The sequence below is a fragment of the Stegodyphus dumicola genome, chromosome X1 (assembly GCF_044657685.1).
Source record: "Stegodyphus dumicola isolate Sdum_Otavi_A_Nest chromosome X1, ASM4465768v1".
Classification (NCBI taxonomy): domain Eukaryota; kingdom Metazoa; phylum Arthropoda; class Arachnida; order Araneae; family Eresidae; genus Stegodyphus; species Stegodyphus dumicola.
Window position 1 is genome coordinate 62,262,440 of NC_140780.1, and position 72,089 is coordinate 62,334,528.

The following is a 72,089-nucleotide window of genomic DNA, read 5'->3' on the forward strand; positions in this document are numbered from 1 at the left end:
TTTTCTGTACTTAATGAAAAAACACATAAATTGACTTGCACATGTATGTGTGTAACAACTTCTTGTATTCTACGAAGACAGTCTAAGTTACACATTCTTTTATTTTCCTCAATTTAAACACTTATGTCATAATTCTTCTTATCAAAAACTTAATAAGAATTATGAAATATGGTAAACAAAAAATACAAAAAAGAATTTTATATCAATAAGCAAACATTTTTCGAGTTACATTCTAGGATTTTAAGGGGAATATAGATCGCTGTGGACATCATATAATAACTTCTTTAGTTATTTTTTGTGATATAAGCGATTATATAAATGATATATATATAAATGATTTTGTTATAATACAACAAAATCATTTTTGTAATCTGTTATGTAATGGCTTATTCTGAAGCTATTTGATGTGGTTCCCCTTTCAATGAAAATTATAGAATTTGTGCTGTATTTTTCCATTTTTAACTAGATTAAAAAATTTTTAACTTTATCACTTTTGTTTGGAGCCTTCCATATAGAAAAAATGCAACAACATGATATAATATAGATATGCATTGTATTTTCACTTCCTCAGAGAAACAATATCTTTTACACACAATTTAGAAGCTTTCTTAGAGAGTGAAATGCAAAAATAAAATTTTTAAAAATGCTAATATATAATCTTGATAATTATTTAAATAACTTATTAAAACATAAAAATTTCAAAATTCATTCTAGCTTGAGAAATCAAACACAAGAAACTAAAAGGGACTTAATTTTCAAGCCCCAAAACACATTCCATAAATATCTATCTTGATCATCAACTAGTGGGTTAAAATAAAACAAAAACATTATTTGATTTTACTTATCTACAGGAATATTAATCTCAATTAATCTTACATAAAAATTAAGTAATTTAAAATTATCCAATGCTCCAGAAACAACACAAGAATGAAAAAGGACTTAATTATAAGCCTCAAAACATATTCTATGAATATTTAACATGATCATGAACTAGTGGTTAAAATGCAACAAACATTATCTGATTTACCTGTCTTGATTTACTCACAAAATTAATCTCAATCTTACATAAAATTAAGTAATTTAAATTGTATAAAAATTTGCTCAAATTTTGATTTTCTAAAAACCTTTCAAATAATCATAATTAATTTCAACATGCTATAAGATACTTTATGTAGAGTATCCATTAATTAAAAAGTCAAGAGAAAACATTTAAATAAATTCACATTCATCACATTCAACATTATCTTTTTTCCAATGTGAGCTGTTAATAGCATTTTTTATTCAAAAACAATCACACATACAAATTCTAACCCTCCCTCCATACACACACACATACACACAAAAGAAGCAATGTGAATGGAAGTGAAAATATGGGCTACTTCATATAAAAGAATTATCTACCTTAAGGCCTTAATCTTCCTTACCTTGACCTACCTACCTAATGATCTACCTTAGGAAGCTTAAGCCCTTATGTTTTTATCATTTATGAAGTTCATTCTGAACATCAAACAACAAACAATTCTAAAATTTAAAAAAATGTGGAAAATATTGTTGAGAGTATCATCGACACACATAGCATCTCATTGTAATGAAAGGAGTGGCATGGGCCAATATGTCGGATAAGAGCTGACTCATACTTCTGCCTAAATATGTAATGTATGTATGGATAATATATTGAGGAAAATATTACTCATTATAAAAAAAAGGCTTCAGAAGACTCGTGGCAAAAATTGACTATGCTATTTACTTTCAAAATTTGGCATATTTGATATCAACTTGCCTTGAGGGCTCAGTTAATAAATAAGAATAAGTTGAGATTTGTTTTCTCCCTTCACTGTTATTTAGTTTAGTCATATTTTTCTTATAACTGACGTGCCAAAAGAATTTTCATACAAGTTCTAGAAGTTTTCAAATACTAAAATTACGTTGTTGATGTTCTCAAGAAGCATCACTTCAGAATTATAATCGTACAAAAATTCATTAACAATCCTGAAGCTTGCAAGAATTTTCTAGAACCTAAGTCCAAGATTCTATGAATAAGATGTCCTTTTTTAAATAATTTATATCAATGAATCCTTTTCCCGACAAGTTGCACAGAAGCACTTCTCACTTAATCTATTATCATTAGAAACCTCTTCTAAACTGTTATTTTTAGTACAAATGCAAACATTGTCACACTTCAATTTATATATGGCCCCTGAATAGGATCAACTTCAAAATAAAATATCTTGGTTAGTTTTTGCCATATGAGTCACACTTTTAACATTTTAGTTTTTATTGAATACAGAGTTTCACTAAATACAAGGACTAGAAGAATGTACAAAAAATTTGATTTTGTAATTTTTACATTTTTTTAAAATTTAAAAATGCTAGACTATTAATATGTGTCATTTAAGACATTTTTATAGCTGGAAGAATGTTTCTATGACATACATTGTAAAAATAAAGGTCAGGTAAGAACTGCAGTCACAAAGTACATAAGATACAACCGTAATTGTTCCCATATACAAAGTGGCCCAAGACAAACCGTACTGGACACAGGAGAGAGAAGAAACTGAAAAGCATTTGTGTATTCAACATAGTAACACACAATAACATTTCAAATGCTATGCAGCAAGCTGTGATGCACATTCACCATTTATTTTATCTATTTATATAATATTGCATATAGTTCCTTTAATATTTTTATAGTTTATGCATTCTTCGCTTGCTTTTTTTTTAATCTAGGGCTACCCTGTATATGCGTACAGACATGGACACATACGTGCTTTACACGATTATTGCATTTAACATGAAGTCATATCCGACACATCAGGAGTTTCAGTTATTCGTGGTTCACAATGGAAAGTCCTCTAAAGTTTGAAACTGTACAAAATGAGATGAACAGTCTATGGTCAAACATGAAACACAGCCACAAAAAACGTTACACACATTCCACAATATTTAACAGATGCATGTGCAGATACTTTCCTAACATATGTAACTAAATGAGAGAGGGATAAAAAGTGATCTCTGGAACTGCATTATGTTCTCAGGTTACAGGTTACTTAGGTCCACCAGTGATCGAGCGGTAAAACCACTGAACACTGGTAGTTAACAACCTGGATTCGAATTCAGGTAAAAAGGGTGGCTAAATTGGTGGTTTTGTAGTTTTTTCCGATGTGTAAAGTGTATACAAGCCAGTTTCCCTTAGAAAGTTCTCTCCATTCTCATTAAAGATATTCTATCACACTCATCATACTCATATATTTTTTATTTACATAACAATAGCTTTCAAGCATGACAGCAGTAGTGCTACCTGTGTTTCTCAATTTAAGAGAAGCTACAGTATCTTATCCTCTAGAAAGAAAGAAAACATTTTGAAAAGTAAATTTTGCATTATTGTATTAACAATGCAGTTTATGAAATGATAGTGTGCAGTATATTTTATTGTTACTTAGTAATAACGGTCTTACTATGCCAACTTTATAAATTAAAGTTCACCAAATTTAAATATGTCACATGGATATCTTGTTCCACATAGCATTTGCAGTTATCTAATTTTCACGTGTCCATCATATAAACTCAAATGAATTACTTGCAGAAATTAAGGTACTATAATAGTGTTCATTTTATCTAGAACTAAGACTTGAAGTTTATTAACCCTAACAGAGGTATTACTGTTATACCAGTCTTTACTGCATCATACATGTCCACAATAGCAGAAAGCTCACAGCATCATCAGGTCATTTCAAACCTTCACTTCACAAAAGATTTATTTCAAACTGAGAAATAGTAATTGTTTATTCTGTTACTACTGATGATTTTTAGTTCTCTTATAGTATTAAACATGCCTCCTTTTTAAGAGTAATAAAAAGCACTATGTTAGGTTGCTGTATAGTTTTATTAAATAATACTTTTTTGTATGTAATTTTAATGTACATGTAAAAAATTCTGCAGAGTTATAAAAACATAGCTTCTTCGAGATCCTGTACATACTTTGAATTTAACAAACTTCACACATTTTTCCCTCTGGTCCTAGGGAAAAAAAATCTTATGTAAAGTCATACAACAACTCATCATTATTTTTTAATCTTTAAAGATATTTTTTATACTAACCTGCATTATACTCATGTAATATTATGTTTAACTAAGTACTTCAATCTAACTGCTTTTATCAAATTCTGTTTCCTTTCTTGATAAGAAAGCATGCGCTCTTTAGGAGTTTTGCCAAATGTTTTTGCAGCAGTGTTTAAGCTGAGCTGAAAATGTAAAAATTATGTGCAAATTTAAAATAAACATACCATTAGAACTTTCTAGTAAATAATTTAAATACTAGAAACAACCTATTACTATACTCTCAATACCTGTGCTATCGAGCTAGCAGAAACTGCATTTTCGGTCTGGAATGATACAGATGAATGCTGAGTAAGTTCTGGAGTACTTGACCCACCAGAGTAATTACTAGGTGATGCTAAAATCAAACACATTTTTCGCTTATGATCAAAAAATAAAGTCTATGGAAACAACTAAAAACAATATGAAAGAAAAATATACCAGTTATAGAGGTGGTCATTTGGAGGCGTTTTACAAGTTCTACTTTATCTGAAGAAGTATAATTTGTTGCAGCTGCACCCAAACCATCAGCCATGGATTGTTGCACTCTTTTGCTGAAGTCTTCAAGAGATTCATTGGGTAATTTTGCAATGCTTGGTAACATCCTAATAAATCAAGCATTAAAATGTTAAAAAATACCAAAACAAAAAGTGGTTAACACAGCATTAAAACACAGCAAGAACAAAAAAATTTTGACATTATTATACTCTATTATTACACAGCATAAAACAGCTAATTACTAATGACACAGCTGATTAAAATAATTCTGAAAAGTATTTCTGGTCTAAAATACTCACTAATTTCAACAAAGAAAAATATTTTAGAATATGAATCCAAGAAAATCATAATTCATTAAAATAACATCATAATTCAGTATGATTACCACACTCAAAATACTGTAAATGCTTACATACATGATGACTATATCACTTACTTTAGACTGTAAATTGTATAAGGCAGGAAGAAAAGCCATAATATGTCCAACCAAACATTACTTCCTAGGACTGACTATAAAACAAGAGAGATACATATTAAAAAAAAGACTGCAAATAAACAGTACGAGCATTAAAAAGTAAAATTAATTACTATCACTATGCTATTCTTTGCTTATTTATTTAATGTCTGATGCAATGATTTTTAGGTAGCATGTCACACATCTGCATTCATATTTTTTTAATTATTTCAGTTCGATGTTTATTCAAGGTAGTTAGCTTTTTTATTACAGTATTTCTTTCTATCCCTTTCTTCCTTACTCTTTTCCCTCTGCCACATTTATTAATCCCTTGAAATAAAATGCCGTCTGGGAGACATCCTTCATTTCATGTGTCATTGTAGTGCTTGACGTCTCTGAGATGTCAAGAACTGTCTTCGGTCAACGCCACGCAATATATTATTATTTTTATATGGCAATGTAAATTTGAAAATAAAACATTCTGTTTTAAAGTTTGCACATGAGTGTCCACAGTTCAGCCAAATTAAATGGTATTTTTTGGATTCGTCGATGGGTATTTTATTTGTGTGCCAAGGGGTCAATAAATTAAACTTAATCCAAAAATCCTGAAAATGATTTGTTGAAATTTCATGTCAGGTAGAGCTCTTACTTCACACCTTTTGTAAATTACAATTAGAAGTTTCCAAATTCTGCCTTCCTTATTTCTGCATACGATCTAGCATTACATTTACCTTATTACAATTTTCAAAAATATAATTCTTACTCTTCGGAAACTAAAACTATCACAATTTCGTAAAATTTTACTTCAGAGTGTATTTTGCGAGAGAAAAAAAATCAACAGGACCAATATTTTTAACACTTTACAAATTTTAAATGTCTATCATTAAATGTTAATAACATTGTAAACATTACATAAATAATAAAAGAAACTAAAATATTCAAATGCCTATGTTTTTTTGAAAATATAAAAAAGGTATATGATGCAATCCCAACTATTAAATAAAGACAGATCCTTAACTTTGTAAGTTTCACAAAATATCAAAAGAAAAATTATATACACTGTTACCACAAGTATACCTTTATTAAATCAATTAAGAAATCCAACATGCAAATTGACACAAATAAGCAAAAAATTATTAACTGCATTTTTAGTCCAACCCAATCCAAATTATCACAGCATTATTCTTATCACAAATATTTGCAGCAAAAGTTATAGTGTTACATGCAGAATTTGGAACCCTCAGCTGAACATAGATTAATGGGGATTGGAAGAAGTTTTCCCATACTTCCAATAGGAACACAATAGAAACATTATTCACAATGTTGCAGAGTAAAATTTCATGAGCTTTTATAATATTCAAATTGAGGGGTAAATTAGAGTAAATCTGGCTTGCAAAATCTGAAAGCTATGATTTTCCATAACCAAAATGCTTTGATGAAATAACAGTCGTATGGGATTATTTCTACTTATCAACTACTTTAACTATCACCTCTTAACACTCTGGTCTGGTAGCTTCAAAATTAAAAATTACACAAAAGTACACTCCAGTTAAATCTTAGTAACAAGTAAAGTGAACTAAAATACTGAAATAAGCCTTATTTTGAACCTTGCTTACACAACAGCTCATATTTATAATTCTTACGAGGATTTATAAAGACTAGTTTTGTAGTTACCAAAAGAAAAAAAACAAATAATTCATAAGCTTAATAATTATTATGTAAAATGCTTTATGTTTGTGTGTGTGTCTGCCTGATAGCAAAACCTATAACTATACAAGAACTCATGACATGTAAGCCTTAATCTTATGCTACATTTATGATGACACCAGTATTTACTATTTAAGTCTTGTACGAATAAAACAGTAAGACACTAAAATAATGTATGAAATTTAATTAAAATATCATCACAAGCATGTAAAAGACTGAGTAGGAAAAGATGACTTCTGAACACGTATTGCTTCTGCACTGTAATATAGAAGATGATAAAATATCACAAAAGACAATATTAATTCACTTCAAAATGGCTCATAAATGCAAGATGAATTAAAAAGAATATAATCTTTTTGATATTCTGGATACTTTTGTTGATAAGACAAGCATTAAACATAAAAGAAGACCATGGTAATTTTACAGTGGATTAAAGCAAAATCATTATAGTATAGTGTCAGGTTAGTAATAACACACTAACAAAATTAGAAATATTAAAATTTTAAATTTAAACAAGTAATGCCAACTTAAATGCACTGACAGTTTTATAAAGATTTATATGGGTACAGAGTGATATAAGGAGGGTAGATCAACAATGTAACTGAGAACAGAAAATACAGCTCTTAAATGCAATTAAGTCCATTACAGCAAATCACTCTAAATCACTCTAAATTACTCTAAATCAGATTAGAAACAACAATCTAGTAATGAAATTTAAAATATATATGCAAATGGGTATGGGAATTCTCATTATCATAGTTATTGTTATTTTAAATTAGCCATTGTGAATTCTCAGTGAAAGAAATTGGATTTTTTAAATCTAATCTAACCAACGAGGAAGCATGCAAATAATCAACAAACTAGACTTTTTAACAACTCTGATACACTGAACGTTTAAAATTCCAATCAGTAATATAAATGACACTATAAATTGAACAAAACTTACATCCCTATTGTTGTTCCAAATAATATTAACACATTTCAAAACCATAACTAAAAAAAAGTTAATTTATCTTCTAGTTGTGAGTAATAGAAACAAACATATGAAAAAGGGACAGAAGTAACCATTTAGAAATAAACTGTCAGTATTAAATAAAACAAAGATTAATAGTTGGAATTATATTGATGAAAACAAACTCTAAATATAGTTTATACATACATATGCCTTATATATAATGTATGCAGTTTCAATCAGAAAATACATACACACACAAATTCACAAATAGACAGAGAGATATCAATTCAATTCTAAGTGAAAACATTAAAAATATTACTTGAATGAACTAAAAATAGCATAAACAAACACTTACTGGTGAAATGGTGATGAAGGATGATTCAACATGAATAAATACCTAAATAAGAATAAAAATTAACTTAATACTGAAATTTATGCAACAAGTGCCTGGGAAAAATATACACCAAAAGCATCACAGCATTTAAAAGCATTCTTTAGAAATAATGATACATTGAATACAATATTTAAAAACAACTACATTTACATAATTTTCTAAAAATATCAAATAACTAATACTATATCTAATCGATGCAAAAGTAGATAATGGTAGTTTTCTGTTAATATGGCACCCTTTAGCAACAAACATAAATGTTGGAACAAATTTAATTAGATGATGGCAATCATAATTTTACATAAAGCTACATGGGAAAAAATAAATATTTAATCAACAGAATTAATTAAAGATAAAGACAAATACAAAAATAGAAAATTTATTGGATGTGCGCAATGCCGAAGTAGTGCATGCTACCGAACTGGCACAATTCTGCTTAAAAAAATGTCATGCTACTTCTGTGTCCAGTGTTTTTTTTTTTTTTTTTTTTTTTGGTAGCATCTACATAGGTAAACCTGTCTCTGCTGCACTGTCATGTGGAAGCTGCTATGATGGTTACTGTGCTGACAATCAATCTATGATGCTATGAATGCTGTTGCACTACCCATGGAGACACTTGTTCTACACACAAGCCAAGTTCCTGACTCAGGAACATGATGTGGCTGTACAATCCTGCAGGGTTGAGAGAACAACATATCTACTCTCTCTGGTCTTAGTGCTCTGGGGTTGCTTAAATCCTGCATGGCATTCAGTACGACCCTCCTGGACCTATCCTTTCTGTATTCACTTCACAGCCATAGGATCCCAATCAACATGAGCAGCAATGTGGGATGATAAACCAGAGAACTTGATAGAGCAAGATCCTGCAGCAATCAAGTTTTGACACATGGTGGTATGATTTTATCTTTCTTACAGAAGGCAAAACATGATCCTCACAAATGACCAATGTTCAGATGTGATTTCCAAATGCAAAATCAAATCCACTTTGCAATCTTCCCATTTATACACATGATAGATGCCATTGCTTATACCTGCTTTGTGTGCATGCAATGGAATGCTAATTATTTCAGTATTCCAGCATGTAATATCTTTCATGAAAATTTGACATTTCTTGCATGTTGCCTTCATGGTGTAGCAATTTTAATGGCAAGCAGTGTAATTTGTTAGCTTTGAAGTGTTGGATTCTCCATCATCCTCCTAGTTTGGTTACTCATGTTAACATTTGCATGGTTTTATTAGTATTAACTTGCTAGAAATTATTGTATAATTTTGGAGAATATCTCTGTCCTTGCATAGGAATTAGCATACTTAAAATTCTTTGACAACATACCCTAATTGTGAAAAGAGCTGACTATGCTTGTTTCGATGACTCAACAAATATCAAAAACCCACAATTATGACAACAACAACAACAACAACAAAAAAAAAAAAAAAAAAAAAAAAAAAAAAAACCAGAACTTGGAAAAGCATGCAGAGGAAAATTAAGTTTGTCATTAAAAAGTTACAAATGTTTGCAAAAGGTAGCCATGTATTTTAAGAAAACTACCTGCTATGAAAAATACAAGAACGAAACAGTACTGCAAGTCCCAACGCTTATAAAAATCAAAGGTATCAACGACATATGAGAAACTGCATAAAGAAAAAAAGCAAATGAAATATACATTTGCACATGAAAAATTTAACAATTATTAATAACTGTTTTAATTACAAGATTTTAAATAAATATAACATTTGATGTCCAAATATATTTATTTATTGCATATCTTATAAACAGATGTTACAAGACATATTCTAAGGAAAAATTATATATATATAAACATATACATTGTTAATACTTCATACTGTATTCTAACAAAAACAGAGAAGATGTGATTACTTGTTTTGTATGATCACTGAAAATATTTCTGCATAGTGCAGGTATGAAGAAGCTTTTCATGTGATATACATGCCTCAAAATCTTTAATTAGGGTTGGAGGGAAAGTTCTGTCGTATTTTAAAGAAAATATTTTAATTCATTTATAAAAATATGTGTTTAATATTAATCAATTATATATGCTCCGTTATTTGTTACAACCCGTTGCCATCTTCCAGGTAACCTGTAAATTCCTGTTTTATAGAAGTTCTCATCCATGGAGTTAAAATAGTCAGCAACTGCCTTAGAATCACTTTCAAAAGACTTGAATTTTTTTCCCGTTAGATAATTTTGCAGAGATCTGAACAGGTAATAATCAGAGGGTGCAATGTCAGGTGAATACGGGGGGTGACTAAGGATTTCCCATCCTAACGCATTCAGTTTTTGTAGTGTCACCACTGCAGTATGCGGGCGAGCATTATTGTGATGGAACACTATTCCTTTTCTGGACGCTAATGCTGGTTTTTTTTCTTTGATAGCTGCATTCAATTTATCCAGCTGATTGCAGTACAGATCCGCGTTGATGTTTTTTCCCTGTTTCAGCAACTCGTAATACACTGGACCTTTCCTGTCCCACCACAAACAAAGCAGTACTTTTCGTTGATGGATACTTGGTTTTGGAACTGTTGCTGATGATGTTCCTGGTTTGCAGTAAGATTTTTTTCTTTTAATATTCTCGTAAAGAATCCACTTTTCATCTCCAGTAACCAGCCTGTCCAAAAATGGCTCCACATTGTGTCTAATCAGATGTGATGAACATATTCTTAAACGATCAGACAAATTCTTTTCCGTTAATTCACGTGGAACCCAAACACTTTGCTTTAACACAAACCCAAGAGATTTAATGTGATCTCCAACAGTTGTATGATGAATGCCAAACTCTTCTGCAATTTCTCGACTTGTTAAATGTGGATTATTTTCCAACATGGATTGCAAAACATCATTATCGATCTTGGATGGTTGTCCAGATCGAACACTTTCTTTGAGGCTCAGGTCCCCGGAACGAAATTTGCTAAACCATCTTTGACAAGTACGAACATTTACAATATCTTTTCCAAATACCGCACATAAATTTTTACATACAACAGATGCGTTGCTTCCTTTTTGGAATTCATATAAAATGCAGTGTCGTAAATGCACTTTATCTACCGACATGTTTTTCCCTTTAAATATTACAAGTAAATGATGAACACAGTAAAAAAGGGCACCTTTTATATTATACAGCAGCTAAAAAAACAAAAAACAAAAAATCCGATTGACTCACTAGCCAGATGTTTTTTTTATTTACAAGAAAAATCACCTGCCTATTTAAAATACGACAGAACTTTCCCTCCAACCCGATACTTATCCCCAGGCTATAAAATATAAATAAATTCATTCAATGTCTGAGTTTTGTACACTGAATCAATCTACACAAGTAATCACAACAGGCATAGGTTGGGACAAAGTATAGAACTTACCATCAAAATTGATCAAAGAAAATTCATAATTGACACCTGCAATGTATAAAAAATCATTTAGAAAACTTAACCCCTTCGTGCCGACTGTCACGTATACGTGCCAGCAACGAACGCACTTATCTACCGGCCGACACGCAGGCGTGCCAGAGCATTTATGCGTTTTCTACCGAATGTCACGTATTTGTGCCAGTAGCTTGGAACGTTTTTCAAACTATAATTTCTGCCACAAGATGGCACTGTATGCCCATATGGTTTCAGATACATGTACATTAGACTTTCTACTCGAAAGGAGAGAAGCATGACTCACATACACGTGTTTTTGATTATATAAACAAACGGGGAACCAAATGTTTCCGAATGGCGTGATTTATGACGTCTCTTTAAATCGCACTTTATTCGCACGTGGTAGTTGTTTATTGTAAGTAGAAGTTTTATATGCGCTAAAGCATTGAGTATTTCGGTTTACAGTTCAGTTTTTAGAAAATAATTAGATCTTGTTAGACGTGAATTCTTTCTGTTTTTACCGTTTCAATGTCGAAGCGTCGAAAATGTTTAACGGAGCATGAAATAGCAGAAATGATGCAAAATATTTCAGATATTGATTCTGAAAGATTAACTGAAAGACATTTTCCAAAACTTTGTTCAGAAGAGACTGATAAAAAAATGAGACGACGATGCTTCGTTTGTTCACATTCCCGGAAAAATCCTCCAAAACGGCAAATGAGTTATTACGAGTTCAAGGAATGTAACGTAGGACTGTGTGTAGATCCCTGTTTTCAAATTTTTCATACGAAAAGAGAATTTTAAGTAATATATTTAGTTTTCAGATGTATAATGTAAAAAGTCATAAAATGGTGAGTAATTAAAATAAAATGTGTAAAATATGCATTTAGACAAGAAATAAGGTAATTAAAGTATATATATATAAATATCTATAAAGCATAAGCCGTTTAAATACTGTATAGAGCATTATCAAACAATGCGTTGATACTTCGGAAATTTCATGGATTTAGGCTTAGTAGCAAAAAAGGCCCCGGCCCTGGAGAGACGCTCGCGGAAGACGCCGGCCTCCGCGATAAGCGCGCATTTTCACTACCCAGCTCGAAGGGGTTAAGACACACACACACAAAACAAAACAAAACAAAACAAAACAAAACAAAAAAAAAACTTACTGGTTGAACAGTGAAATTCAAAGAGAAAATTCCAGGATGGAATCTGAGAAGGCCAACTTTGCCGTTTGTAATGGCATCCTCAGGGAAATTCAAAATGGGCATAGCAGAACCTCAAAAAGTATTAGATATCTAATTATTTCACAATCAGATAAATATTCCAACTGAAGATCAGATAAAAGTTATATATTTCTACCATAATTACTATAAAAATCATAAAGTCATAAAAGAAATGTACCTTCAGTACATGTAAGTAATGTTATAATATCATCTTCAGTTATTTCTCTTGAATACCCAACATCTGCATCCTTCCAGCAAGATACTTCATTCATATCCTTTATTTGAAACCCTTTTCTTATCTAACAATTAATATTTATTACAAATAAAGATAATCTACTAAAAATCACACAAATTTCCATTATATTTAATGCTTTAAGTATATACAAAACAATATCCTTTCAAATTTCATAATTTTGTTACTACTAAGACAGCAATGTATATTATAAGTTACAGATAAGAGGGATTTCACAAAATACTTTTTAAACAACTAAAACATAGTAAGTAAAACAATAGATATGTCCAAAGTTCCTTTGCAGTGGTGCTCAGTTAAGACATACACATTTCTTAAACATAAACAAGAATGAAGGAATAACATTCAGTGCATAAAATGAAAATAATTTAGAATGTGTAAGTGAAAGCTAGAATATCACTACGAAATACCCACAAACAATTAAAAAACAACTATCAATGTTAAAAAAAAATAATAATTTTAAAAAACTGAACAAAGATTACAATATAAAGTAGTGAACATTCATTATTAGCCTTATAAGTGGGATAACAAAAAGAAAAACATATATACGGTCAGGTCCTGGAGTGCTTACCATGCTACTACTATTAACTGTTGTAAATGACTGGCACCAGGTCGAATTAAACAGGTTAGCAACAGGTCAAAACTAAAAATTTACTTTTTATTTGGCTTAATTAAAAGCTTTTCCTAGTTTGTTTTTCAGTGCTTTATATAATTAAAAAAAATGAGAGATGCACATAAAGCCATTACTGAGACTGTCAATTTCTTTTCTCTAAAATATCAAAAACATTTACAAGTATTTTTCTCTGTGTATTAATTTTGGAAGTTCATTGATTTGGTACAGTGCTAATGATATGCATCATACAGGCTATAGGAACTGATCATAAAACAAGATAAAAAGATATTAGAAGGACAAAAAAAATATCAGGTACATCAATTATCAAAACTGTATCACATTTACTAGCATAGTTTCCTGCTCACATACTTTCCACTCAGGAGTTTTCAGAAGACTAACAAATAAGTTTCTAGAAACTTGATTTACTTCCTCCCCTGACAAAAATGACAAGTTTCTACAACTTTTCTGATTAACATTCTTTGCACATGCACTTCAGTCCATGTATGAAAAGGTCTAGACAAGGTTGTAGACATTTTTCTATTTCATGGGGGAAAATCTTCAGGAGATAATATATCATGACTTGGATACTTGGTTGAAAATTAGTCCAGCCCATATCTAATGGATAAAAAGGTTGTTGTGACTAATCTCAGTTGTCTGACCTCATCAGAATGAGGCTATGAATTTCATCATAGGAAGGAGTATAAGGTAATGCCTGTCATTGGCAACAGCATTGGGCATCATATAGCAATAGTACTATTTTTCTCAATTCCACCCCAATTTTGAGGGAGGGCACCTCGGAAGGTGGGTCCAAAGGTCTCTCACCCCTCTTCTACTACGACGAAACCATACGAGAGAACTTTCGACTTGCCACATATTTAGAATGCCTCCATGCCTCAAACACAAGATACATTTATAAATAGACATGCCTTCTCCAGGATTCAACCCCGGGTCCTTTGGTATAGTAGTCAGGGTCACTACTATCCTGTTTGGGTGGTGGATTAGAAGTTAAATGAACAATAATCAAATAGTATACTCAGTTCCCAGTGTAATTCAATTTTTAACTTCCCAGACTTTCAGTGACCAAATGGATAATCTCAAATATAATGGAATTATATTTGAAATATTGTCTACTAATCAAATATAATGGACATATTAAGTATAAGTAATTGAATATTACACATTTACTACAAAATACAGTGCAATAACTAAGAACATTATAAAAATTTATCTTACTTGTTACTGTGAAGCAAAGGAGAGAAATATAAATAGGAAATATGTATTATATAATAAATATGTATTCAAAACAGAACATGAGTGTTTTTAAAAAACCTCTTGAACAAACTGTTCATTCTGCAAAAGAAATTTAGAACAGTATATTATTCACAATGAATATTACTCTTTTGGTAATAAAAAATAAAATTGAAGATCTCAAAATTACAATGCACTGGAAAAAAAAACTGTTCATTTAATGAAGTTGTTGCTACTCACAGATATGCTGAAGAAGTCTTCAATTCACCCTTGCCTTGAGAAGACAAACCGGGGCCCTAGGAACAAGCAAATTACTATGCCCAGTCCACAAGAGGGCAACACACCCACTATCACAAAGAAACTTTGGGACAGTATGTGTGAAATCGATCAAGAACAAGTTCTAACCAGCCGTGGCAGCCATACCTCAACTAACAGCCTGGAACACCCCTGCCCACACGCATAGCATTGCATAGGAACGGCAGGCTGCATGCTCTTTGTAAAAGCCAGGACATGAGAGGAAATGAACACACTTCTTCACCAAAGAACTCAACAATATGCATGAAAGACTATGTTACCTCTGCTTTTGAGTTGAAGCTGTTGCCAAATCCTTGACTCCTCCACAGCCATGTTTGTCAATTTAATGCCCAGAAATTCTGCCAAACAGTAGTTAAGTAAATTTAACTCCCCATACAACTTTCCATGAAAAAAACCTTGAGTCAAAACGGTACTGTACATTTCCATACTAACCACAATCAACTACTGTACTTCTGTGTCTGAGCGAGATACAAAGCAATACATGTCTCATTCTTCTCATCAGCCACTATCCCATATATAAGGTGGCAGAGGTTATGTGCACAAACAAGTTCTTTTTCCAGGTATGATTTCTTTTTGTGTATTATAGGTTGTCTGTTCTTACACAAAAATAACACATTTTAAAGGATATTTATAAACATCTAAACATTAAATGAACCTTGCAAGAGAGAGGGAAGGGGAGAAAGAGCAGAGAAAATGTCAATAGCACGTAATGTTCCCAGATGGTCACCTTTCCAAGCACTGATCATGCTTAATGCTGCTTTAATTTAATGATTGGATGAAAAATGGTACTTTTAGCTCATTTAATATAATGTACAACTAGACAACGTAATAATTTCTCAAATCCACTACAGAACAGTTGATTAAAGCTCGGGAAAAAAAGCTTATGGGTGGATAAAATTATACAGTCAAAAGTCGTTAATTCAAACACCCATAATCCGGAATTATCTATAATCCAGACCTCAAAGCTACAAACTTTCTCCGCATGCATCGAGTTGATGTATTATCACATAATGTATTATCATATAATAAATGAAGCAACTTAAACAACTTACATTGAAAGAAATGTTTAATAAAGTAAACAAATAAATATTAATTTTTTTTTTTGTAAATTTTGATACCCTTTAGATCATAATTGTTCTTTATTTCATAAATTAAGGTTTCATATTTTTAATTTTATAATTTCTGCATGCCATCTTACCAAATTTAAACTGATGATCTATAATCCGGAAAAATTGATAATCCGGAATCGCTGAAGTCCCGACGAGTCCGGATTATCGACTTTTGACTGTATTAGATGTTTTGTGACTAAAATACTTTCTCTAAGTAAAATATTACACTAATTTTTCAATTGCTTTCCTTTAAAGAAATACAATTTTTATTTATTGTGCATCATTTAAAATATAAATTCTATTAGAAGAGAGATTTGATCAGTAATTTTTTTAACAATCTGGCATTTTTGGAAAAATTTTAATTTTTCCTGACATTTTTGACAAAAGTTTACATTTTCCCCAAACATTTTCTAAGGGGGCAGGGGGCTCAGCATATTACATATAATAACAGAAACAGTAAATAGTTTGGTAAAGATTAAAATGATGGAGGGTTCAACAAATGAAAACATCAAGCAGCTTCTAACTGTATTCATAAAAATGGAAAGTATAAGTGATCTTCATATTCTACAAAAGCGGGCATCTCTTTTTTTTCTCACAGTGAAAAGTATTTGCAAGAAGTGAATGCTTATGTTTCTCCTTGATGCCCATCACTTTTCATGGGCACTTATTATACACGACTGTTACCTTGGCATCCCTCAATTTATAGTCTCATTTCAACAATCGCAAAATTCACAAAGTTTTGATGTGAGATGTTCAAATTATTAAGCATGCTTTTTATGAACACATCACTGTTCATTCAAGTAAGTTCCACATGTTTACAGTTTGATGGAACAATTTTATAGAAGGAAAAATTACACAAAATATTTAAACTGCTAAATACTGAAATATGTTAGAACAAAATCATGTTAAGCTTATTTTTCACAATGGCGGGCACTTGCCTATAACAGGACTAGCCACTACTAATGCCAGAAGTGGTGACCATGTTAAACTAACAACAAAGCAGTTTAAAATTTAAACAAAATCTCATAAACTATTACAGCAAACAAAAATAATTAACATCAACTTCAAGAAGAGCTTTTTTCAGACCTAAAAAAAGTATCCGGATACTGCTAGAGAAGCGTAAATTATATAACATTCTAAAGTACAGGCTATCAGTGCCAGAACTAATGTAATTGCTAATAAACAATAACAGAAATGTCAATACATGTGTTTATATACTCATTTTAAATGTTTAAATTCTTCCTTTCCTTCTCTTAAAAAAGGGTATACAATACACAATGTTCTCTTTCAATTTTTAGCCTACGAAAATAGTAAAAAATGGAGGGGGGAACATGTCACTACATACAGTATAAAAAATGCTATAATATGCAGGATGTTGCATGATTTTCTCAAATGTAGAGATACATGAACATTGCATTCTTAACAGAAATTTTTGTCACTCCAGGTAACTCAATTGAATCTGCTCAACTAATATGAATAAATTAGCAAATATACATGCTTATATATAGAAATTATATGGGAGGACTATTGATGGAATGCATAAAGGGCAAAAATTTTAATGCTGTTTGGACAGATAAAAGAAAAAGATGATCATTCACAGCCTTTTACATATCACAAAAGAACATGCAAAACACAAACAGCTAATTATATACTCAAATAAGAGTTATTTCTTATCTAACATAACTACATCACAGTAGACTAGGTGCTAAATATTAGTATCAAAATTTTTGCTTTAAAAAATTCTTAACAATTTAATTTGTACTTCGTTAGCATATGTTAATATATATAAGTGTATGATATTTATCCCCCTTTCTGAATTTTAGACATGTGCAATGAAAAAGTTAAATAAACAAAAACTTGAAATGAGAAACTTATCAAAAACTGAGATTTCACATTAATAAGTCAAACTATTGATAAGGTGTCACAAACTTTTGAAGTTCTACATCATCACCAGAGTAGATTACTACCAGAAATCTGCAATACATAAAAAAGTGACTGATAAAATTTCTATTCTATACACCAGCCTTCTCCTTACATACTGTAGTTTTCTGGCAAAGCATTGAAGTTCTCAAATATGTTAGGCTTCATATTTCCCTTAGTTTCATCTCAAACAAATTATAAAAAAGAAAAATGATTGAAAAGCATAACAAAATAAAGATAAGGACAATATCAAACAATATACGATTGATAACAATCATTTAAGTCAAGAGAGATTCTGGACAGCAAAACAAAGTATGCCTGCTAAAAAATTGCTATTTTGAGAGGCGTAACTCATTAAATAAGCTTAAAACAAAACTTCTTTTTTCCTAAAGTACATGCTACAGCAAACTGAAATAAAAAGTATTTTTCATGTATTAAAATTATATTATGAGAAATTCATAGCTAGACACTATACAACTTAGTATATATAAAATCTATCTTATAAATAGCTTTTAAATACACTGAAGTGACAAAAGTCATGGGATACCTCCTAATATTTTGTCGGTCCTCTTTTTGCCCGGCGAAGTGCAGCAACTCGACGTGGCATGGACTCAACAAGTCATTGGATGTCCCCTGCAGGAATATTGAGGCATACTGCCTCTATAGACATCCATAATTGTGAAAGTGTTGACGATGCAGTATTCTGGGCACGAACTGACCTCTCGATGATGTCCCATAAATGTTCGATGGGATTCATGTCGGGCAATCTAATTGACCAGATCATTCGCTGGAATTGTCCAGAATGTTCTTCTAACCAATCACGAACAATTGTGGCCCGGTGACATGGCACATTGCCATCCAAAAAAATCCCATTGTTGTTTGAGTACGTGAAGTCCATGAATGGCTGTAAGTGATCTCCAAGTAGCTGAAGGTATCCATTTCCAGTCAATGATCGGTTCAGTTGCACCAGAGGACCGAGTCCATGTCATGTAAAAACAGCCCAGATCATTATGGAACCCCCACCATCTTGAACAGTGCCTTGTTGACAACTTGGGTCCATGGCTTCGTGGGGTCTGCGCCACACTCGAACCCTATCATCAGCTCTTATCAACTGAAATCGTGACTCATCTGACCAAGCCACGGTTTTCCATTTGTTTAGGGACCAACCGATATGCTGACGAGCCCACGAGAGTCACTGCAGGCGATGTCGGGCTGTCAGTAAAGGCACTCGAGTCTGAGTCTGTCTTCTGCTGGCATAGCCCAAGGAAGACAAATTTCGCCGCACTGTCCTATCGGACACATCCCTCATATGTTCCACATTGATTTCTGCGGTTATTTGACGCAGTGTTGCTTGCCTGTGAACATTGACAACTCTACGCAGATTAACTGCAGGTGGTCAGCCACTGCACTGTCCATCGTGGGATGTTATGCCTGAAATTAGATACTCTCAGCACACTCTTGACACTGTGGATCTCGGAATGTTGAATTCCCTAACGATATCCGAAATGGAATGACCCATGCGTCTAGCTCCAACTACCATTCCGCATTCAAAGTCTGTTAATTTGCGTCGTGCGGCCATAATCACGTCAAAGCCTCTTCACATGAATAACTTGAACACAAATGAAAGCCCTGCCAAAGCACTTCGCATTTATACATTTTCTACGCGATACTACTGCCATCTGTATATTTGCATATTGCTATCCCATGACTTTTGTCACTTCAGTGTATATTGAATTTAAAATGATTGGTTTTGAGGCTTAGTAAACAATACTATCATATCCTAAGACTCAAAAGAATTGTTACAAGTTCTTAAACATTCCGATTAATATAACCAAAATGAAATAAGATATTGAACACTGCTAAGAGATGGAGGGTAAAATTTTATCATTTTTATATATATATACATCAGCAAATATGAGTTTTTAATGAAGAAGTGCAAGCTTCAATAATTTATTAAAAAATGCACATTAAATTATATCAAGTGAAACAGGGAGAGAAAAGGACATGAAGATATGAAGATTTCTCCTAGTGATCACTGTCAGTTCCGACCCAGCAAACAAATATGGCATGCCTAGAGTGGAAAATGGTTGCTTAAGGCTATTAAGCTCATTTAGGTGTTGCAACAGTTGCAATTTGTAAGGAATGAATTAAGCTTTTAGATAAAATTTTCAGAACTGCAGAATGTAGACATTGAAATTAGTTTCATCTTTGTTATTGATTATCTTGGAAAATGCAACGAAGTAGATCAATTTGTTCTTTAAACATATGAAGCTGCCCAGGGTTTTACCCTTGTACAAACAGCCCACTCACAGTTCTTGCACCAATCACAGACAGATCTTCTGAATCTTGATTGAAACTTGTTTTGAACCAAGCAATGCATTCCATTTTCCCAAAGTCTAGAACACAAAATGCTTTCATTACTACATGCATGGATGTTAATATGATGCTAACTATCTTGAATTTCTATATGACTATTAGAGTAGTTTAGTAGCAGAAATTTACAATATGTAAAGAAAGTTACTGGTCAAATTTCTATCATGACAAACCAGTCTACACCTCACGCACTTTGATTTTCAAGCCCATTAAGTCCTCTAGAGCTTTATCTTTGTACAAACAGCCTACTTAAATTTCTTGCACCAATCAGATAATCATTTGAAGCTTGACTGAAGTTTGTTTTGAAGTTTGATTGAAGTTTGTTGAACTATGCAATACATTCCAATTAGCCAAACTTGAAAACATAAAATGCCTTCTCTACCTCATATTTAGATGTTACTAAAATGATAACTATTTTGAATTTTTACATCACCATAGTAATTTTGTACCAGAAATCAGCAATACATAAAAAAAGTAACTAGTCTATGATGATAAACAAGACTACTCCTCAAATACCCTAATTTTCTGATGGAGAATTTTGTCACATATTGTAATTTTCTGACGCAGCATTCAAAATATGGCTGCTCTCATACTTTTCTAACCTTGCTATCATTTTTCACATCAAAGTTAAATGGCCGTAAAGCAAAACTAAATGAAAAAGAGAACAAGGTCAAACCACAGATAAGTGATAAAACCACTCATGTCAAGAAAGACAGCAAACTGCTTTGGTCAGAAAAGCACGTCTCGCTCAGAAAGTGTTATTTTGAGAGGCTACAAGCTGTAAATAATTTCTTTCCATACATGGAGTGAAGAAAAAAATGATCTTGTGGATGCAAGTACATGACACAGCACACTGAGATGAATTATTTTCCATCTATTAAAATTATGTTGTGAGAAACTAACAGCTAGAAACTAAATTCTAAATATTTAAGCACCACTTCCTAATACTACCATATGATAAGTGGCAAAGTATTTGTACTACAAGTCTTTAATTTTGCAGTTCTGGCCTTACAAAATCACATGAAATACTGAGCATTACTAACACAGGAATAACGAATTTTTATAATATATATATAAATATGAGAGAATATGACACTGATATTGAAAATGTATACAGCTTCAATAATTTATTTAAAAGATGAACAGTGAAAAATACTGCAAGGAAACAAAGATTAAAGTACATGCAAGTATGAAGTCCCCTCCCCAGCATACACTGGAATTGCTAATTTGTTTAAAGTACCATGGCATAGACAAATTGCATGCCTAGTGGAAAATGTCTGTTTAAGTCTGTCAGACTCCTTGAGGTTGCTGAAACAGCTGCAATTTGCATGGATAAAAAAAATTAATGCTTTTTTTTTTTTTTTTTTTGAAAGTTACCATACATGTTTAAATAGTTTTTCAGACATACAAAGCTACCTAGATCTTCTAACTTTGCAAAAACAGGTCTTTTAAATGTATTGCACCAATCACAGATAGATGTCTTGAAGTTTGACTCAAATTTATTTTGTACCATAAAATGTATCCCATTTCTCTCATTTCTAAAAGACAAATATCTTTTCTAATGCATATGTGAATGCTAGTAAGATCTTGATTATTTTGAATTTCTAAATCATCAGTATAGTAAGTTTAGTACCAGAAATCTGCAATACATAAAAAAAGGTAACTGGTCAAATTTCTATCAATCTGATTAAACAGCTAATTCCTCACATATTGTAGTTTCCTGAAAAAAATATCGGTAATGGCATAAAATGTAAATAATTAATTTACAAGTAACTTACAAATATTTTAATTATAAATGTTAACTTTGAATACTATTGTATTATCTTTTCTAACAATAGTTTTTATATTGGGTTTACTTTTAGGATCCAAAGTTTTGTTTAAAAAAAAAAAAAAAAAAAAAAAACGTACCAAAAGTCAAGTTTAAAATAAATAAAATCGCAACTGAAGAAAATAGATTCAATCACTTGATATCACACCTTGAACCGAAGTATGTTGAAAATATATGGGGCATTAAAAAAAAAAAAAAAAAAAAAAAAAAAAAAAAAAAAAAAAACAATAAATGTTCTATACTGAATGACAGACTTTTAAATACTTTCAAAGAAAGTGAAATTATGCAAATTCAGCATCTGGTTACTGAATTATAACTTGGAGATAATAAGGCAAATCAATTTCTGCAAAAAATCAAAAGTCTAGCCACAGATGATTTTTCCAGAAAAAATGCTAAATCTTTATGGCTTGCTTGATTTTATAAAAAATATTCTTCTTGTAACTGAAAAAAATTTAGACAAATTGGGCACAATGGCTAACAAAATTCATGAGATGAAATCTGAAAAAGAAATTTATGCTGTTTTACCAAACATTAAATGTTAGTGGTGCTTTATATTTAAGAATAGCAGCCTCAGAACAAAAAATGATTCAATGCAAATAAACGATCCTTCTAGATTAAAATTCAGATATCAACACTGAAATATATATAAAAGTCATAGCATTTGATTAAGTGATTTAATACAAAAGCCTGTTTTTCTCATTTTAAATATGGCAATCATTGTCGACCTGAGAAATGTTATTTGCCATGTGCTTGGCAAGAGATGTTAGAAAACTCCATAGCACAACAAGATTAGAGGCTATAGCTGTTGCTGATATCAATGACAGGCACAAGTTTCGTTTATTTGCGAAGGATAAAAACACAGGACTGCAGTTCTTTGTAGATTCAGACGCTAATATTAGCTTTATTCCTTTGACTCATCATAACACTACAGTTGGTGATTTTAAATTATATGCAGAGAAAGAAATGGAAATTCCCACTTAGGAAATTAAAATTTCAACTTTAAACTTAAGACTTAGAAGAAAATTCTAATTTTTGTTGAAATTAGCTAACGTTGATAAAGCTATTATAAGAGTTGATTTTCTAAATAAATTTAAATTTTAAGTTGACATTCATAGTAAACAATTAATTGATGGAATAACTAACTTGTCTGTTTGAAGTAATTCAACAACAGGGTTTTTCAATAACTATATTAGTACTCCAGATAAAAATTCTAAATATACTAATTTATTATAATGTTTTGCAAATTTAGCAAAACTGAATTTATCAGTAGCACCACTTACAAATGATGTTTAGCATTATATAACAAGAGGACATCTTGTTTATACCAAAGCTAGCTGATTGCATTCCAAGCGACTACAAATAGCAAAACAGGAATGTCAGTAAATGTTAAAAAATGACATTATTTACCCCTCTAAATCATAATGGTCCAGTTCCCAAGAATGATGGTCATTTCTTCTGACCCCGCCAGATTATCACTGTTTGCATGTACAAGTAATACCAGATTGTTTCCCCATACCCTGATTAGAGAATTTCAACCACATTTTAAAAAATACTCTAACGTTTTCTAAAATTGATTTGCATAAAACATATTTCCAGATTCCTATTAATGAAAATGATAAGCTAAAAACTGCCATTATAAACCTTTTCGGCCTATATGAATTTAACATGCAAGTTTTGAATTATGTAACACATCTTCTACCTTTAAAATATTTATTAATGAGGTTTAGAGGACTAAATTTTGCTTCCCCATATTTGGATGATGTTTTGATTGCATCAAACACTGAAGCGGAACACAAAAGAAAAACACACTTAAAATTAGTTTTTGATAGGTTGCAAAAATATGAATTGAGACTTGATATTTCCAAATCTGTTTTTGAAGTCAATAAATTGGAACTTTTAGGCTTTCTAATTACACATAAGTGATCACAACCTCTGAAAGGGTTAAAGCTATTCTAAAATTGCTAAATAACAAAATCATCAGCTATGAACCTTTCCAAGAATAGTTCATTACTAGCCACTAGTGCTCAAGCTATTTTACATAACTACTCAAAAGGTGCAAAGAAAAGAGATAACCAAGAAAATAACTTGGATGGATGAGGTATGTCACTAAGCAGTTCGAAAAATGATAAAAAAGATTTAGAGAGTTAGAAACCATTTGGATTTTATTCCAAGAAGCTTAACCTCATGCAGCAAAATTACAATACATGTGATCATGAATTTCTTGCAATTTATCCTCCCATTAAATATTTCAAACATTTATTAGAAGGGTGAAAATTCAGAGTGCATACTGACCACAAGACCTTGATCTATGCATTTTCTCAAAAGCCGGACAGATCATCTTCAAGGCAAATTCAGCAACTTCAATATATTTTAGAATTTAAAACAGATATTAAGTTTCTTATATTAAAGAATAGTATAGTAGCAGATTCAATGTCCAGAATTGAAACAAATCGCCTTAATTGATTATGATCAAATTGCCAAAGCATGAGAGCGAGATACCGAATTTGAGACACTGTAGAAATCTACAAATTTAATTTTTAAACAGTTTTTCCCTCTGTCTGGAAAAAACCATGGTGTGAGACTTCAACATAGCATATTAAACCCTATATACATAAAAGTTATTGTATGGAAATATTTCAGCATTTTCACAGATTATCCCAGCCTGGAATTAGATCAATAATAAAATTCATCCCTTCAAATTTAATTTGGTCAAATATCAAGAAAGTTGTTTAGCATTGGGCAAAATCTTGCATTCCATGTCAAGAATCTAAAATATCTTGGCATACAAAATCAATATTAGGCAAAAATCAAAACCCATCACAAAGATTTTGAGAAGTGCATACTGATCTTGTTGATCTATTACCACCATCAAATGGTAACACAGTACACATATCTGACATGTACAGCTATATCACAAATTTTGCAATAATTGGACAAGAAGATTTGGTATACACATGCATCTCATTACTGACTGAGGAACTCAATACTCATCTGAAACATTTCAAACTCTGTCAAGAATCTGCAGCATTGAGGTTTCACATACTACAGCCTATCACCCTCATTTCAGTGGCAAGGTAGAATGCTCCACAGATCTATAAAGACTGCTTTGAAAGCCCAAAGTAATATAATTTGGAGTGAAATGTTACCAACGGTTCTCTTCAGCCTACGAACAGCAATCCATGATGATACTAACTATACATAAAGATTTAGGATCAACTTCACATGATTTTGTCACACTGACAGAGGCTGGAAGCAACTCAAACCCCTATATGAAGGTCTACATTATGTTATTAATCATTAACCAAAATATTTTACTCCCAAGATAAAGAATAAAGAAGTAAATGTATCAACAGAGAGATTGAAACCAGTATCTATTCCACCACAACAAATTCCTGAACAGAAATCTAAAACTCTGAACTGTATACACAATTAACCTACACTAGCTGATATTCAAATTAAAACAACTGTGGCTCAACCCACAATAAAATCTGCTTTAAGATTATCCTGAACTGGCAGCAGAACTCTTAAGATCATTGGGATTCAAAAACTGATATTTTATATGTACATATTAATTTTGTTATTATTTTGAGAATAGGTACCATTACTTTGTCCCCAACCTTTTTAATCCACTATTCGTTACTGATAGGGGAGGAAATGTAACAGCACAAAATGCAAACAATTAATTTAAAAGCAACTTTAAAACAAAATGAAGATGAAAACAAGGTCAAATCATAGACAATTGAAAAAATCACTCATGCCAAGAAAGACAGCAGTAAGAGCATTTTGGTCACAGAAACTAAAACAAGTATGCCTATTCAGAAAGTGCCATTTTCAGAGGGGTCCCTGTAAGCCGTAAAGAATATCTGATATTTCCTTAGCCTCCAATTTTTAAACACTGACAAAAAAAATCAATAAATCACCAGTGCCAGTCCTAACAACAATCAGCTAATTAGTTCCCTCATCATGAAAAAACTGCAAGCAGGCTGCATGTTAGCATATTTTCTTTTTAAAAATTGTTGATTTACTTATGACTGAGAAAGCTACTATAGTATTCTTCCAAAAAGGTGGCATCTTATCTCGCATCTGAATAAAGAAAATGTCCTCAGAATAAAATTATATAGCCATGAAAGCATTTGGAGGTGAAAAGTGGAACGTGAAAGATAAGCATGTGTTTCAGCAAATAGTTTAGCGGCATGAAATTTAATTTTAACCAATGTTGCAATACATTCAGTTTCGATGAATTCTAAAATACAAAATGTTTTTTCTATTATTTGGTTTGGTTTATTTGATTACATCAAAGCATTCTAAGGCTTTCTGCCTAGGAGCAAGGAACCTTTATGGATGAATTTCTAAAGGAAACTGGCTTGGAGATAACCACAAAAATGCACAGTCAGCCAGTCCATTCGCCTGGAATCAAACCAATTGAACTACCAGTGTTCAGTAGTGAAGTTTTGCAATTACTTTTCAGAACATTTGAATCACATGAGACATAGTGACTGTGTATGTGTGCATATACGCACAGAATTGGGATAAAACTTCATACTTATACAGATATACTTCTTCATATTTCATTAAGGTAAATTTATGAGCATTTTTTTTAATTTATTAAAAATTTGAACAGTTTTTTCAATAATCTTCATTAACTGATAACAGGCAGGAAGTAAGATATTCATAGATGCATTAAGAATAAAAGCACTTGAAATTAAAATTATGTTTAATTTCAAATTTAAATACTTACTGTATTACAAGGTATCATCATATTCACAGCCAAACGATCCAAGATGCTGACATGATTGGCTATAATTAGTTTAGCAGTCCTATCAAAGAATTTATCATCAATCTGTACTATCAAGCCAAGGACTTTACATATTCCTCTAAAAATGAATCTGTAAAATTAAAAGTATCTTCACAGACTTCATAGAATTAAAAATATTTAATGAGGAACTTTTTAATATCAAATAAAAAAAATAATGAAGCAGACAACATATTACATAATGAACATAATTTCAACAATCATAAAATATTATATTACACTTTGCCTCATCCATTTTTTGGATCTCTCTAAATTCTCTTAAGATGAATTAATACTTTAATAGCATCATTCTGCAAGAGTTAAATTTTATGTTAACAATTTTAAGAATTCAATATAATAGTTTGTATAATGTTTTCTAACTGCATTCATCTAAAATATGTGATACACATACAATAATATACATATAGGTCATTTAAAAAGGATTAATGACTAAATATGTTTTGAATGCTTGATTGTAAACCTATGACTTCAGTTCAAGAGATGACCCTTACTTATCCCTCATTGACCCTCAATGCCCCTTACTTATCCTGTGGACCTGCTGAAATTTAAGTTTTCATTTTTATCAATAGGTACCAAATAACAAAAACTGTCAGAGCCTCAACTCTTATCTTATTGGATGCATCTCTTAAATTGGAAGCAAGAGACTGGAAAACTGGAAGCATTTTTAAACTGGAAGTATACAACTAATGATTTAAAAGATATGTAGTTGTTCAAGCCTTAAAACACTCTGCATATGTATAAAACCATTCAAGAGGTGCATGAATTACTTAGTCACTTATGTCTAGGATATATAAATATTGTGAAGAAAAACCAAGTGTATGATAAATCCCCAAGGGAAAAAACTGTGCACACATATTTCATTTTTAAATTTTTATTTAAGAATCTAAAATATAATACATCATATCAGCGTTCTGATGACTAATGGTCAGAGAAAATCTTCTTGTCTACATTTGGCAAAGCTGCAATTAGCAATAATGTGCCTCAGCTTCGCTGAGAATAGAAACAAATAACATTTATTCACTGACTAGGAATAACAGGTTTTCACAAATGTATACAGTGAAAAGTCAGAAATCCAGACATCTAATATCCGAAATGATCTAAAAATCCAAACTTCTGGTTCATAATAAAATGTGGTGAGTCCTGATTCTTAATTTCATTTTGGTATTAAATACAACACTTTCACATCAAAGAAACAATGATTTATTAGCATAAATCTGCATGACCAATACTTTAGTTCTGCACCCACCTTTCTGCTTTGCACGCATCTCAAACGGAAACATTTTACATTAAAAAACATTGTTGATTTCACATCTACTGAATAATCGATATCTCTGATGCTGTATTTATTATTTGTTTGCTTGCAGCACTGCATGACAATCAATCCATGGCATCTTGAGAAATGACTCAAGCAGCAAAATTCTCAACTTTTTTTTTTTTTTAATATTAGTAATTCAATACCAAAGAGCATGGCAATCTTTTAAATTCACATTATTCTTGCCAATGATTAAGAACTTCAGGTGAGTTGTAAAGTGTTGAATGTGTTGGCGAGGAGAAATTTAACAAAAATTTCTTTCCATATGCAAAAAAAAAGAAATAAATAAATAAATAAATAAAAAAGATTTTGTAAATGACACTCATCAGCCAAAAGATTACATTTTGTGCTATTTGAACAAAGAATAACTGATTTGTTATTGAGATAAGCCCAAGACTTGTGCCAGAGCTGATGTGGTCGCACCAGGCAGTAGAATTTAAAGGAGGCAAAATTTTTAGAATTTGGAGAAGCAGTGAACAACATTATGGTACTGCAAAAACAAATTTTTAGAATTCAAGGAAGGCTCTAGGATGCAATTTTTTTTAATTTAGGGTGGCACTTGGCAGCCAAATTTATGACATGCAGAAACTACACCAGGCTACAAAATGTCTAGCTCCAGCCCAGGATAAGCCTTGAGCATGAACGAGTATAATAACTAGTTAAAGTAACATAATTCAGGCTTAACTTCATTAATGTGTGACAGAAGCAAGACAAAATTAAGCTCAACAATGTGTCTTTAGTTGCCAATCTTATGGTATACTGCCAATAGTGTATAGAGGACACTAGCTAAGCTTTATGATGATAGATGCGAATTTGAAGGTTTTTCAAACATTGCAAACAAAAAGCGAAATTTTCCAATTAATGTAATTTGTGAAGAAATGTTAGGAAGTGGTAAAAATGATGATGTAACAGATGTTTTATATTGTGATGACAATACCCCAAACATCAATCAACTAACAGACAGTGAAATCTGTCATATGGTTCTAAATCCATAAAATATCACTACCAATAGTGAAGAAAGTGACAGTTGCTGAGAATGAAAAAAATTTTGACGGAAAAAGTGGGAATTCTCCACACAGCAATTACAGGACTTAAAAAATAGAGCTTTATAACTGAACAAGAAATTACGTCTATCTATAGAATTAAAGAGAAAAGAATAGCACAAAAAAGAAGCAACTTGAACAATTTATAAAGAGAAAAAAAAAAAAAACTATTTAATAAAGCAAACAAAGAAATACTGAGTTTTTATATATATGGTAAAAATATATTAAAGGGTACTGGCAATTTTTGGTGGTACGGGGGACACATAGTTTGTGCAATTCTATGACTTGTTATTTTGGCTTTATGTAACAGCCAAAATAAGCCTATGTTCACTTAAAAAAAAATCAGATAATTCCACAAACTTGGCATTTCACATTCCCTTGACTTTATCCATGTACACATTGACCTATTTTCTCTTAAAAAAACATCAGAGAATTGCACACTCCCTTGACTTTATCCAAGTACACATCCACCTATTTTCTTTTATAAACATCAGAGAATTGCACAAACTAGGCATTGCGTACTCCCTTGACTTTGTCCATGCATACTTAAAACAATATTCATTTAAAAAGTCAAAGGAGTCCATGTATACTTAAAACAATATTCACTTAAAAAGTCAGCCCACCAGCGGCCGAGTGGTAAAGTCGCTGAACACTGGTAGTTTGGTCCGAGGTTCGAATCCCGCGAACGGGCTGGCTGCATGGGCGTTTTCGTGGTTTTCCCCATGTGTAACGTGTATACGAGCCAGTTTCCCTTAGAAAGTCCTCCATGAAGGCATCACTCCCTTAGGCAGATAGCCCTCGAGGCTTTGCCATAATCACACACACACATTTAAAAAGTCAAAGGAGCAGCCAAAAAATATATATATATAATCTCAATGAACTACATTTTAAATCAAAGAATGAAATAACATAAAAAAGGAAATTCATCTTTGCACTACACAAAGGAAATATCCACTTATTTACGAATTAACATGCCTTCAGTCAAACAAAATTCCTTAACATCCAAAAACTTCCTAAAATTATTTGAACTAGAATCTGTATACTGGCATCGCCATGTAAATTCACAAAATAAGAGTAAAAAATATCCTCCGTAGCTCCATTTCAACATTCGACCATACGCATTTCTTTCCTTAATAATCGCTACTAAGTAAACCTTCATTTACACACCAGTCAAATAATGCTTTTTTCCCCTTTCTTTCCAAATCGTACAGAAACTTCAAATTAATCTTACCACATTCAGCCATTTTACTCTCTAAACCACAAAACAAGCAATATACTTCCTAAGACACACACACACAAACTCTTACGAATTTACTGCAACCATGCAACCGATTATGTCATAATAGAGTTTCCATAACATTCAACTACTCAGGCTACCATAAATGAAATAACTTCACGATTATACAAGAGGTACCCTTCTCTCTTCTCTGACCATACATATATATATGTAGCGTATTCGGAAACTAAGTACCGTTTCATTCGAGCGCTGTCGCAGCACTGTGATAGGCGTCCCGCGCATGCACACTAGTCTTTCTTGTTCACTGACTTTCAATTGTCACCATTTTGGTTGCTCTATGTTGTGTTTTCAGTTTGCTGTGCACATTCAAAATGTTTAAGACAATTAGTTCTCCCGCTGACTGTGAGATTCGTGCCATGATTAAATTTTTAAATGCGAGTAATGTTAAACCGGCCGAAATTTATCCTCAAGTGACAGAAGTTTACGGTGAATACGCGATAAGTGCGTCCCGCGCATGCACACTAGTCTTTCTTGTTCACTGACTTTCAATTGTCACCATTTTGGTTGCTCTATGTTGTGTTTTCAGTTTGCTGTGCACATTCAAAATGTTTAAGACAATTAGTTCTCCCGCTGACTGTGAGATTCGTGCCATGATTAAATTTTTAAATGCGAGTAATGTTAAACCGGCCGAAATTTATCCTCAAGTGACAGAAGTTTACGGTGAATACGCGATAAGTGATGGAATGGTGAGAAAGTGGGTAAGAATGTTTAATGCAGGTCAAACAAACGTCCACGCCGAGGCTCGGAGTGGTCGGCCTTCTGTTGTCACCGATGATTTGGTAAAAAAAGTTGATGAAGCAATTCATGAGAACAGATGCTTCACAATGACAACTCTTTCAGAGGCATTTCCACAAATTTCACGTACTGTTTTGTTCGAAATTATGTCTGACCGCTTGAATTATTGCAAACTGTGTTCCCGATGGGTTCCAAAAATGCTCACTGATGTTCACAAAACAAAGCGACTTGGTAGTGCCCTGACATTTCTCATGCGGTACAGTGATGAGGGAGAAAACTCTTTAAACCAAATTGTGACAGGTGATGAAACTTGGGTGTGTCATTTCACACCAGAATCAAAACAACAATCGATGGAGTGGAGACACACTCATTCTCCGAAAAAACAAAAGTTCAAAGTGACAATGTCATCACAAAAAATCATGTGCACTGTCTTCTGGAATAGGAAAGGCGTTTTGCTTACTGAATTTCTTCCCAGAGGTGAAACCATTAATGCGGCACGATATTGTGAGACTTTAACAAAACTAAGGCGTGCCATTCAAAACAAAAGAAGAGGAATGCTCAGTAAAGGAATTGTGTTGCTCCATGACAATGCTCGGCCCCATACTGCTGGTGTCACTCAATCGTTAATTCGACAGTTTCATTGGGAGCAGTTCAATCACCCGCCGTACAGCCCGGACTTGCCGCCGTCCAACTATCACTTGTTCCTGCACATGAAGCGCGAGCTTGGTGGCATGCGCTTTGGATCTGACGATGACACGAAAAATGCTGTGGAGTCGTGGCTATCGAAACTGGCGGGAAGTTTCTTTGATGATGGTATACAAAAACTGGTCACCCGCTACGACAAGTGTTTGATCATTGGCAGATAATATGTTAAAAAATAGTTTAAGACATGTATTTTCATGTAAAAATAAAATTGGATTCGAAAAAATTGTTTTACTATTTTTTTTTTTTTTTTTTTCAAAACGGTACTTAGTTTCTGAATACACCTCGTATATAAATTTTGATTCCTCTAATAGATCTTAAATGCTTTATTTATACACAAAACCCTATTTCATCTCTTATAATTTCTACATGCTATAAGTATTTTCCAGGGCTGTGGAGTCGGAATCAGAGTTGGGCAGATTTGGGGGTAAAAGGAGTCCGAGCTGGAGTCGCTAAAAATAGATAGACTTCAACTACAGTTTTTGTTTGGCAGTTTGAATTTGAAATGAAATTAAAGTGAATTAAAAAAAATTAATGACAAACTGAGTTATTATTTTTATTTATGGACTATATACATTAATAAATAGGGCTCTACTCTTATAGGAGCCCTAATTTCGCCAAATGTGGCAATGTATAAAGTAAATTTAATATTAAAAGATACAATGTTGGAGTTGTTAACGAGTCTTTTGTTAACGGGTGTGTTTATAAGGATTGACGTGCATTTTTGGAATTTCTGTGGGGCTTTTAAAACAGAGTCTGAAATGCAGAACTGCTACGAGAACTCGGACAAAGAAGGTCGTTTCTGATAGTTCTTGTGTGGATTTGCAGTCAAATAGTTGCTGGTAAAGTACCGTATTTACGCGAATCTAATGCACATCGTTTTTGGCCAAATGAAGTATTCAAAATTGGGGTGCGCATTAGATTCGATGGCGCATTAGATTCGAGTGCAAAGTTCGCCGATGACGTCAACCAAATTTAAATTGTAACAATGGATTACTGTATTTCTCGACTACATTTACCGTTACATTTATCGTTGACACATTATTGCATAGAGGATACAAACTGCAGAGTACGTAGTCACGAAATGGAGGGCAAACAGAGAAGAATGTCATATGACGCTACTTTCAAACGTAAAGTAATTCTTTATGCTGAAAAAATGGCAATAGAAAGGCAGGGAGAGAGTTCAACGTAGATGACAGCAATGTTCACTTGTGGCGGCAACAGGAACTGGCACTGTTTGCAACTAAAGATTCAATAAATTCCTCATACTATTGATGCGCATTACATTCGCCGACAAACAATTTTTTTATTATTTAAAGTTTTAAAATGGGGATGCGCATTAGATTCGCATAAATACGGTATGTGGCTGTCAGCGGAGTTTAATATTTGGATTGTGGTTTTGGTGTAGTAAGTTAACTTTGGAGGAAGTTTTTATCATTGCTTTTGAAATTTTGAATCTCAAAAAGACATGTGATATAGCAAAATCGTGGCACTTTTGTTCAGAGACGTTGTATGACTGGCAAAATTTTATTCAGGAATGTATTATGGTAAGTGCATTTTATTTTACTGTTTTTATTTTGTAGAATGTTATGTTCATTGTTTTTTTACTATGAATTTTTGTTGTTGTTGTTGTTTGAATTGTTTGTAATTTAGTTTAACTTATTTGGTTGATTTGTGCACAATGCTTAGATTGTGCAATTCGTAGATGTTAAGTTTAAACAGAATGCTGTGTACATCGTATTCTTTGAAATTTATTGTTGTTATGTTAATTTATTGAAGCGAGGTGTGCGTAGTTCGTAGATTCCTTCGCTGCCTAGAATGTGCAATTCGTAGATGTTTTTTTAAGTTAAAACATATCGCTGTGTACATGGAGTCTTGTCAAATATTTTTGGTTAGAAACTTTACGTTTTTGCTATCTAAATTTTTTGTTTTTGTTTCGGATTTTTAGCTTAAATTGTGTCTTCAAAATGTAGTTTTTGCATGTGTGAAAACTGTGTTTTTAGAGCCTGGTATTTTCTCCCTCCTTTCAGCACGGCTTCATGGTATAAGTCACTCGCCACATATTCAAGAGGTCCAGGTTCGATGCACAAACCAACAAAACACTATAGTTTGCACTCGCTTCTGTTCTTGCAGTTTGAATGGACTAGCTGAATGAGTTTTATAACATGTAGAACATATATGAATTTGCATTGGAGAGCTCTTCAGAAAGCACCTCTTTTCTTTAGCTGATAGCTTTCAGACTTAAATAATCCAACTGAAACTTTAGTACATGACTTAAGTACATTAGGTAAAAAAAGGAGTAATAAGTACCTTCTAGCATAAGATGTTCTAGGAAGCAGAGATAAAATCAGCAATCCCAAAGAGCTAAATAATAATCGTATTAGCAGAAGGAGCAGTCCAAATGGGAAATACAAAGCTATTTTGACCAAGTTTAATTGACCTCGAATTCTGAAATAAAAAAATTCTTAAACTAGAGTTATAACATGTAAATTTACATCAAGTCAGATTAATTTTCATAACAAAAAAATGTAAATGAAGTACTGTTAAAATATCAGCTTACAGGTTTGTTAATGTAGTAACAAAATTCAGTTTTAATTTATTTTATTAGTATAGCATTAGAATACTGTAGAAAGAAGAAAATATGAGCAATGCAATGTTCATAAGTATTAAGTTCAAAGAACTATTATAAAACACCAGTCATATCTTTTCTGACACCGTACACTAAAAAGAGTCATATACAGTACAAAGTCCAAGATCTGGACTCGTCGGGACTACAGTAATATGAGATTTGGGATTTTTCCGAATATTAGATCACCAGTTTAAATCTAGTAAGATGGCATGCTGAAATTATAAAATTAAAAATGTGAAAAGGAGATTTATGAAATAATGAAGCATTTATAATCTAAAGGGTATCAAAACTTACAAAAAAAAAAAAGCTTAATATTTATTTGTTTACTTTACTAAACATTTCTTTTAATGTAAATTGTTTAAGTTGCTTCATTTTTTTTTGTGCGGTACTTACGTATTAACGCAACCAGGCCAAAATTCGCATAAATCGCCAAATTTGGCGACCCTACTTACGACAACCCTACGTGTTATACGTAGTTTTTCATTACATGCGGATTATTAATTACGTGCGGGAGATATGTGCCCTTGAAATGGATGAAAAAGAAAGAAAGCAAATAGGCGGCGAAGGACTTATTGTGGAAATAGACGAAAGTTTATTTGTAAAAAGAAAAAATAACTCTGGGCGTGTACTACCACAGCAATGGGTTTTCGGCGTAATTTGCCGAGTGCTAAAAGCAATAGCCAAAAGATTTCCGCCGAAAAAAATAATTCTGCAACTTATTCAAATTCGAAACCAGAAGGGTTTAATTGCTATTTTATATTTTAAAACAAAATAATATAAAAAACTGGATTAAAAATTATCTGTAATTAATAAATGTACATTTTCTTTCTATTCATACTTTTTTACTCAAACTTACAAATAGCGAGAACCTGGTTGCGATAATACGTAAGTTCCTTTTGTGCTAATGCCTTCTCTTTAATTCTAAGGACAGACATAATTTCTTGTTCAGTTGCTAAGTTCCACTGTTCAAATCCTGTAGTTGCCATGTCGAGAATTCCGACTAACATGTCAATCGAAATTTTTCGTTTTCTTTAACCTCTTTCGCACTTTCTTCACTATTGGTAGCAGTATTTTCTGGATATAGAATCATACTACAGATTTTGCCGTCCGTTAATTGATTGATGATTGGAGCATTGTCACTGAAATGAAAAACTTCTGTTATGTCACCTTCATTTATTACCGCTTCTCCACATTTGTTTACAAAATCCATTAACTAGAAAATTTCACCTGTGGTTTGTGTTATGCGGAAACCTTCAAATTCGCGGCTATCATCTTCATCATCCTCCCCATGAAATATGGTAGCTGGCCGTAAATTATGCAAAATTTTAAAGTATCTGGAGGCACATCCTCTCACGATCTTGTGATGCTCCAGACAGCAGATTTTATGCTAATATATTTCAAAAGTTCTTGAATAGTCTTGCCATTATTCAAGAAATTCAACATGTATTTAAAAAATGCTACTTTATATTTGCATTTTGCCTCGCGCACTATTCCGATATCCATAGACTGAATGATGGACATACAGTTTGGAGGAAAGACTAAGACGGATACATTATCTTTCATTAAATTTTTAAGTGAAATATGAGCCGAGCAGTTATCTACAATCAGGATAATTTTTGCATCATCAGGTAAACCAACCGAATTCAAATTTTGCCGAGCCTCAGGTATGAAATGATTTTCAAACCAATCATACATTAATGCTTGTTTAATCCATGCTGTTTTATTTGCATGATATGTAATGGCAAAAATGTTTACTTCTTTAAATCCTCGAGGGCGTGTATTTTTCCGATTACGAAATGTTTACACTTGTGCGTTGCTGCAGCATTTGTGCATGCTAAAATTGTTAGTCTAACTTTGGAATGCTAAAATGATTGTTTCTTCAATAATCGGTTATTTTATTTGGTGCCGAAGTGAAATTAAGAATTGTGATTCTCTACATTTTATTACGGAGAAAAAAATCAAATGCGTATGGTTAAAGCATAAAAAAATTCTTAAAAAAAATTTGGTTTGTGGCTTTAAGATCTGAATTTTAGATCATTCCGAATATTGGATGTCCGGATTTCGGACTTTGTACTGTATTACTTTCAGCATGCAATAAAATCTTAAAAATTATTTATCTAACAAAACACAGCTAATGCTGGGAATAAATGTCTTTTTCACCCATCCAAAAGCAAAGTATTATAATAATCATATATTAAAATTTTTAAAAAATGCAATCAAATCTTTCAGATTTGCCCAATACCTAAAAAGGCATCATAAAATGGCTCTGCTATAATGTTAAATATGTTAGTCCATCAAAATAAATAAAATTGACATTTAAAAAAACATTTACCTGTACATACATATAATATAAAACATTCCAAATTCTACAAATCTAATTTAATAAAACATAAACCATTTTAGATTGTACTCAGAAAATTCAAGCATTAGTCAGCGAAGAGTGATGCTTTCTCTTCATTTTCCCTTAAATGTTCTTCATAGGTGATTTCAAGCAAAAACTTCTACTATTAAACTAGTGAGAAATATAAATCAGAGAAAAAAACTCTGATATTAAAAATATCAGTGTGTTCCATTACAAATTCATCTCTGTTTGTCAGCACTCCTTCATTTTCAGACAGCAGAAGAGCTGACTACATTTATTCTTACGCAAATGGTAGCAACCAATTCCTATTCTGTTACGGTTTGATTTTTCTTCCCATACTAAAAGCACACATTTTTTCACATAATAATAGCAATCATACCTGCTTTAAGGAGTTAAAATATTTTTAAGATCTTCATACAAAATGAAAATAGCACACACAGCTGAATATTTTATATTTGAAGTTTCTGGACCTAATACTACACATCTACATATGCAGAAGAGAAACATTGTTTCTGAAGAATTCAACTTCAGCAATGTTAAAAATATCAAAAAATGAATATATAGGTGAAAAAATGGTCTGTATCATAAACTGGAATACTGGATTACAAAAACTACTTCCATTTATATATCTTGGTTTTTTTTTTTTTTTTAAATGGGTAAGGTAGCAAAAAATTTTCAAATATAAAATTTTCTTCACCAGTCATATCAAAATTATGAATTTTGTTGCATGAAGCAGGCCCAGACTTCTTCCACTGTTACAGGCACTAAATTAGATAAATTTTCAAAAGATCAATACGATTCCTGCATTTAGATAAAAAGACTAATTTATTACTTAATTAATCAGCTAATTATAAGCTATTATCAGCTAATCAGTTAATTATTTTTAGATGATAATATGTATTTACAGATGTCAAATTTTGAAGAGGGCTAACAATAATATTTAACAGAACTAACAGTGCAACTCTCAAGTGTTTTCTGTATTGGAGGGCACAGATTCAATAGCATAAACAGGATATTACATCACATAAAAGGCACAGTATTTAACAAATTTGCATGAGAAACAAAAGATGTAAAAAAATAATGTACTACGATACATTTTCTCATGTTACTGTCCTTGACTGCAGTTCAATTTCTTTTTTCATTCTGCATACAACTGTTCCCAACTAAACTTATCCTGGTAATAAAATAGTATTGTGAGTCTGTACAAAGTTTATTTTCTGTGTCAGTGGCTAAATAGGATTTAAACTGACTGATTTTTCTGCACAATACTGACAATCCTTCCAGTCAGTGCAGTATTGCGAGGTCCTGCCATGCTACATCGATACAAGAAGGGGAAAAAATTCATTAATGGAACTTTCCTTGTCAAAAAACACCCACTAAATCAACATACTTCAAAAACACACTGCTGAAAGGTATTTTCTGGAGGAAGAAGTCACAGCCTGCTTTGAAAAATTCCTTACACTGGAATAAAAGTGACTTATCTGTCAAGGTAAAGTTTCTTTTCAAGAATGTAAGGTCTTAGCAACAATAACCAGGTCAGTATCATCTTTCCAGGTTTTTCATTTTATGAAAGTCGATATCAAAAACCAATGTATCATCAGCCTTAAAGGCTTACATTTAACAAATCTTGCTATTAAAGCTGTGAAAAGAGCAATATGTTTTCTTCATGGAACACATATTTGGGGAGTTTTTTGTAGAAGAAATACATTCAAGGAAGCAAAGAGAAGAACATACATTTAAGTTTAGAAACAGAATTTTCTACTTACGATTTAATATGTAGGAACTGTGAAATAGAAAAAAAAATCAGCATTTTCATTATAAAAGAAATGCTTAATTTGTCCAATTATTCCATTAACAGAATCTAACAGAGATTATCAACAAGTGCTAGCACTGAAGTTCTGTGAAGCTTAGTTCCACATACAGCTTGGCAAAATTCTTATATTTCAAGCTTTTCTAAAGCAAATAATACAGCTATATAGAATATCATTCATCACTGAAGCCTATAAACAGATTTCAGATAAAACCCAAATATCCAGCATTCAACTATTGGCAGTCGTTACTATGGAATTCTGAAGGACATCGTGACCCACAACTGGAGCTAAATCACATTACTTGGCCAGCTGAAAGGATAATAAATAAGTACCAAAAAAGATTAAAAAGAGACTGAAACAACACTTTCAAGGATGCACATGAAGGGGTTCCAATCACACATCAAAATAACTTCTTCACGTGCTTATCAATATAATTAAATAAAGTAAATAGTTAAAACACGATCCATAATTTCTGTCTTAATTAGCAAAGAAGGAAAAAATTTCTAGAACTTGCTTATAAAATTTTCTGTTAATGACATAATATTAAAATAAGTTGAAACTTATACAGCACAGATGCTAAATTTTTACCTTAATTTCCATTTTTGCAAATAAAACAAAATTAATTTAGTCTGCAGTATGCTTGATTACTTTTCAGAGAATCCTAGCAACTAATTATACTAGAAAAGCAAACTACCTTTCATGAATGAACATTCTGTTACATGACTGAATTTCAAATTCTTTTTTATTGCTGAACTGCTTCATCAATACCACTAGTTATTTATTTCAAAAACTGTATCACCTCATAAAGAACAACTAAACATTAATTGTACAATGAGCTGAAAAAATCTTATGCTTAAATAAAAGATTCCTTACTGTAATTCCTAATAATTCAGCATAATACTGCCTGTTTTCTCAAGCAGTATATATATATACCAGTACACTGTTATATATAAATTTTTCTGATTTTTAAACATGCATTCAGTGAGAGTATTTAGGCAGAAAACTCAGGAAAAATGGATGATTTTCATTAATTATATTCATTTTATGATTAATTTTGACAGTAGCATAAAAAAAAAGCTTAAATACGTTCTAAAAAATAATAAATGACCTCTCTTGAATTAACAACATAAGAAATCAGAAACAAACTTCTTATTTATGCTACTGAAGAATGGTTACTGATTTGATTTAAAATGGCAGACAGGCAGTTACACTCACTCAGCAAAATACACAAAGGCTATTTATGTAAGAATAATGCCATGAAAGCAAGGCATTTTTCCTAGATAATTAATTTTTATGTACTTTGTTATATTCTAAGGTAAACTGATATACACACATGCCTAGACACAAAAAAAGAAATGTAAACCTTATACTCTCAAAACTTATTGAACATTATTTTATGTTGAAATTAGTTCCAATTAAAAGGGGAGTAATTCCATTATTAAACTACTAAACAGGCCAATTAGCTATTTTGTAGTCATTTCGGGTAAAGTGCAGAATCGCCCACTTATTTGTTTGGCGCTTTTTACAATTGTAAGAATTGGATTTTTGTCAATTTTATTTTACTTTTTAAGTGAAAATAGGTCGATATGTACATGAATAAAGTCACAATGCCCTTTTTATGCAATTCTGATTTTTTTTTTTTTTTTTTTACGTGAAAATAGGTCGATGTGTACACGGATACCGAGTACGTGCAATTCTTAAAAACGCTCCAATTCTGCACTTTCCCCGTCATTTCTTGTACCAATGTCCGAGACTGCAGAGCACGAGAACACTAAACGTTATCAATTCTGGAAGAACGAATGTATAAAGTTGTTGGTCACAAATTACTGTAACGCCAAAGAAAACAATTTAATTTTATCTAAATGTCACTATATTTCAACGAAGCAGAAGAGTAAAAAAAAATATATATATATATATATTCAAAAATGAAAATGACATCTATTTCCTAATATAAAAATTCCAAGACACAGAATGAATTACGCATAAATAACAAATTTGCCTATGAGAATCGAAGAGATCTTCCAAAGAAACGTGTGATGTCTTGCTGTCAAGTTTATCTGGATTTTCTGAGCTGCACGACATTTTTAATTCATAATCAAATATGAATGTTAGATTTTTTAAGCACTATTAAATGTAAGAAAACAACCCTCTCACAGAATAATACGAAACACACCAACTTCTCCCCCAACCTCCCTAAAAACACAAGATACACATTCACTTTTCTGTTGTGTACGTTGTGCAATTGCGTTGTGTACGCTATTAACAAGAGACAGACAGACAAACAAGGTAGACAGATGTCTCGTTTTGCACCCACTAAGTCTTTCTGCGAGGGTGGGCAAAAAATCAAGTTTAGGGGCGAAAGAAAGGTATATAGAAAGAGCCTGCATTAAATGAAGGAAGGTCCACTCTACTTTTCTGGCAACTTTGGCGAGTCATATTTGGAGTCAATAAATTTCTTGGTTGACGCCGCGCCAGAATGGAAGGTTCGCGAAATAGTATAGCTCTGAGTGTGCGTGAAGAAAGAATTGTGGCTCCAGTGGCAGATTGGCCAAAGAAATCAGCCCTGGAAGGGAAAATATATCGGCCCTAAGGCCCCATACGAAATATCATTATGTATATATTATTTCCAGCACTAACTCCAACAGCTAATAAAACCTAACTTGAGGCAAAAACAATTAGATAATTCTAAACAAGCACTTGGAATATTTTTGAACATAACAGAAATGGAGATTTGAAAATTAAGTCAAATTTTACTTATCTCTGTGATTTGGCGTGTTCACTCATCCGTTTGAGCCAAAATTTCTCCCAGGACGGAAATGTTCATGCAGTTGCTAACCGCTGCCGTCTGGATGGTCGGTGTCCCTCAGGTGCAGTCTCTAACTTCCTATTGTTGTCATGCTCCTCAATACGTCTTGACTTTCTAGGGAAATTATTCTCTGAGGGGATCTTTTCCTTCCCTGCCGAAACTCGTCCATGGACTGCGGTGGGATACCGTCCGTTTTGCTGTCTGTTCGCCCTCGTTCATTTTTTGTCGAGTTTTTTTTGCTTTGGTGGAACTCTGGCCGCTGCCGTTGCTTCGCAGAGCATTGCGGCTTTCCTTCCGCAAATCGCTGATGGTAACCTTATTGTTTCCTGACCGGTGCTGAAGACTGTTCCAATCTTTTTTTCTTTTCACTAGCTCCTTCCCGTGGCCCCTTGCCTTGTTCCTTTTTCCGTTACGTAAAACCTTTTCCTATTCTTTTCATTCGCTTTAGACTAGTTATGATTTGGGAAGACTTGCTTTTAATATAGTCTAGCTCAGTGATCGCCAAACCGTCGATCGCGAGCTACTAGTAGCTCGAGAGGACATTTTCGATAAATCGCGTTAACGCTCTGTTTGGCTAACCTGATTCCTCCACTGACCTGATGCTGACGAAAACTGCTTATTTCTCAAGCGCAACTGCCATTGTCAGCATCATATCATAGTTGATTGTATAAGCGTGAGGTTGTGCACGTTATGTATTTTGTGTCTATATTAGATACAGTGCTTAAATTGCGCAGGAGCACACCGGATCCCGGCTCCGGTACTTCTAAATTTTTAAGATAAACTACAATTTTAGCCGGAGCGCAGTGGAGCCCTAAATAAGATGAGCTCCGGTACATCATTTTATAAAACTGAACCACAATTTAAAGTGAAAAATTTTTAGAATTCCTAACGTTTTAGTTTAACAATAAGCAGACCTTGCAATACTCTATTTCTCTAGAAATACGAACTCATGAGAACATGAGACGTTCAAGTAAAGTCCCCTCATTCAAATGCGGAAACACTTCATTTTAAGAAGGGCAATATATTTGGGGGAGTTTGTCTAGGAACTCGTAAATTTCTTATTGTTATCTATGGTTAGTTATCCTCGCAGGAAGGAAAATTTGTGTTCTTAAATGTGCGTTAAGTAACAACGAGTACAATAAGAGTGAAATACTGAGATAAACTGCTCAAGCACGTCCTATATATCGTATTCCCACAGTGTCCACCAATGGGGGAGGAAGCGTAAACAGCAACTTTACATTCATCCTTAGGACTCAGATTCAGGACTCATTTTACCCCTGACATACATCTGCTTGATGGCTATAATTATATCAGCAGAGAGCCGCGGTCAAAGAGAACTTTCTCTCTCACAAAAATTCCCCTCATTTTTTGTTTCATCCATTCATACCCTCATTCTCTTTCGCCCTGGAATTTTCATCAGCTATACTTAAAGTATATTTAATTTTTGTGATGATAAAAGAGCTTTTTCTTCTCCTACGATTAGAGCCTGAATTGGGCCGGAGCCCACCGAGCCGAAACGTACCAGAGCCCTTAATAAGAAGGTTACGGCACTTCTTTTATGTAATTGAATAACAATTTCAGCTCAAAAGTTTTATTTTAACAATAAAATTATATTAAAAATCGCTTATTGAATTTCAATTTATCTCTCTACATTTTATTCAAGTTTAATTATTTAATTACTTCAATCTTTAATTATTTCAATAAATAATAATTAATTATCTAATAATTATGAATAAAATTATAATTAATTAATTATATAACGATTATTAATTAAATAAAAATTTATAAACATTAATTAAATAGCTATTGATTAATTTGAGAATAATTAATTATTTAATTTTAAAATTATTAATGAGTTTAAGTCATTTTATTTATTTATTTACTCTTTTTCCTCTTTGCTGACGGTCTTCCATAGGACTCCAGCACTTCTAATCATAGTAATTAAGCCCTGATTAGACATTTGCTAGCTTGGATAGTTTAATTTACACATTGGTACTAAGCTAGGTCTGTTCTAACGACGAATCGTTCAAGCAAAAACTTGTAACGGCATAAAATGCAAATAATTAGTTTGAAAGTAACTCACAAATATTTTAATAATTATTAATGTTTACTTTGCATATTATTGTATTATCGTTTTTGGCAACAGTTTTCATTTTTTGAGTCTAATTTGTTAAAAATAAGAGAAGATGAGGTTTTGACTACTGAGTTGGTGAATAAAAATTATATTTCGCATTGATATGGTAATCTTTTTATTTATTTATTTATTTATTTTGTAGTTCAGTCAAACATGTGGAACAGTAAAATTTTGTCTACATCTTATTACGTGGTATCAAGTGGGTTTCATAGTTTCATAACAGGCGTATTTATAAACGTATGACTCTCATTCGGATTGGGAAACCGATTGCTTCTTTACCTAGGTAAAGGACAAATGCGTATGTTGACTGTACTATGCAAGTATATCAGTCAGTAAGAAAGTAGTGAATTCAAAAATCGCTTCGAAGATTTCAAAAGGATTTCGATTGTTAGTCAACTAAAGATCTCTCTACTTGTGTAATTTAGCTTTTTGGTTTTGAAGAAGATAATGCTGCAGTGGAGTTGGAACTGATTAATTTTCAAGGGGATATATCTGTAAAATCGCTTTCTTCAAGCTCTGAAAATATTTGACTTCTTGTTCTTTAAAGAAAAATGACAAATTTGGTCAAGGTTTGTTTCAAAGTGAAGGCAATATTCAGCTCTACATATCTGTGTGAGATTTCTTTTCCAGTATGAAATTTAAAAATAAGTACAGAAAGACTAACGTATGAACACTTCGATCACTGTATTTGAGTGAATGGAAGCCACTACCTACTCTCCCAACACTAAAAAACATGTTGATGACAAAAAAAGAGTTCCATCCATCTCATTAAAGTTAATAAGTCTGATAAAAAGATCTGTCATTATATTTGTAATTTATTTGTAATTAATAACTACACATCAATTTCTTTCTTACGTACAATTCAATTTCAGTTTCTTTTTGTTTTATACAGCTTAATTAAAATGGATTTCATATTTACTAGAAATGTAAGTTTATAGGCAATAAACAAATGTAAGATTTAAAAAAAAAAATGTAGTATTTTTGGTTGGTAGCTCCCAGTAAGATTTAAAGATGGTACAGTAGATCAGAAGCTTCATAAGTATGGCGACCACTGGTCTAAGGTGGTCCTTAAAGTTAGGCTTTTTTCATTAATGCTGATGCCCAAGTATTCTAGACAGTTAACTATTTTTAGTTTATTTCCTTCGATTTCTAGTCTTATAAGTACTTGCTATCTTTTGTGAGGTTTATAGATATTTAGGGCTTGGGATTTTTCTTGAGAAATCAGTAGTTTTGCCTGTTTGCATAGAGAACTGAAACTTTCTAGTGTGTTATGTATATTTCTTTATAACTCGTCCCTGGAACTAGCAGTCACGACAAAAGTCTCATCGTCCACGAAAGCTGTGCATTTAGAGTGTTGGAGCCACTAGTGTTTTATGATTATGTCAAACGTTAGGTTCCAAAAATAGAAACCTAATAACCAAATTCATGTTGATCTGGATAACATTATCAAATTAGATAGATAAAATTATCAAATCAGCATAAATGAATATTTATGCATTATCAAATTTATTTAACATTATCAAATCAGCATAAATTAATATTTATGCAACTAGAATCTAGTTTCTGTTCGTAATCGTTATTTTGCTTTGTGACTGCCTTTATACATTTGCATCCTAAAATGGGCAATGTTACTGCAGAAGAACGAAGCTATTCATCTTTGAGAATAATGAATTTATTCACTTGCCTGTTCGCAAATAAAGAATTTCTTCGCGGTGTCGTTTTATTGCAGTGAGATACATTAAATTACAATAATATTGGTGACTTGGGCGAAATGGGCAACGCTAATTTTATTCATTTTCCGGTTTCATATAGGTCCGTTCCTAGCGGGGGTACAGCCTGTAAAAGTACGCGGGCGGCGAAAATCAGGGGCGGCCGGACTCTCGCCATACTACGACTAAATATTTTAAATTCATTGTAAGTACTTGTCATATTTAAGTACTTTTTATACAATTTTTCATATGTAAGTACTTAGTGAGTATGAAATAAAAATTGTCTTAATCATTGAATTTTTTTTTAAATTTTTGGGGTGGCAATCCAGGAAGGTACGCGGGCAGCCAATAGCCTAGGAACGACCCTGGTTTCTTAGCAAAAAGTTAATTTAAGTTTGAATTTTAAAACATAATCCATTTTAAACATTTTGGTACTATTTTTAGTTATCTACAAATTAATTTGACTTTTTGGTGCAAAACACATCTATGCTTTCGTAATGGATTCCCCCCCCCCCATTTCTGAGCTTGTTTCCGTGCGTAAGAAAATGTTGTTGGAATAGTTTCCATATATCTACTTATTCATAAGATATGTAGCTAAAAATTCTCATGATATCACTATTGTCAGGAGAATAAAGTGACACCTTTAATATGGGACTAAAGAAAACAAGGATAGGTCATTCCTTTGCCAAGAACTTGTTTAGGAAGCCGTGTGAACAACACTGAATATCATAACTTTTCTCTTAATAGGTTGCGTAAATCTCATAGTTTTAATTTAGTGAAAATATTTTTCTTTCGTGTTTTAAATAATAAGTTAAAGAATTTAATGTTTGCATTAAATTTATCTTTTAGGTACTTTCGGATTTCCAGAAATTTAATTCAAAAAGTAGACTAATTACTTTACATCTTTGACAGTGTATATCACAGTATACAACCGCCCCCCCCAAAAAAAAACACTACCCAGCAAATATTTAATATGAATACGTGTTATTTTACATCACAAAAACAAAAGCACAAAATAGGGTAAAAAATTATTTTATAAGATATATTAAATCTTATTTGTAAAGAATTTCATAGTCCCGTGATTCACGAAACGACCGATTTCAAAAATTAAAAACAAATATGTAATGAAAATAGCCTAAGTTTCAAAGTTATAACAAAACTAATCGTCCTAAGCTCTCTTTCCCGAGATCTGGGGACTGCAAACCCAGCCCATTCACTCAGTCTATTTCTTACAAGTTCCATAACATTTTAGCTGAATATCTCCTGCGGTCGTAACTTCAACTACCTATTATTTATTTTAACGTTCCAAATATGCCATGTATTATAGTCGCACATTTTCTGAGATACCTTGTATATACAAAGGCTAATCAAAAGATATTGCCTGTGATAACTACATTATTTTCTTTGTTTTTCTCTCTAAGTATAAAATATAGATATAAGTGACCATTCCACTTGTTATTGGCACATATTACAACCACAATTATGACATGCCTTTCGTGTTTTGAACCTAACATATTCGTTCTTGCATTCTTAATGTTAAGTAATAGAGCCACTCTAGAGACAGAACACCCACAGCTCCACCCACCTGCTGATGCCATTAATCCATAATAACAGTAAACAATTTTAATTTTCTGAATATGCCATGTATTATAGAGATACATCTTTTGAGATACCTTGTATATACAAAAGCTAGTCAAAAAGTATTACACAAGCCTATGTAACGATTTTATTTGATAAAACAGACTAATAAGGTATTGTGTAATGTAACTTCGGAGCTTAACTGAATAGTGTTAATGGTCACTAAACGATAACACTTCGTTTTCCTTTTTTATAAAAATGTTTTAATTCGTGGCAAAATGAATGTCTGCATCCGTGAACTGTTCGGTGATTGAATTTCCATTCAAATCTACAGATACCCGAGCCACGGTTGTATATAGATAATTTTTGGATGCATACGATGGTGTCACAATGGATAGCGGTACACAAGTGGTTTGTCAGATTTCAGAATGGCTGCCTTAACACACAATAAGATCCTGTCCTGTAAACCATAAACCATAATAAATTATAGACAATAAGAAAACTATGGCCCACCTTAATCAAAAGGAAACTGCATAATCCCAATGCATTTCATGGAACATACCGCGATGTCTAAGGAAACAACTTTTCAAACCTTAGATTACAAAAAAAAAAAAAAAAAAAAGTCTGTGTTTATTGACCTCATAAGTTACTGACTGGAGAAATGCCGCATGTGAGGAAGGATGCATGTGATGATCATCTTGAAAGGTTTAGTAGCCTTTCAAGATGTTTCCATGGTGTTATCACTGAAGATGAAATATGTTTGTTTCTTCATGCTCCTTGAAAGCAAATCGCAGTCAACAGAGTGGAGGCACAGGTGCTCTCCGATCAGAAGACATTACTCTCTAGATCAAACAGTAAAATGATGGCTTCAGTATTAGGGCATCAAAAGGGATATATTATACACCCCTGATCAAGCTTAAGTTTTTCCAGTGTACATTGACGATATGATATAGAAAGAACACTGGATAAAAAATGTACAGGTAATGGATTCTACATTGAGTGATAAGTTGCTTTGTCTTTTGACTCAAAATAACATCCTGCGAAATATCATTGATTCTTCTTATGAAGAAAACAGATTACATGGGATTGTGGGCTATTTTTGACTTGACTTTTATATATATAAACGAAATATTAGGTTAATATTTTGTAGAAACATTAGGTGATTTGGAAGCAGGAAAGATGAAAAATTAACAACGCCTTCGCCGGGAATCGAACCACGGACCTCTAAAATACCGGCTCAGTGTGCTGACCATTACACGCTAGGAAAGCGAGAGAAATACCTTACATACTCCCCTTTATAAAGGGCGAATGGGGTTTTTAGGGGACCCAATCGCCAAATCCTGGGTGTGGAGAATCCTCATGAAACACCATTTTAGTTCGGGCACCACTGTAGAGACATTAGGATTTTTTTTGAAGCAGGCAACATGAAAAATGAGTAAACGCCTTCGCCGGGAATCGAACCGCGGACCTCTGGAATACCGGCTCAGCGTGCAGAACCACTACACCACGAAGGCACGTTACGAAGGCGGAGAAATACCTTATAATTGACCACATTTATTTTGAATGGTGATATTTATTTTCACGTATTGTTATTTTTCAAGTCATTTATTGAAACAACGTGTTGCTAAACTTCAAACTCAGTTTCAGAGAATATCGAGAGAGTTAGAAAGTTATTACCTGTAAATTGCCTTTTGAATTTTGTAACTTAATTTAATTCTTAAATTCTTCGGCTTCATGACGGTTTCTTCTATGACTTCAAAGTATATCTAAAAATAATTGTTCTTTCAAAACGGATTACAGTTTAAAACAGGAGTCGATATAAGAAATAATGTTTAATTATAAAGTATGGAGAACGAAGTAAGAGGACAGTTTGGAAAATAAAGAGAAGAGGGACAACCAACGGAAAACTGAAAGGCGATGGAGGGTGGTGATTAGGGAAATCTCCCTAAATGAAAGAGGATATATATCTATCTTGAGAGAAAACTTTTGCAGGAAGAATGTATTGGACGGAATGGAGGTATGAATATTGAAAGCAAATATATCTTAAAATGAACTTAATGAGATTAGATTCTTACAGTCTTGTCTGGCACAAATGGGTGACCTTATTACATAAAACGCGTCAAATTTAGAAAAAAATACCATGAAGTTTTGAAATAGGTTTTTCACATAATCGTAAAGAAAATTTTTACAATTTTCAGCAGATTAAAATGTAAGTTTTCACGAAATAATTGCTGGAATTGAATCATTCATAGTGATCAAGTACAAGTGGTTTATAGTGAAAGCTAGTATGTCTAACTTTATAGCTCTTAACTAAAACTCTAGTTTCAGCTTGAGTTAGATCTAACGGCTTAGGTTATACTAAGCAAGTATCATCTTAAGTTATGGCCATGGCAATGATAAGGAACTTACAAATAATTATATACATCATAACTAAAAGTTTATTTAAAGCACAGCTTCTGGTGTAACTTAGTGTAAAACATGAAAACTTGAGGAGTCCTTAGCTTGCGAACACATATTACAGATGGCCTAAGGAAGTTCGAATTACTAAATTAACTCGACACCTGAGAACGACCAAGCTTTTAATTTTACGTTAATCAGAAGACTTTTAATTCATGGTCAGTGTGAACTGATCAAAGAGAAGTAGCAATGCAGAAGCAACTTTCTGAAGCTGAAACTAATTTCACCGTGTTTAAGCGTAAGTTGTACTTATCAAAATGCAGTATTTGGACTTTTTTTTTTTTTTTTTTGGTGCAACTGGGATTTGTATGAAACATCTCAACTAGGTGAATGCGGCGGAAGGCAAGAAGACTGGGAGCATTTAACCCTTAAAAAAATTTACGTAATTGCTATTAGAGGAGTAAATCAGCGTTATGTGAATGTCAGTAACGCGTATTAAAAGAAGTTCTTTCTCATATTTTGAATTTTATAGGAATACGAGTAACTGTGTAAGAAATTTTGAATTATGGCTACAGGCAGGCATCTGCGCTTCATTCTAATAACATGCTTAAATGTTTTTTTCTTTGGGGTATATGCGGATAACCAACTCCCTTACAGGCAATCAATCAATAGTTTGTAAACAAGCATTTAAAGTAACTAGGGGGAGAATCACCAAAAAAATTTACAGCACTTTTTTAAAAATGAAAATTGAATGGAAAATGTGTTAGGATATCTAATGAACGAACTCATATTACATGCTATAGGTTTTTTGTGCAATTTATAATTAAAATGGTGTCGAAGAATGAACCCGGATTTTAAAGGTTTTTATTAAGTTTAAAGCTATACTGAAGGTTTTAAGAAAAAAGTCTATAATTATTTTAAGATTTAAAAAATTATATATTGCTGTGTAATTGTATCTTTAAAGCCACCGTTCTTTTCTTAAAGTTATACTATTGTTATTCTTAAAGTTCTTCTTAAAGTTATGCTATTTCACCAGCGGCTAATCTAAAGCGTATTATTTCTCTTCCGAGTCATCTTGTCAATACAGTATTTGTTCCATTCTCGGTCAACAGATGGCATGAGTGTTAATATCGTAGGAATTTAAGAATGACAGAAACTTAACCTGTATTCAGCGAGTTTCGGTTTATACAAATCTTGTTTGATATAAAATCCAATATAAAAATGTACTGTTTTTATTATAAAGCTCATAATATCTTCCAGCAACACGAAACAGGTTTTTACCCAGAAAACTTGCAAATGAATTATGCAACGGAGACCAAGGATTTCATACATTCTGTGAAGAAAATGAAAAGAAAAAAATTAAGGATATCATTTTCCTGCGTGGTCGTGCTGCGAGTATCAATCGTAGCTAACCGAAGCAGTCTTGCTTGATTTAATTGATTTTATTTCTTTCCACTGACGGCATTTACATAAATTGATATATATCCATAAAGAGAAAAGTGAATAATTAGAAAGTAAAAACTAAAACTAACAGAGGTTGCCAGGTTGCCATGGCAATAGAAAAGAAAGGAAAAAAAGCATTTACATAGTCTTCTGACTTATTCATTAAAATTACTAACAAATTTATGAGCAATAACTTTGTTGAAGGAATTAAGAAATGTCTTTGCATTAAAAAACGAAGTAATACTAGCACTTGAAAATTTCTTAAATAGCAACTCATCTAACTATAAAATTTGGCTAAAAATCTCATTAAATACAGAATTCCTAGACATAAAACTTAAAATATTAGGTGCTGTAAAATTGATTTTATACATCCTAACTTTATAGAATTTAACAGATTTTTTAAAAAAATGCCAAAAATTTTTCTCAGTTAATGACACCAAAATCTGCTTCAAACACAACACAGAATTCAGGAATATTATTACCAACTATAACAGTGAATCAGTTAATTGATCTACCTTACTTCTGCTCAAGCTTTGAAAAATACATTAACCGCCACTACAAGCACATTATTACCGGAGATCTTAATATTATTAAAAACCAACAACTTAAGGAATTCATGGAATCTGGCACCAAATTCAGAATTAACTACAATCCTAATAAGAACGTTTGTCGTAAAAAAATTAAGCCCACCAGCAGCCGAGCAAAAAAATCGCTGAACACTGATAGATCGGTTCGGGGTTAGAATTCCGCCGAACGGCCTTACTGCACGGGCGTTTTCGTGTTTTTTTTTCCCATGTGTAGTGTACATACAAGCCAGTTTCTTTTAGTAAGTCCTCCACGAAGGCATCCCTTTTCCTAAGCAGATAGCTTTCGAGTCCTTTGCCTATACCAATAAACCAAACTTTAAAAGATTAAACAAAACCGTAACCAATTTATTATTACCACCAGCTACAAATACAGCTATCTACTCAACTCCCTTGAAAAATAGAGACATCATGTTTACAATGACATTGAAAATAATATTAATAAGCTTCCATTCAATAATATCAACAGCATCAGTTTTAACTACATAAAACTTAAGAAAAGTATTGAAGAGCTTAAAATCGATTTACTATTAACACTATTGTAAAAGCTAGCAAAAATTTTTGTATTATTTGTAAAAGGTTCTACCAAAATACGATTTGCAAAGAACTTAAAATAAGATTACTTATCAAATTTCTAAAAGTCAAGAAGAAAATTCCCTTGTTAATAGATTTAAAGCATTTCACACGTACAAAAACAAAAACAAAAAAATTACTAGCAAACAGTATTATAATAAAATCTCCAATTTTATGCACCTCCAGAATTTCATAAAATTCTAATTAAATTGAGATTTATAGCTAATGGAGTAAATAATTACAAAAAAGGGATTGATATTAATTTTGCCAAAGTTCTCCAATATATAGTTTGAGGTTCAGAAGTAAACTAGATTTGAAGTACATATCAACTGGATTATCAACAATAACAACAAAGTCATTAAAGCTATTAGCCAACAAAAAATTTACAATATTGACTACTATGGTTCTGAGGATTTGTACACCACCCTCCCAAGTAATGAAATTTATGATAGTTTAATTGAGCGCTATCATTTATTTCTCAGCATTAAAAATTTTATTAATTTCGATAAATGGAACTGTTATTTTATTTATACAAATTTTCAAAATTTTATTAAATCTCAAAACAAAATCTTTCTACAAATTAACTGTATTCCTATGGTAACCCACTAGTATTTAACTGCCATCTTTAACTTCTCTTCGTTAAGAAATATAATTTTAATAAACCTGACTTTTTAAATTTACCTACAGGTATACTGATGACATCACTGTCATTAATAATTACAATGAAGCTGAAAACAATGAAATGTCTATCCTATAAGTTAAAAAAAAAATAAATAAAAAAAGCAGGTTATTTTCACTTACAAATCTACAATCTCAATAATATTACTTTATTTGATAAAAGAGAATTTTCAATTTCAAAACAATTAATCTAGTTAATTGGTATTCTAATATCTCCAGAAAATTATTGCTAGCACTATTATTAATTAAACAAAATGAATAAAAATTATCTTTAATAACAGCAATGATTTTACAGAAGAATACTAAAAGATACTAAAAGATACCAAAATTCCACATAATTTCATAAAAAAAAATGCTACCTAAAATACGGTGGTCAGTCTAAAAATTATTTTCACAACTAAACTGCTGTTTTTCGTGATATCTTCTACATAAACCATTATGAATGTATGGTTCGAATGTCCTTAACACAGTTGAATTAAGCATTCCCGTCAAAATTTTAATATTGGTTTTAATTTAGATTGTAGAGACATTAGGTATTTTGGAAGCAGAAGAGATGAAAAATATGCAACGCTTTCGCCGGGAATCGAACCACGGACCTCTGGTACGCGCCCAGCGTGCAGACCACCACACCACGAAAGCATGCCAAGAAGGTGGGAGAAATACCTTATAAGATTAGACTGACTAATAGTTTTCCAACTCTTTTATTAACAAAATATGCCTAATTCAGCTTCCAAGTCTCAAGCAAGTTCGCTTGAGTGAGCTCTATGTTCTTTCGTTTTCTGCCTTTATATAGCCTTTATATATGCGAATATAGTTACGTTGTTACATTGGATAATAATAAATGTACAAAAAACTTAATATACTCAAGAAGGTCTGAATAGGCTGTTTACAAGCTCAATCGAAGAAAAGCAATTTTCTGCATAAACTATGTGCTAAAACGATATCAGAGTTTACGTCACAGAAGAATAAATGGATTATTTGAACTGAGAGAAAGAGAACTGCGAGAACTACTTAAGAGAAGAAATGTTTTGGTTGGAGAGTATTTGAAGGGAAATTGGCTCATATTAACCTTATGCATGGGAAAAATCACGAAACTTCCCATGCAGTCATTCCTTTCGCTGGGATTCGAGCTCAGATGGAAGTACGAGTATTAGTGATTTAATCGCTCCGTTACAGTATTTAGTGATTTAATCGTTCCGTTACTGGGGGATACAGAAGAACAGCTTGTCAAATGCTTGTAAAAGATGATGTAGCTGATGATGCAAAACTTGGTAAATGCACTCAAGGTGCAGAATGTAATAAAGTGAAGTTATTGCAATAAAGCGAATAAAGCGAAGTTAATAAAGCAATAAAATAATAAACTGTAGTAATTAACTGCAATAAAGCGAAGTTAGTGGAAAATCATACTTTAAAAAATTTAAAAAAAATAATAAAATAAAAATTTTAAAAAATCTGAAATGTTTCAGATTTTAAATTACGTCTAAAGGGGCGTTTTTTTAACATTTTGTGTGTTACATTTATTTATTAAATACCACGTTCTTCGTACTTAAACCATAAAATTCAGTTCAACAGCAATATCGCAAAATAGTTTTAAAATGAGGATGTCCTTTAGAATTTCTGATACAGAGACTCCCGCGCTGGAGATAAAAATGTTTTTTTCTGTACAACGTTGCCATTGCTCGCTTTGAAATCCTTGAGTTTGTTAATCAAAAATTCGTTAAAGTTTTACAAAATAGGAAATCGATAATAAAATAAATTCCAAATTTCAAATTTGGTCTTCCGCATTCCCATATTCGTAGGAGGATTACGTCATTCAAAATTCGATGACTCTATGTACCGTTGTTTTATAACAATGCGAGAAATATACATACATTTATGCAGATTTTTCATTATTTAATTTCTTTAAATATAACACAGGGCGATAATACTTTGTGGCAACAGTTTGAAAAGTGATTCGCCGTTTGTAGAGAATTGACGCAAAATCGCAAAACGAAAAAAATAGTCTTTCAGAAAGAAAGCCCCTTTGGACTAAAAAAATAGAAAAAATAAAAATTATGTGGGCATAAAAGTCTAGTGCACAAAGAGATGTACACTGTAAAAAAAAAGTTCGCTCTTTACAGGCAAAAGTTTTGTAAAGTTACAGAAATCAAAAAGTTACAGAAGAATTTCCTGTAATGGTAACAGGTTGAAAGCAAACTGTAGCGGTAACATCTGATTTGCTTGTAACATTAAAGATAATTTTTCAGTAGCCGCGCGGAAGAATCACGTGACTGACTGGAAATTAGCCAATCAGGAGAAAAGTGTTTGAAAGCTAGTTGCAGAAAAAAACATGAATGCATGTTGGTTGTATAGCGCAGGTAAGTAAGAAAATGTTAACAATTACTACTTGAAATATTTATTGTTCATTTTATGCAGATTATTCTCATGCACTTTGCACTGTTATATGTAGTGAGTAAGTATTTAAACGTTTAAGCTTTGCGATTAATTAATATCAGTGTTCGTAATGTCTAATGAGTTGAAAGAGTGCAAAATATTTATTCTAAATGCAGATCTAATAGTAGTATTTTGTCATTGTGCATCCGATAAATTACGCCTTAATTTGCCCGTATTATTATTTAAAACTAATTATTCCAAAATTTAATCACTGCTTGTGGTATATAATTGAAATGGTAATGTGGTTGTTGAAAACAAAACTAATCATTTTAGCGTTCTTTTCCAATCGTCTAACCAAAGAACATTTGACATCTTTTTCCCGGCAGGCCTTGCGAGAAACGTTTATATAAACATTTAGAATTCTGAATGTAATGTATATATTTTTTTGCTTACAAGGTTTAATTTATTCTTTTTCTAGGATTATCTGATTAGTTATACCTGGTTTATAATTCAGTCTAATATGTTTATGTACGAGTGTGTTATGAAGTAAAATTACAAAAACTTGAACAACGCGGTCGAGAATCTCGTTTATTCCTTTAGTGTAATAATATTTTTTTCAGTGGTATTAATTTCTTACGAAAATATTATAACTCCAAAATGAAGTAATTATATTGATTAAAAATATGCCGTATCATACTTTTTGTAATGTTTTGTTTTACTAACTAGATGCAACTTAATTGTTCCATATATTTTAATATACCAATATCAACAGGGGAAAAATGGAAATGACCTAAAATATTTTTCTAATAATTCGTTAAACTAATTATAAAACAAAACTAAAATTTTGTGCATTATTTTCAAAAATATCATTTCATTAATATTTTATAAATGAAAACATATATTATATTGTATATATAACTACCATTGCATACTTATAAGTTTTTAAACATTTAATGTAGAATTTATGTTGATTTTATTTTGCCCAGTTTTTAATACAGTTTTGAAGTATGATAATCTTGTTACTAGGATAGCATGATTCTGCTAATACAAGTTTAATACATTTCTTGACAAATATTTCTCTTATTCATGTAATATAATATATAAATCATAAAATAAGTTTTCTTGAAAATAAATTATTATTGTTTATTGGAATTTAAAACAATTCTGTATCTGTATGTTGTATTAAAATTAAATAATAATGAATTTTTAATGAAGCATTGATTTTAGCATTAACAATGTAAATATATATATATACACACACATGAATAAATGGAAATGCAAGCTACTTTTCCTTACAAAACCGCCCATGAATATATACTTCAAGTGCTTCCATACTTCCCTTTAGGCTGATAGCCTTTGCATGCTTTGCCATATTCTATCAATCCAAATGATGCAAATATGCAGAAAATTTTACCTTCTTTGAAAGTTAATACAGAAAATAAAATTCAGTGCATTTGTAAACTACATTAGTTTTCTTATAGCTTGGCATTTAATTGCCCAATGATTTACTAGTCCAAACTAAGGCAGAATTCAGATATCGTTCAAATAAAAGAAAATTAATAAGGTCTGATTTTTAGACGTATATATGAAGATTTAGTTTTTTAAATATTATTTTAAGTCAACCAAACTAATTTCAAATTTAAGTAAGTATTCATGCCTTTCAGTAGCATTATTTTTGATATCTTAAATTAAATAACTGAATGCAATATTTCTTGTTAATAAAAGAAAAGCAATGTTATGAAAGACTAGCGAAGTGAATTTGCAAGTTCTAATTACGAAAGGTCCCATGCTTTAAGGGGTCATTTTTAAAAATACTTAATTAAAAAAAATTATTTAACGTAAAACTTCCAAACTTCACACATGTGGAATATTAATTCTATATATTTTATCTCATTCTTATTTTATTAATTAATTTCATAGCATTTTGTGTGACACTAGTAGTAATTATTAATTAAATTTTATGCTGTTTCTGATCTATGTTTTGATTTTGATATTAATTACGTTAGTTTACATAAGATTTAAAATTATGTAAAAGGTACAAAAACCTTCTGCATCTATTAATATATGCTGAAGTGAATGAAATTATGCCAGTGAAATTTTTTAAAATCAAAAACAAATTTCTGTGGAAAATTAAAGTTATAAATTCTAAATGCAAACAAAGGAGTGAATTTGAATGTTATCAAATAAGCCAAAGTGCTGGTCATTTTTTCAGTTTTGCAGAAGAATTTTTATACTTTGCAGAATGGGAATATGATGTTTGGTTTTGTTAGTATTAATTATTACAACTGAATTATTGCAACTTACATGGCAACACGTAATTTAGCTTAAAATTTATTTGAACTTAATTTTCTAATTTATTTTGATCATGTATATTTCATGTGTCATAAGTCTTTGAAATGAATTTAATTCTCATCCTATTTATTTACACAATTTTTTTTAAAGAAGAAAAAGTCCCATTTGTTTTGCTTAGTTGCACACAAAGATACATGTCTATATATAGAGAGAGAAAGAGGAGTTATGTTTACTTGCAGACTTTTTTCCTCCTTTTATATTATAGTATGAAACTCAAGGGGGAAATTAAGCAATCAATTTAATTTTGAAGGATGTGATTACAATAAGATCATACTTCAAAAATATTCATGAATGAACTACTGTTAACTATCATAGTATTATTATTTAAAAGAAACCTACATTCCAATAAGAACGCTTAGTAACATAACCATTTAAGTTATCTGATAAAAGTAATTTTCATTCCTACTTCCCTATACCTTGAATTTCACTCTTAGTATTGCCCACTGCTACTCCCTAGACCTCAAAGCATTTAATGCATCTGGAACTGCAATTTGTGTCTTCTACAGCATGCAAGTTATCACCGTTTAGTTTGTACTGCCCCGAGCAATGATCTTCAGAATTACCGTATTGCGTTGCATATTCCACCCCACCGAGCTTTAGAACCAGATTCTGAAAATTAAAAAAATATTTACATAATTTTCCCCCTTTTAATGCATTCAGAAAATGAATATCCCAAGATTTTAAAATGGATTTATCAACATAATGATTGTTTTCGTCATACTAACAAAGGCAAACTTTTGCACACTTACGGCCCCGTTGAATCTTTCTCTTCTAACTGTTGAATATTATGTCAGCCTAATACAAACAATGATCTATGATAGTGAAAGCAAATACCAACTGCCATTCACTGTGCAATTTTGCCATATCAGCTGAATGTTCACCCTAGCAAGCATCGGACCACAACCTTCTCTAATTATTTATGTATGATCTGAGGCCTAAGGATTTGCAAGAAGAACAATGAGAATGACAGAAGTTCAAATTATAAAGAAGAAATGAGATAACTTATTAGATGTTGCAATTATGTGTATTCTTATTGAAATAGAGGTTTCTTTTAAATAAATAATATTGTGATAGTAGTAGTTTATCCATGATTACTTTTCATTTGTTATATTCCTACTGTGACTCTGTCCTTTGGAAATTAAATTATTCGTTTAATTTTTCCCTCTTAATTTTCAGAAGATAAAATTAGTAAAAATAAGTGGGAATATGGCATCAAGAGCATTACATATCCCCATTTTCTTGAAGCTGTTCACTATTATTGTTTCATCAATGATAGGCCATGCACCCAAAATCCACTAGCAAATCAGTTAGTAAGATGAAAATGACCACTATGCAGACAAAACATTTAGGGTAACTTGTTTTGTGAGCGCCTTAAGGAAGACAAACATTACCTAAATCTTTAAAACATATTCAGAATCCTGTGCTAAAAGAAAGCTAGGGGGAAAATGTTGTCCGAGTCCCAGTGATTCCTTTGGACGAATATGTAATATTGTTTTAGAAATTTAAGGTAATAAATATAATATTTTTCGAATGCTAAAACAGTTCGAGAAATTTATTCAAGTTCTGAATTCTGAATATAAGTATACTGTATATTATATTTAATAACTATGGTGGCTTCATTTATGAAAATATTTGAATATTGGCTGTTTTTGTACAATGAACCTTCTCTAAGCTAGCTATACGTGATTCCTGAAAATTTTGATCTTTAAATGATAGTGGGCATCCTAGAGAAGTTATGTTTACTAATTAGTTATTTTATGAAGAATGCTGGTTAAATTTAAAATGTGATTGACTGAGGTAGCTTGTTGTAATGAGACGGTTCACTCTAATCCAATTTTTTAAAGAATTTAAGCTGTTCTTAATTAATTAAGATATTATAAAGAAATATGATTAAAAGTGTTATATAAGCACATGTTTAAAACATCTATTAAAATAATTTTTATAAGCTTTTTAAGAGCATGATTATGATTTTAAAAGAAATGTTTTTTTCTTTATTTAGGAGACATGGTTTACAAAGAGGAGAAAAACCATTCATTTTTTCCAAGCAGTCGAAACGAATTTTTATGAAATGTTTATTAAATTATATTATGTTATTTTTTAATTAATTCTTTTTTCAGGTTTTATGTAAAGTTTATGAATTAATAAATTATTTTTACTTCTGTATTTTAATTAGCATATCATTCGCTTCATAGTGTTTCACAATAAAATTATAAATTCAATAAACTTCTTAATTAACATGCTGTAATATAGAGAGAGCATAAAGTTTGTTTTCTGTTGTCACATGTTTATTTCACAATTTTGTATGCGAATCTCGAAATTTATAATAACTAGGAATACTTTTTAGTATCACTTTCGAAATGGTAAAAATGGTAAATATTAAGCTTAGATTTATTACATATTATGTTTGTAAAAAATTATAGGTAAAATTAAAATGCATTAAATTTTAAACTAAACTGAAGTATTAATTTTAGAAATAAATTTCTTAAAGGCATAGTTGTATTAAGAATTTTAAGGGAAACAAGGCTTTAAAAATTAAGGTCAGTTGGCAAAGTTTTATGCTTATTGAAAAAGCATGACATTAGATTTTTAATGAAAGACTTCTATCTGTTAATTCAAAGGAAATTATTTGAAGGTAAGTAAAAAAGTTATGCATTATTTCAAACAATAGCAGACTGTTGACAAACACTGAGTTCAGATAAGAATAAAAAAATTAGTTAGACGTTGTAATTCAAGCGTATGAACAAAATTTGAATTCCTTGTAGTAACAAAATGAAGTTCATTGCTATGTTGAATTCTTTAATTTACTGAAAATGTCATTTTTTAGAAGGAGAGAATATATTTTTGAAATATGAAGAACAGCTGTTCTGAGATCTTCATAGAAATATTTCACAAAATGTCTTTTACTGTAATAACATGATCATATCAACATGCAACACGTTTACTCTAAAGTTAAATCTAAAGCAACATGTGTCTATTTTAGCTAAAATTACTAAAAAGAAAGTTCTAGAACATATCTTATTAACTGACACTAAAACATGCAAATAAAACATACTATTTTTTTCAGCTATTTTACAGGGCAAATATAAGGAGTAGCATATCAATTTGAACTTTTAAATTAATCAAAATGATAATATGAAAGGCCTTTCAATAATATCAGACATAAGTTTCTCTTCATAAAACAAAAATACTCTGCAACAGACTAATGTTACTTTTTGAAAAAAGAACATTGCTGTTGAAAGTGCATCTTTTAAATTAATGCTATGTGGTGAAATTGACTAATTTAAAAAGCCAAACTATTATGCTTCACTTGCATATATCTGTATAATGATATACACATGCAGATATTGTTTTACTCAAAACATCTTGATTTCAGTATATTTTATTATAATAAGCATCATTTTAGACAAAAAAATCTATTACTTTTATAGACATATCCTTTAGTATTATCTATGGTGTTGGTGTTGGTGTATTTAATTATGGCAAAGCACACGAGGGCTATCTGCCTGAGGGGAGGGATGCCTTTCGTGGAGGACTTTCTAAGGGAAACTGGCTCGTATACACGTTACACATGGGGAAAACCACGAAAACGCCCATGCAGCCAGCCCGTTCGCGGGATTCGAACCTCGGACCGAACTACCAGTGTTCAGCGACTTTACCGCTCGGCCGCTGGTGGGCCTAGTATTATCTATGAAAAATATATTCTACACACATAATTACTTAATGGGATATTAGAAGGAAATAATCTGAAACCTTTACAGATACAACCATTGGAATTTTACGTAAGAAAAGTATCTTCTACTCACATAACTTGCTATAATAATACAAGCAAATAACCTGTAACGGTTACAGATATATCTGTTGAGATTTTACATGAGAAAAACATGTTCTTTTTACATAATTATTTGCTGTAATATTACACGCAAATAATCTGTAACCATTACAGATATATCGTTTGGGATTTTACATGAGAAAAACATGTTCTTTTTACATAATTATTTGCTGTAATATTACACGCAAATAATCTGTAACCATTACAGATATATCATTTGGGAATTTACATGAGAAAAATATGTTCTACTTACATAACTATATGCTGTGATATTACAAGAAAAAGATCTGTAACCATTACAGGCAAAACTCTTGTAACGTTACAAAGAAAACACCTGTTTCTGTTACTCAAATAACCCATGGCATCCCAGTTTCCATGAGTTTTCTTAGTAACCTTACAGATTTTTTTTTACAGTGTATAAGCAAATAGAAGTTGAGAGCTAGTATATATTTTATGACTTTTATTAATGGCTATTCCCGTTGCACACACGTTTAGAGTTTTTAAAGCATGAAGGAACTGATATGCTTAAAGATTATGCTACATCCGTAAAGAATAACTTTAGAATTACAATAAAAGGTCTTAGAACTGGTAATGGCACAGAATATTGAAGTTAATGCTAAAAAATATTGGAAAAAGTCCTGGTATTTCTCGTCAAGCTCCATTTTCTTATTTTTTACCTCAAAATAGTAGAAGCAGAATAGCAGAAGGGGAAAATATTTTGCTAATAAAAACAACAAAGACTCTGTTAATAAACCAAAGGATTAACCAATTTACCAAACGGTGTCTACGTTGAAGAAGCAGCTATGGCTGTATGTGTTTAACAGGTTACCAGGTAAATACAGCAGAAAAAACACCCTATGAATAAGGAAATGGTTAGAAGCCAAGATTTGTCTGTGAAGCATAGTTTTACCTGAACAAGCAAAAACGGCGGAAATAAAAAAAGAAGGAATATTCGCAAAGTACGACTGACGAAGCAAAAGTTATCGGATTTCTCTAGGAAGAAAAATAACAATGAGCAGAACAATTAAATTTTCAGAAAACGCATGCCTGTCCTACAGACATGAGCAAAACAGTAATACAGATTCAGAATTAAGAACTTCGTTACCTCTTAAGGTGATAATATAATAATGAAGAAATTTCTCATGGCGATGATGGAGCAGTAAGTCCAAATTGAATGGACTAAAAATAAAGAAAAACATGCAGGGGGGGAAAAAAAAGAGTTTCTAGTAAAACGAATAAAGAGTTTTCAAGGTATAGATTTTCTTGCAAAAAATCTTCAAAGATCTTATCTGAAATTATAAAAGATCTCGTAACTTACAAAAATCGTTATCTGGAAGAGTAGTATTGCCTTCGAAAGAGAGATCCAAAATGTTTGAAGAAATTTTAAACTGGCGTAGTGAAATAAAAATATATTTAGAGATATAGCCTGTATTTCTGACAAAAGTTAACTGCTGTATAAAGTATTTTATATTAAAACTGCTTATTTGGTCTCTAATTTAAATTCTTTCTTCATTGTTATAGATTTCGAGCTATCATTTATGCCCAACATTCACTATATGTGAAAGTATTATGGATTTAAATGACAGCATAACCATTTAGTGTTCTTTGCTATACACACATCAGCATTGTTTAAAATGAATTGGTACTCATTAAAAGATAATCATCAGCCCTATTCTTAAATTAGAAGATGATTTAAAACTTTTATTTCCTCATATTTTACAAGTTCGACCTACTTATCTATTTTAATTATCCGTTTTCTTCTCATCCTTCTTTTCATAGTTCGAAATCATAAATACAGACTGAATATGAACAAATTTCGCTTTAATGGTATCTGAGAAAAAACAAAGTATATACAAATTTTAATCCTCTATTAGCGTTTATTGTAGAGAATTTGTTTTGTCGTTTCCAAAAAAATCTTATACATATCTCTTTTCTTCACGAAATTAAAATATGCTGCAGCCTTTTGACAATATTTCATCGCTTAAAATTGACAAAATAAAAATGTATCAGTTACCAGATAGGAACGCAAAACACTAATGTAATTGATTTAAGAATAATGCTATAAAAATCGTAAGAAGTTTCTTAGATTCTATAGGCCATTTCTGATAATGTCGGTTGAAAACTGGACTGAGGGTGTTTTCAGTAGCATTTCTTTACGTTCTGACATGCCAGTTTCGCGCAAACAATACATATGTCAAAATACACTCATGTCCATAAATTAAGGATAATTCGGAGTCACGCGGAAATCGAACACTAAAATAAATATATCATCTGTAAAATCACTACAAACAGCTTCAAGAATCATATGCAAATTTCAGGAAGTAACCACATGACACTGATGGTACGTCACAATGACGAGAGTGTAAGAGAGTGATATATAAGGAATACAGCAAAGAAGTAAAATTGTTCGCAGGCGCTTTATAAGCATTTCAGTGCAATAACCGAATAGTTATGACACAAAGGACGCATTTGGATGATTTTTTACGTGGTAGAATTATCGGCCGTCTGGAATGTGGGCGTACCCAATTGGAAGTATCGGACGAACTTGGAATTGCCTAGAGTGTCATCTCCAGGCTTTGGCAACGATTCCAAGATGATGGTAATGTGAGTAGACGTTACAGCACAGGTCGCCCCAGAGTTACAACGCCGAATGAGGACCGGTATTTGGCAGTTACTGCCAAAAGAAACAGGCGGAGCATAGCCTCAGACCTGTCTCGTCAGCTCTCTTTAGCCACTGGTACGACAATTTCAAGGCAGACCATGTACAGACGCTTAGGGCAGATTGGTCTATATGCTCGTAGACCTGTCAGACGCGTTCCACTTGCTGCAACTCACTGTCGCCTGCGGTTAGCCTGGAGTAGAGAGCATGCATTGTGGACACCGCAACAGTTGGCTTGTGTGATGTTTTCCGACGAGTCCAGGTTTAGCTTGCAGTCTGATTTTCACCGAACTTTCAAACTTTCATATGGAGAGCTCCAGGTACCCGTTACCACCAAGAAAACATCATTGAACGACACTGTTACGGTGGTGCAAGAGTGCTCGTTTGGGGTGGAATTATTCTGGGTTCCTGCATGTTCAAATTGGAACCATGACAAGTCAAATCTATGGGGACGTCATTCTGGAACAACATGTACGTTTGTTTCGGGGCGCCATGGGCGCACAATTTGTGTTTATGGATGACAACGCCCGTCCTCACCGTGCAAACATCGTAAGCGAATGCCTTCAATCGGAGGATATTACCCGTATGGACTGGCCAGCATTCTCACCGGACTTGAATTCAGTAGAGCACGTGTGGGACATGCTCGGCCGACGAGTTGCAGCCCGTCAACTTCCTCCTACATGTCTACCGGAGCTTTGGAGAGAGCATTGCTTTTTGAGTCGTGTAATATCCCCCAAGATCAGATCGATAATTTGATACTCAGCATACCTAGGCGTTGTACGGACTGTATTGCATCGTCTGGGAGACATACAATGTATTAACAATCATACCAACCATGCAATATTGGTTTTTTTGTAAATAGGTTTTTTTTTTTTTTTTTTTTTTGTAATCTGCTCCAGGGAGAAAAAATCGCTAATTTTCTTAATAATATCAAACATATAGCATCTTTTTTTGCTCTTTACCTTTTGTTTAATAAATAAGCTTTACGAATAAGTCAAATTTGTTTTTCTTCTAACTCTTCCTTTGCCTGATTTTGCATTATTCTTAATTTATGGACATGAGTGTAGTTAAAACTGATATACCATTAAACATACACTGCCGTTCTTCAAATTTAAGTGATTAAAATTTTGCTTTAGTACTCAAGGGCCGTATTCTGAATTTTAATGAAGGGAATATAGCTTAACTGCAAATATATAGTTAAAAATTATGCTAATGAAGAAAAGCTAGTTTATATGTATTCGAAAAACGACTATGGTTTAGCATTGCATTATGATATGCTATTAACGTTGTTCAATATTGCGTAGCATGTAAATTAATGAAAAGAAATTTTTTTCAGTTAAGGTTTACAAACAATTTATTTCAAAGAGTCATAATAAATTTGCTTGGTTTATACGAATAAAATTATGTACAATCAATTAATCAATTGTTGATTTGCTTTAGTTCAGATAAAAATTATCTCTAGAGCTGATATTGGTATTGGCAAAATTAGTGAAACAATCCTTAAATCTCACTCTTAATTTACAAATACTACTGGTGTTTATGCGAAGTATAAACTAACGTATAATTTTATTTTTTTAATATCTAAAGGGAACAACAGAGAATATTAGACTCAAATAAATTAGAAACTCAAGTAACACGCAAGACTAATGCTTACGTTTATTTAATAAAAATTATGGATCCGAAAACTGGACTCAAAAGGGAAAAAATTTCTCTACATCCAGAAAGCCCGTAAATTCGAAATTATTATTGAAATAATCTTACTTTTTGCATATTTGCTGAGACACATTACAATTTGACAATACAGTTAAATGATGTCACATTTTTCGTTACACATTCCGTTGGAGCAAAAACGATTTTTCTCTTATGCATAGGCTAACTGTCCGTTCTGACTGAAATAAACTGAAAAATCACTATTTCCTTTCTATGCCATCTATACAGACCTTCGAACTGCAATTTAGAAGAACCTTCTGAAGAATAAGATCTAGCCATGAAGCAAAATATAATGCCTAGAATAAAGGGAAGACAAGTATTTTAATCAGCATTCTTCTTACTCGATAAAATTGTGCATTTACTTTGGCTTCAAGTCCTTTAAAAGCCATTTTGAACATTCTCCCTTAGCTGCTCAAGTTTTCCTATTTTGCTTTTCCTGGTAAAATTGAGGCATTCATTCAGTATCTAGTGTTAGTACTAGTTTTACGAACTGCTAAATAAAAAGTAGCCTAATTTTCTATCATTACTGCTGCTGAATAGCTACTAAGTAGAGGAGCTCCTCTTATTTGGAGTTTCAGCACGTTCTGGCTGGAATTACAATTTCATTCAAAGGTTGAGAAATATAGATACTAATGACTCACTAAAATTGCTATAGCCACTCTTAGCCCGCACACGTTTTCTTTTAGTATCAAAGAACTGAGAAAGACAAAAGAAAAACCTTTCTTTAACATCATAAATTATTAATAAGCTAATTTTCGTGCATTATGTGGTTTGAAAATGACTTGTGTTTTTATTTTTATATTTACTGCAAGCTCGTTAAGTTTTTACTTTTTACATAATTTACTTTTTCAGAGAGAGCTGAAAAACCCTTGCAGGCGTTCCTTTCAAAGCACCTGTATTTTATTTCTAATCATGGTCAAAATTTGTAGAGCACGTACTCTATTTAATTTTAAAGTTTAATACGTTATCATACTGAGCTTTAAATTTAGCTCAGAAATAGGAATAGACCAATCTTAATTAAATGTAAACCCTTAGTTAAATTCAAATGGTTAACAAAAACACTCTTTTCCCTTTGCATTCAGCAACGCAACCGCATGCAGCTAGGCGAAATTCGCTCAGTCTGCCTTGTTGTGGGAGAAAGGGAGAAATTCCCTTCACCTGAAGATTTCTTAAATCGATGCTGTATACTAGACAGCATGCAATCGCAGAAAGAAGACATGAGAGTGCGCAGTTCGTTTTGCTTTAAATTTCTGGTTCTAAATAAAATCTATTAATCATCTTAAAGCTGTATATTTAAGATAATTAATAAGTGTCCACAGTTTAAAATTTACAAGCATACTCTAAAAACATCACATGCTTGAGAATGAAGCACCTGTGATACTTCGAATTATAGAATTATTTATAGGCATTAAAAGAAAGAACGAAATAATAAACAAATTAGCTTTAATTTCATCGCAGTGAAAGGTAAGGGAATACTGAAGCATAAAGGGAAAATCACGGATACAACAAAGAAAAATAAAAACTGTACACTTTTTACATGATTGATAAATGTTTGGTTGTATGAATTCACAATGATTATCCATAAAGTATTCGACATAGTATTTAGGCTAGTGCAATCTCGAATTTAAATTAGTAAATGTTCACTGTTTTTGCCTATCTTGTTGCGAATTAAATGTATAGCACAAGCAGGGCTTTTAATAGCTTCAGTGTCGTTCACAATAAATTGTACAATAAACAATGATGCACAATTGCCATCGAAGAGATAAAAGGAAGTGTTGCTCACTAGAGGGAACTTGGGTGGATTCCCGCGAAGTAAAACACCCTAAGGTTATTAGCAATGGGTGCTGACACTGCTCCGGAAATTAAAAGGTCGTTTGAGACATGGATATCATTTATTACTTAGTTGCGGAAACTAGACCGATTTCCAGGACAACTAATTACGTTTAGCCTTCCGCTCGGTTTTATAGCTGAGAGATATAACCTTGAATAATGAGCGAATCAAAACGTCTCGTTCCGTATTTGTTCTCCTAAGAGCAAGTGCATATGTGTCTTTTTATGAAGCTGTCTCCTTAAATACCATAAAACTTCTGAGTATAAGTAACAAATGAATTGATGGGAATAAGATATTTATTTAACATTCATAACGAAATATATTAATTTTCATCTTTATTGGAAAATTTAAAGCAACAAAATCAAAATAGTACGACGTTTTGTAGAGATAAAAGAAAAGTGCAAATACACTGTTCGGACCTGGAAGAAAACCAGTTTGCATATTATTTCCTTAATATCATATTCATTTTAAAAATGTATACAGCTATTGCGAGTTTATTAAAAATAAGAAATATTTAAGAGTTTGTTAGAAACAAGAGCTTGAATAGGAATTAGGTCACAAAAGAAATGCAGCTTTCTCTAACGAATTATCACTCTTGATACTATGAACAGAAACCGATTTAATGAACAATATAACAAAATTATTATTCTCATGTAATATGAGGCATGAAATATTCATTCTTTTCAAAAAACATCAAGAAAAAGAAAATTATTCACAAACAAAATCAGTCTTCTACGATAAATAACCAATTAAATCAAAAATTTTGTCTCATATATTTTTTTAATCCCTAAAATAGAATCAGGAGATTCCAATCTTTTTTCAGTATATCTTAATCGCCAAACCTTACGGAAAAAGATACTTTAAACCAGGAGTAGCCAACCGTTTAATACCTACCGCCCACTTTTGTGTCTCTTGTTAGTAGTAAAATTTTCCAACCGCCCACTGGTTCCACTTAGGTCGGAGCTCCCACAGAGGTGTAAGGTGTCACGCAGTTGTATAAGTAATGGTGATTTACAAAGTAGTGAAGTAACTTTACTTTGCTAGAGCAAGTTAAAGCATATAATAACAACTACTTACCAAGCACTTTATGTGGGATTTTTCTCTAAAGTTTGGCAGAATAAATCTTTATAAAACAACTTACTATAGTTATTACTTTTTATCCATACGTTGCATACATAGAAATTACACTAGTTAATTGAATTATTACTGGAATCTCTGCGGCTAATGCTAGGAAACTAAATTTTGAATACTCGGTTAAATTTTTGTGAGGAACAAACGAAGGTCTTCAATTTCGGAAATATTCAGGCGGTTTCTTTCTTTGGTCATAATATGATTAGCAGCACTGAATCCTGCTTCCACAAGATAAGAGGTAGGGAAAGGTATCAATAAACTGAATTCTATTTTACACATATTTGGATAACATATTAAATATGATGTCTTTATATACTTTTTATTACAGTAGTCTAATAATTGGTAATATAGGAAAGGTAAAACATTGTAAGGTATATTTAAATTTTGTAACAGTTATTTTAATTTGGAAAAATCTTTCCTATCAATTCTTGTTTACACTTACATCTCCCTATTAGAATGAGTTTCTGGAATCGAGTTGAATGCAAATAATTTTGAAGAAATATTTAAGGAAGGTTCAACTTACTTCGTTAGAGAGTGCTAGGAATCCGTAATAGCGCGTGTTTGCTTTCGGGCTAAGTCACTCTTGAAGCTGTTACACTCGGTCGTATTATTACGTGTCTTTTGATATTCGCCGGCTAGTTTAAATTAAGAGCCAACTACGTTAGATACTTGTGTTTAGCTTCGGCTAAGTCTCCTTTAATTAATTATAGTTTAGTTTCTCATTCTGAGCCCGAGTAAAGGCTTTGTTATAAGCCCGAGAAAGGGGCCGATTGTATTCTTACTTGAGCCAAATAAAGGGTATTTTAACATATCTCGAGCCTACGTTTTAGTTGTTTGAACTCAGAGATAAATCGCTACACAGTTCACCAGGTTTCTCGAAGTTCATCTTAGACAAAAAGAGCGAGGAACTCTACAACATATTAAGAATTTTAATACAATATTGCCATTCAACATTTGTGATGTGATATGTCAAACATCAACAAGTGTATTTGCACAGGTAGTTTTGACAGTAGTAACTTAAAAAGGAGTTAAACAAGTGCTGTCCTCGCAAAAGACTTGGAAGGTTGTGCATCTGTCAAGTATGAAATGGATGGCACTACTGGCAAATTTTGGGGGTACTCCCCTTCTCCATTATTGAATGAGGACAAACTTTGTTTCAATATTTATTGAAGTAGAGCAAGAGTAAATGCTTGCTCGTGCAAAACTTCAGTATAGGTGCCAAATGTATTCCAAGCACGGCTTACTGGATTTGTCATGTTATTATTATAGAACACTAAATAAACATATACAGTAGGTATTACTAAACATCATTACTGTGTAATTGAAAATTTTCATGTTAATACCTATATTGTAGCAGGTAAATGTGTGAATATGTGCAAGCATAAGTAAACATTTTCTAAACCAATACTGTGCCAATCACATTAAATAACAATTCGTGTAATGATCAGAGTGAAACATAAACAATAAAACAATTCTAAATTACAAAAAAAAAAAAAAAAAAAAAAAAAAAAAAAAAAAGTTTTGCGTTGTGTTCCATTTAAAAACCCATTCTATGACTAAGGTCCAGTGTAAAATAACTAAAATTAAAACAATACAAGGTAAGTAAAACCAATCTTACTTTAATTTAGAGACATTAAAGGTTTACAGTTACAATTTGTTTAATTTGGATGGTGGCGGTCGTCAACGTTAACATTTTTGGCTGACATATCAAAATAAACTGGCACATACCTTATAATGATTTAACATTCTAAAATTATGGGAAAGGACACCTCCGAAAATACACTGGCATTTTTTACATTCTAATTTTTCATACTGCAGTTGTAGGGTACAATACCGGGAAGGAAAATCTGTAAAACAAAAGAAAAAGAGAGACTGTTAGTTAAATGCTGATCCCGAGGCGGCGGCCTGGAACTCCGCCATTCTGCAATTTCCTTCAGGTAGACTCCTGGGCTGCTGGTCCCAAGCCGTCATTCTAATTTCGGTGAAAAATTAAACCTTCAGCGGCGCAGGGGTTTTTCCCGGGGATCTAGTGCTTTATCATCCAAGGTTCTGCTTTCTTCTCATACTCAGTAGCCATTCCATATTTCTCATCTTCGTAGGAAATTTTTCGACTTCAAAAGAGGTACTGTGCCGATCACGTTGCGATGCTTCTTGTTTTCGCTCTCTTCTTCTCCGTCTCTCCCGTCATCCACTGCGCAGCCACTTTAGTACCTGGCGCGCTTTTGAAAAAAAAATGGCGAAGTAAGATGATCGGGAGAACGCCAAGCGAAGGAACCCAAACAAAGAAATCTTCACGGGAAGGAGCTTCCAGACTACCAGAAGACGCCAACTATCGCGGTTCAAGCATTCGGCCTCCAAGGCCACTCCGCTGGGTCAACCTCCTCTCTGCTGATGGAAAAGGGAGGGAAGCACTAGCATCGTCTCGGGGTTCAACTCCAACATGGCGATCTCCCTATTCAACGATTTTTCACACTCATAAACAAACTCTTCGTAAAACATTTCCCCGCTAGAGATGTCATAGCAAACAGGGTCCTGTTTAAGTAAAAACTCCAGATGGTGCAATCATCAGAACATGTGTTAAAACGCTCGGCGAAAGAATTTCGGGGTGCAGTAATCCCCAGATAAGGAATTCTGAGAAACGAGTTCTCAGCCGACACTTTGTATGGGCAATGTATGATTAAAGTTTATGTAAATTTGTAAGATTTATTAGCACTGTAGCGTTCCTCCCTTTTATCTAATAACTAAGTGTGGATGAACCTAGTGAACAGCTAAGCGAATAATCGCTTAAGTTCAATAATAGAAAAGTAAAATGCAAGAACGGTTAATTACCCTTTATTGCTCAAAATAAGGATTAACAGATGGCCCCTTTCTCAGGACGTACAACAAAGCCTCCACTTGGGCTTAAAATCAAAATTATAAGAAATAAGAACTTAAATAGAGACTAACTAAAGAGATTTAGCCGAAGCCTAACACAATTCTAAGTAATTGGTCTCTAAATATCGAATTAGCTAGTGAAGCTATCAAGGGCCCGTAATACGGCCGAGCGTAGTAACAGCTTAGAAAGTCGTGGCCAAAAGGCAAACGCTCGCTAGTCAGGAACTCTGCTTCTTGAAGTCAGTGGAGTTTCGACTTATATTAAACTTTTTCTCATTTGCATTAAACGCGATTCTAAAAACACATTCTGGTAAGGAATTTGTAAGCTGAAATTAGGAGAGATAAGAATGGAGCTTTAACTTAAAAA

At 32.2% G+C, this 72,089-nt stretch overlaps 1 protein-coding gene across 1 annotated transcript; it reads right to left on the minus strand.

The window, feature by feature from the left end:
- Positions 1–3,864: 3,864 nt before the first annotated feature.
- On the minus strand, positions 3,865–41,325 carry LOC118201441 (lipid droplet-regulating VLDL assembly factor AUP1-like). The gene is made up of 11 exons (XM_035373551.2): positions 41,061–41,325; positions 34,570–34,707; positions 27,096–27,243; positions 12,880–13,000; positions 12,645–12,754; positions 8,065–8,106; positions 5,030–5,103; positions 4,537–4,700; positions 4,347–4,453; positions 4,099–4,241; positions 3,865–4,017 (listed from the first exon to the last, which is right to left on the minus strand). Exons 1-10 carry the CDS (start codon positions 41,141–41,143, stop codon positions 4,110–4,112), a joined length of 1,119 nt encoding a protein of 372 aa, XP_035229442.1. The 5' UTR covers positions 41,144–41,325; the 3' UTR covers positions 3,865–4,017; positions 4,099–4,109.
- Positions 41,326–72,089: the final 30,764 nt, after the last annotated feature.

What these genes read in the sequence shown, in the direction of transcription:
- LOC118201441 (XM_035373551.2), bottom strand. Translation starts at nt 41,143, where the DNA reads ATGTCGTGCAGCTCAGAAAATCCAGATAAACTTGACAGCAAGACATCA. An exon ending in GATCTCTTCGATTCTCATAG is followed by an intron (nt 34,708 to 41,060) that starts GCAAATTTGTTA and finishes TTTTTATTTCAG; the next exon opens with AATTCGAGGTCAATTAAACT. An exon ending in TATACAATTTACAGTCTAAA is followed by an intron (nt 4,701 to 5,029) that starts GTAAGTGATATA and finishes TTGATTTATTAG; the next exon opens with GATGTTACCAAGCATTGCAA.